General features: G+C 43.6%; 2 protein-coding genes across 5 annotated transcripts in view; one reads left to right on the forward strand and one right to left on the reverse strand.

The window, feature by feature from the left end:
* LOC109919584 (arf-GAP with GTPase, ANK repeat and PH domain-containing protein 3-like) overlaps positions 1-5,127 on the reverse strand; it is a 531,088-nt gene extending 525,961 nt beyond the window's left edge. The window contains exon 1 of the mRNA XM_048596313.1: positions 4,731-5,127. Within this exon, the coding sequence (XP_048452270.1) occupies positions 4,731-5,091 (361 nt within the window). The 5' untranslated portion in view covers positions 5,092-5,127. The remainder of the gene's footprint in view (positions 1-4,730) is intronic.
* A 23,641-nt stretch (positions 5,128-28,768) lies between these two features.
* Positions 28,769-53,770, forward strand: LOC125482942 (transmembrane and ubiquitin-like domain-containing protein 1). Of its 4 annotated transcripts, XM_048595888.1 has the most exons (4): positions 33,617-33,842; positions 41,971-42,062; positions 47,560-48,516; positions 52,253-53,770. In XM_048595888.1, the coding sequence occupies exons 1-4, from the start codon at positions 33,750-33,752 to the stop codon at positions 52,602-52,604; spliced, it is 1,494 nt and encodes a 497-aa protein (XP_048451845.1). In that variant the 5' UTR covers positions 33,617-33,749; the 3' UTR covers positions 52,605-53,770. The 4 variants fall into 4 exon arrangements, with proteins under 4 accessions (XP_048451848.1, XP_048451846.1, XP_048451845.1 ...); XM_048595891.1 differs by lacking the exons at positions 33,617-33,842; positions 41,971-42,062 and adding an exon at positions 28,769-28,868; XM_048595889.1 differs by lacking the exons at positions 33,617-33,842; positions 41,971-42,062 and adding an exon at positions 29,019-29,139.
* The last annotated feature ends 18,319 nt before the right edge of the window (positions 53,771-72,089 follow it).

The following is a 72,089-nucleotide window of genomic DNA, read 5'->3' on the forward strand; positions in this document are numbered from 1 at the left end:
GGATAGTGTCAGTCGTCATGTGGATGAAGTGAGTTGATTAGGAAGAGTCAGCATGGATTTCTCAAGGGCAAATTGTGTTTGAATATCTAACAGAAAGGCTCAATGAGGGTAATGCTGTTGATGTCATAAACATGGATTTACAGAAGCTCTTTCACACAGTACCACACAATAGATGAGTGAGGAAAGTAGAAAAGGGACAGCAGTGATATGGGTACAAAATTGTTGAGTGATAGGAAACAGAAAGTAATGGTCAATGCATGATTTTCAGGGTGAAGGTGTCAGTATCGGGACACGTGCTTTTCCTGATAAATATTAATTATCTGGATTTTGCTTTGCTTGGGACAGTTTTAAAGTTTGCAGATGACATGAAACTTAGAAGAACTGTAAACTGTGAGGACATTGTGGAACTCCAAAAGGACACTGACAAGTTGGTGGAATGGGCAGATAGGTGGCAGATGGGTGGCAGATGAGGTTCAATGCAGACAGAACTGTGTGAGGTGATGTACTTTGGTGATAAGAACATTGAAAAAAAATACAAAATAGGAGGAAAAATCCTAAAGGGGTTGCAGGATCATAGGGACCTGGGTGTATATGTGCACAGATCTTTGAAGGTGTCAGGACAGGTGGAGAGAAGTTAATAAAGCAGACAGTATCCTCAGCTTTATTAACAGGGACATGGAGTACAAGAGCAAGGAAGTGATGTTGTAATTGAATGAAATACTTGTTAGGTCAGTAACGTGTACATTAGCACAGAATCTATTAACTAGAATAGTTCCAAGAATGAGAAACTTCAGTTGAGGTCAGATTGAAGAAGTTGGGACTGTTCTCATAAAATCATAAGAAATAAGAACAGTAGGATGCCATTTGACCCCTCAAGCCTGCTCAGCCATTCAAAAGGATCATGATTGATCTGACATTCCTCACATCCACTTTTGCCCTTTCCCCACAACCCTTGATTCCCCTACTGCTCAAAAATCTATCCATCTCATCCTTAAATATAAGACTGACCCCCACAGGTTTCTGTGAGGAGGAGTTCCAAAGAGATACGAACATCAGAGAGGAGATTCCTCCTCATCTCAGTCTTAAATTGGTACTCCTTTATTCTGAGACTATGTCCACTGGTCTTAGACTTTCCCACAAAAGGGAAACACTCTCTCAGCATTTACTGTGTCAAGACTCTTAAGAATACAGTTTATTTCAATGAGATTGTCTCTCTTCTCCATTTCAATAAGTAGAATCCCAACCTGTTTAACCTTTGCTATAAGACAATCCAGGGATCATCCTAGTGAACCATCTCTGAACTATGTCCAATGAAATAATACCTTTCTTTAAATAAGGGGACCAAATTTGCTCACAGTACTCCAGTGTGGCCTCACCAGCACCTTGCAAAGTTGCAGTAAGACTTCCCTATAATCCAACCTCCTTGGAAAAAAAGAGGAAACACTCCATGAATCTTCCTGATTACTTGCTGCACCCGTGTACTAGTTTTCTGCGTTTTGTGCACAACTACTCCTACGTCCCTTTCTGTTGCAAATTTCTGCAGTTTTTTTTCCTCCATTTAAATAAATTTTTTTGTTCTCCCTTCCAAATGGACAACTTCACATTTTCCTACATTATGTCCGTTTGGTGACTTTCCAGCCACTTACTGAACCTATCAATTTCCATGTAAATTATTTGTAGCCCTCTGACAACCTGCCTTTCCACCCATTTTTGTGTTGTCTACAGATTTAGCCACTGTAAATTTGTTTCCTTCCTTAATATATTGTAAAAGGCTCATCTGTGCCATAACAATTCTGTGACTCTGATTTTGTGAAGGACTGTATGATGGTCATGGACAGATGCACATGCAGCAGGCTGATTGGTGAGGATGAGATCAAGTATGTTTTTCCCTTGTTGTTGGTTCCCTCAGCACCTGACAGACCCAATCTAGCAGCTATAGCATGTAGGACTCAACCAGGTCAATCAGCAGTGGTGCTTCTGAGCCACTCTTGGTGATGGTCATTGTATCCTCAAACAATAGTACATTTTGCACCCTTGCTACCCTTGGTGACAAGCGCTGATGATCAGCTAAACCGGGCATGGGTACATGGTAAACCATGAGTCTCAGTTTTGTTAATTAGTGTTTTATGTGATATATTATCAAATGTTTTCTTAAAATCCATGTAGACAACCACCACATTCCTCTCATCAACTTCATAAGCATTCGATTAGACTGATCAAGCATGATCTGCCTTTTACACTACATGCTGACTTCACTACAAATACCTATATACTCCATGCTTCTACTGATCACACTCAAAATGCCACAAGCTAATTTTAAGACATGACATTTTTGAGGACTTGCACATTTGCAACCAAGATGTTACTATTCCGCTAACCCTCATGCCTCCATGTTGTATTTAAATATCAATTTTCACCCAAAACCTTTATTTTTCAATTCTTCAAATTCAATCCGTCATCTTGAAGCCTTTACACACCCAGTTTTCCACAGATTTTTAATTTCCATTATGTTCAGCTATGTTAACCTGTATCATTCACAAGTCTTCGATCAATAAGCTGACGCACAAATCAATGATGATGTAATTCAAGAAAAGAAAGAAAACCCACCAATTCCATCCCCAGACAAGAGCCCAATTATTGAGTCAAATGATTATACCACAATCACCAAGGAAACTTTAATCTTACTTTCAAGTACAAATGTTAAGCAATGCTCTGGATGAGAGACAGGTTTCAAAGTTTACACATAAAGGAGCAATGGCAAATAACAGTAACCCAAGGCAATAATATGAACAATGTTCTTTATTATCTCCTACCCTCCACAACATTTATTGGAATGTGTAAAATATGAGGCTCCCACTGATACGTTATGAAATGGCATGCATTTACTTGACCGTGAACCGCCATGGTCGAGCAAACCAGTGTTCGTTCACTGCAAGTTCAGAGTTACTGGGACACCCACACAATCTGCTACAACTGTTACAATGCTGCATTAGAATTAATGTTAGGTTCATACACTTTTCAAGATACAGTTCTAAAGAACTGAGTCCTATTTAAATAAATTGTTCGATATAATCACAGTGCTGTCTACCACAGTGCAGTGTTTGAACAGCTGGGTAACTAATAATGCAACAGAACTGTCAATTCAATGAAGTCTTCATTCAGACTGTGACAGTGTCACACAGCAGTAGTGAGCTTATTGCACATTTTACTTTGATTTTCTATCATGTCCAGTCCTAACCATGCTCCATTACAAGAAAAGACACACAGCATGCAGCCAATTTCAACACACTTATTTTCAAATTCAAGTGCAGCAAAATTGTCTGATTCTTCAAACATTAAGGTAAGTTGATCGCCAACCTGCAGCCCAAATAACCAAGTCCCTAATGAGCCAACATCAAACTCACCCCTTAAATTGGTCACAATTGTAACTTCTAAACACTACACTATCTAGGTGTAGATTGAAAGAAAGTTTAATCTGTTTATTTTTAACAGCAAAAGGTATTGTCCTACTTATTCCATGGATGAATAAAAAATATCAGTGAATATCATAACAAAAATCAGAATCTAAAAGACAAAACATAGAACTGAAATCATATCTGAGACACTCACATCTCGTTCCCCAAAAATGAACGTTTTTGAGCAAAGCAAATCTTAACCATTAATAAGATATTCCCCCATACACACAAGAACTGGTATTTGATAACTATTCTCGAAAGTCATCAATCTAGGGTTCCTGCCTCCAAATCTGCTGCTTAATTCACTTGAATATTGTCAGTATTTTCTGTTTTAGGTGCAGTAAGTGATCCCCCTCCACTTCACAGCGTTATCAAGCTCTAATACTTAAAATTACTATACGTAAGACAGTCAACCTATATACAGGACAGTCCTACCTTCGAGCAAATGTTACAAACTCCCCATCTCATAGAAACACACAATACACCTGCATATATGGATTATTAGAAGCGCTCTGATTGTGGCCATTTGTGCATGGCATGAATTCAATCTCTGCTCAATGTTGACAACAAAGTAGAGACTCTATCAAAAATAATCCATCTCCGTTGATCAACAAAATCCTTGGATGAAGTTGCTCTTTATTCTCAAGTATGTAAGCTACTGAACCAGAAATGTGAGATTAAAGAAACAAAATTAAGTGATAAGAGAATTGTCCAGGATATACTTTCATATCAGACTACCTGTAAACAAAGTGGGTTTCCACCTAGTCTCTTACACAACAATTATTGCCACTCTGCCTTCAGTTCCCATATGTCTCCAAAATTAATCAGCAATATTCAAAATAATTTGAAAAACGGTTTTCATATAACCTGGCTTTTATTTGAATATTCAGTAACTGTTTGAATGAATCTCAAAAGATCAACTTGTCCATTTACAATAATATATTCTCAATAATGCAGTGGACAAAACATTCAGGAGAAATTTTCAAAGAATAGCTGCACGTTATTTCCAAAAAGTGGATTTATTCCCAACATTCGAGATTTATACATATCACATGATGACAATGATCACATTCAAAACCACATCAGCGCAGATATCTACTGTCGCATCGATTCCAAATCAGATTGCAATCAGTGCCGATGCGCCCAGTGATCTCGATAAACTATAATTGGTACTGTCCAGTGATCAAGACAACGATCGATAAATTGAAATCGGTGCTGATAAACCCAATGATTAACGCACTATCGATCTGACGTTCGTAATAATCGCGTTCCTACCTTCGATGCTGATGACATGCTCCCGGATCTGGTTTTGCAGCCCCATGTCCTCGATCCTTTCGATTAAATCGTAAATGGCGTAGATGTTGGGATGGACGCTTTCGAAACGCTGGATCTCAGCTCGGATGGCCGCCGAGTTGGACAGCACCAGCTGCTGAGCCTGGGCCGGTGAGGTGGCAGAGGCGGCCGAATTGGAGCCGGAGTGAGACAGCACCGGCATTGAGCCCGAGCCCGAGCCGCAGCCCAGACCCAGAGCCCCGCCGGGTGGTCCCAGCACCGACACCGATACCGAGCCGCCCGAACCCCCGGAGCCAGAGCCCGGGGAGCCAGCATGGAGAGAGGGCTGAGACTGGAAATTCATGGCTGGGATCTGGGGTTATGGTCCAGGGGGACGGGGTGGTGGTGGTGGGGTTGGTGGCGGGTCGGGGTAGAGGAATCGGGGGGGGGGTGGCGGGGATGGGGTCGGAGGTCAGGGGGCGGGGGTCAGTGGAGCTCGGGCCCGGCCCGGACCCTCCTCAGCTCCGATCACAAAAGGACAGTCCGTTAGTTCACAGCCGGGTGCCCAGGAGGCCGCTGCCAGCCTGTAGCCGGAGCCCGCTGCTGCCCCGCTCCATTGCTCCTCTCTCCTCACACTCAGGCTCGGGTGATTATTGATGATTGTTTTCCTTAGAGCCGCTTTCTCCGTGAGTTTTTTTTCGCATCCAAATCTCCACACGGACAGCTCGAGCCACAATCCCTACACCCCCCGCCCTCCCACAAACGCCAGCAGCGCGCACGCACCAACACGCAAAGCGTCAGCGCGCCGGGATCCTGACCCCGCCCCTTTCCATCGACCCCGCCCCTTTCCATCGACCCCGCCCATTCACCGGCCACCCTTTCCCGCCTCCTCGTCCTGTCCAATTACGGGCGTGGGATCCGCCCAAAGACTGGACGCTTGCCCAGCTCGTTAATCTGGCTCCGCCCACGGTTCCGCACCCAATCATGCCCCGCCTCCATATTGCTGGCTCCTCCCTCTTTACATCACCCAGTCCCCGTCCCGCATGGCCCCGTCCCTCATCTTGATGATGCTCCCTTTCAGGCTCCGCCCTAGCTCTTCTGGTTTCTCCCCACGGCCTGACCTCCCCCCCTGTGTGGCCCCGCCCCCTCCTCCTGTCCCTCCTAATCTGAGATAGTAGGAACAGCAGATGCTGGAGAATCCGAGGCGACAAGGTGCACGGCGTGATGAACACAGCAGGCCAACCAGCATCATAGGAGCAGAGAGGCTGACGTTTCGGGCCTAGACCCTTCATCAGAAAAGGGGGAGGGGAAGGGGGTTTTGAAATAAATAGGGAGAGAGTGGGAGGCACTTTTCCCTGCAACCGCAGGAAGTGCTACACCTGCCCCCATACCTCCTCCCTCACCCCCATCCCAGGCCCCAAGAAGACTTTCCACATCAAGCAGATGTTCACCTGCACATCTGCCAATGTGGTATACTGCATCCGCTGTACCCGGTGTGGCTACCTCTACATCGGGGAAACCAAGCGGAGACTCGGGGACTGCTTTGCAGAACACCTACGCTCGGTTCGCAATAAACAACTGCACCTCCCAGTCGCGAACCATTTCAACTCCCCCTCCCATTCCTCAGACGACATGTCCATCCTGGGCCTCCTGCAGTGCCACAACGATGCCACCCGAAGGTTGCAGGAACAGCAACTCATATTCCACTTGGGAACCCTGCAGCCCAATGGTATCAATGTGGATTTCACAAGTTTCAAAATCTCCCCTCCCCCTACCGCATCCCAAAACCAGTCCAGCTCGTCCCTGCCTCCCTAACCTGTTCTTCCTCCCACCTATCCCCTCCTCCCACCTCAAGCCGCACCTCCATCTCCTACCGACCAACCTCATCCCGCCCCCTTGACCTGTCCGTCCTCCCTGGACTGACCTATCCCCTTCCTAACTCCCTACCTACACTCACCTTTACTGGCTCCATCCCCGCCTCTTCGACCTGTTTGTTTCCTCTCCACCTATCCTCTCCTCTATCCCTCTTCTATCCGCCTCCCACTCTCTCCCTATTTATTTCGGAACCCCCTTCCCCTCCCCCTTTTCTGATGAAGGGTCTAGGCCCGAAACGTCAGCCTCTCTGCTCCTATGATGCTGCTTGGCCTGCTGTGTTCATCCAGCCCTGCACCTCCTAATCTGAAGTTCTTTCTGGCCATTGATGCTCTGACCGGTTGGGCTTTGTGCTGGTGTTAACCACACGGTTAGTGCTGAAGAGATGTCTTGAACAACACATTGACAGATCTAGTTAACATCTCAAGTTCAATGGTTGCAAACAGGATGGAGCTGTGAGGAAGGGTCACCAGACCCAAAACGTTAACTTTGATTTCTCTTCACAGATGCTGCCAAACTTGAGGTTAATAAAACAGGAGGCTGGAAGAGCACAGCAACCCAGGCAGCATCTGGAGAAAATGAGTAGTCAAGGTTTCAGGCAGTAACCTTCTTCAGGACTGTCCGATCTGCTCAACTTTTCCAGCAACTTCTGTTTTTGTTGGAGACGTGACTTTACTTCACAGCCAGGAATGACCCAATCCAACAGGAGAGTAGGTTTACTTCCCAATTGAAAGTGAAAATAGAGGACTGCATAGTGGGAGCAAGGGTCAACTGACCAGTAGGGCAAGAACAAGGTGCAGCAACTGGGGCAAGAATGAAGTACAGGAACTGGGTGTCAGGTGCCCAGAGAGCAAGAACTTCTAGTTTTCCCCCTTGAACTGATGAAACGCTTTTAAACTTCTTTTCAATCCTGTTGACCTGAACATCCATTTGGTTTTCACAACTCAAACTATTCCAGTTATGACAACTTAAACTTCTGGAAAACTCTCTCAGCTTCAACACTTCATAAACTTAAACATTTCTGCTAGGATGAAAACTGATCTCCTGAGCTAAAAAGCTGACTCATCTGAACTGAAGTCAAATCAAACTTGTGGTCCCTGTTCTGTTTTCTATGTATTATAAGCTAAGCAGTATAAACATTTAATCAACTAACACAGGTAGCCTGCTGAGCACTTATCTGAATCACATGCTTTTTTTGGAAATTATGTATTTAGGGCAAGGTTCCAAGTAACTTTTTAACCTCAAATGACTGTTATCTTCCAACAGTTTGAACTGCTCGAGCTCCTTGTGGGAGCACAAAGCTGCACAGATGCAGTCATCAATATAGCGGAGGATGAGGTGAGGGATGGTGCTGCTGTGTTTGTGGAAGAGGGACTGTTCCATGAATCCTACAAAGAGGCAGGCATAGCTTGGGCCCGTTCAGGTGCCCATGGTCACCCCTTTGGTTTGTAGGGAGTGGGAGGAATTGAAGGAGAAATTGTTGAGAGTGAGGACCAGTTCAGCCAAGTGAATGAGAGTGTCAGTGGAGGGGGACTAGTTGGGCCTACGGGAGAGGAAGAAGTGGAGGTCTTTTAAGCCTTCTGTGTGGGGATACAGGTGTACAGGGACTGTACGTCCATGGTGAAGATGAGGTGTTGGGGGCCAGGAAATTGAAAAGGAAGGGGAAAATCCATAAACCCAACTGCCCCGGTAACCCATTGTCTCTGCCTGATCCTGCCCCTCTGAGCTCATCTCCTCCTACCTTAACTGCATTCTTTCCCCTGTCGTCCAGGAACTGCCTACTTACATCCGTGACACAGTGATGAAGGCAGAACAGTGGATGGGTTTTAGCCAGACATTTGATAAGGTTCCCCATGGTAGGCTCATTCAGAAAGTAAGGAGGCATGGGATTCAGGGAACTTTGGCTGTCTGGATACAAAACTAGCTGTTCAATAGAAGACAGAGGGTGGTAGTAGATGGAAAGTGTACAGCCTGGAGCTCAGTGACCAGAAGTGTTCCACAGGGATCTGTTCTGGGACTTCTATTCTTTGTGATCTTTATAAATGACTTGGATGAGGAAGTGGAAGGGTGGGTTAGTAAATTTGCCGATGACATGAAGATCGGTGGAGTTGTGGGTAGTGTGGAGGACTGTTGTAGGTTGCAATGGGACATTGACAGGATGCAGAGCTGGGCAAAGAAGTGGCAGACCACTCTTGGAATATTGTGTTCAGTTCTGGTCGCCTCATTATAGGAAAGATGTGGAAGCTTTAGGGAGGGTGCAGAGGAGATTTACCAGGATGCTGCCTGGACTGGAAGGCAGGTCTTATGAGGAAAGGTTGAGGGATCTAGGGCTTTTCTCATTGGAGTAAAGAAGGATGAGAGGTAACTTGATAGAGGTGTACAAGATGATGAGAGGCATAGATAGAGTGGATACACAGAGACCTTTTCTCAGGGCGGAAATGACTATTACAAGGGGGCATAATTTTAAGGTGATTGGAGGAAGATATAGGGGAAATGTTAAAGGTAGGGTCTTTACACAGAGAGTGGTGGGCGTGTGGAATGTGCTGCCGGCAGTGGTCGTGGACTCAGATACATGAGAGACATTTAAGCGACTCTTGGATAGGCACATGGATGATAGTATAACATAGGGTATGCAGTGTTGTTTTATCTTAGTAGATAATAGGTCGGCACAACATCGTGGGCTGAAGGGCCTGTACTGTACTATTCTGTTCTATGTTCTATTTTCTAATCCATGCCTTCCACCTTTTCCAAAACGTACAATTTCCCGGCCCCTACAGTCCTTGTACAAGTGTATCCCCCACACAGAAGGCTTAAAAGCATGGGTCCAAGCTATGCTTGCCTCTTCATAGGATTTATGAGACAGACCCCCTTCCACAACTGCACCAGCACCATCCCTCACCTCTTCCTGTGCTATATTGATGACTGCATCTGTGAGGCCTTGTATTCCCACAAGGAGCTCGAGCAGTTCATCAACTTCGCGAACACCTTCCACCCTGCCATCAAATTCGTTTGGACTATTTCTGACACCTCCCTCCCCTTTTTGGATCTCTCCGTCTCCATCTCCGGAAACCAACTCACCGCCGACATCCATTTCAAACCCACAGGCTCCCATAACTACCTCGTCTACACCTCCCGTCACCTACCCTACAAAAATGCAATCCCATACTCCCACTTCCTCCATCTTCATGGCATCTGCTCCTAGGATGAGGCATTCTATTCCAGGACATCCCAGATATCCTCCTATTTTAGGGACCATAACTTCCTCTGTAATTACGGATTCCCTCAACTGCATCTCCTCCATTTCCCATACTTCTACCCTCAAACCCCCTTCCCCCAACAGCAATAAGGATAGAGTCCCTGGAGTCCTCACATACCACCCAACAACCTCCAGATTCAATGCATCATCTTCCAACATTTCCGCCACCTACAATCAGACCCCACCAACCAAAAGATATTTTCGTCCCCACCACTTTCCACTTTCTGCAGGGGCTATTCATTCCATGACTCCTTCACCATCCCTGCACTCCTCACAAATTCCTCCAACACACCTGCCTGCAACCTGCAACCACAAGAGGTGCAACACCTGACCCTACACCCCACCTCTCACCTCTGTCCAAGGCCCCAATCCTTCCAGATCCGGCAGAGATTCACCTGCCCATCATCCGACTTTATCTATTGCATCCATTGCTCCCGATGTGGTCCCCTCTATATCGGGGAGACCAAACACAGACTCGGGGACCGGTTTGCGGAGCATCTGTGCTCTGCACGCAACAACCAACCCAACCTTCCGGTTACCATCCATTTTAATTCCCCTTCCCACTCCCATTCCCCTGACAAAATTTCCATAGGTGGTCTCCACCACTGTGAGAGTGAGGCCAAACATAAACTGGAGGAACAACACCTGATATATTGCCTTGGAAGCTTAGAGCCCAATGGCCTTGACATTGACTTCATAGCTTCAAAATTCTTCCATCCTCAGACTTGTCACATCCAGCTCTCCCCCTCCTGACCTGACCTAACCTAACCATCTTCCCACTCACTGATCTGCTCCACTCTTCCCAGAGACCAATCATAATAATCCCCAACTGCATCCACCTATCGCCATCTCTCCTTTACCTTCCACCCAGCCCCAGCCCCCACACTCTATTTATTTCTGGGCTTCCCTCCCTCTCCCCAGTCCTGACGAAGGGTTTCAGCCTGAAACATTGATTTATCTGCTCCTCTGATGCTGTCTGACCTGCTGTTCTTTTCCAGCCTTACACCTATAGACTCTGACTTCCATCATCTTCAGTCCCTACCGTCTCCAAGTTGCTAACAGTCCAAGCTGTTCAGCTTGTTGACAACCCCAATTACATGGTTGCTGTCAGGCAGAGGATTTTTCTCATTGATAACTGATCCTTAACTCCACAAACCAATCAGCTTCACTTTTAAACATCCCTTGGCACCAGTTCGTCTGTATTTCACTGAAAATAATAGCTAAACAAACATGGTTCACAATAGGCATCAAATTCTGTGCTTTCAAAATATATAGCTATCCTTGCAAATTCCTGAGTTTCAAAACACTTACTTCTTATTTAAGTCTGTAGCTTTAATAAGCTCAAAAATAAAAAGATATGGTCCCTACAGAGAAGATTGTGGCTGACAGGTCTGAAATATATTTTAAATGATGGTGCCTCATCATTTGGAGAATACTATCTTAACTGAAAAGTAAGAAGTGAATGTCATCACAGTCTTCTCTCATTGGAGAGATGTTGGCACAGATTTGGGTGGTGCACACAGGAACTCTGCGAAATCCCGACTGTCGTAGACTCTAGAGGAAATATCTCCCACTGGGCCCAACCCTCCCCACCAACACCCCCTGCCCCCTGATGCTGAACCAGATCTGGACAGACATCTGCCCACCATCCCTCCGGAAATGATCTGACATCCCTCCCACCACCAACCCCCTCACATGCTAGACTAGATCAGACCCAACCAACCCCTCCCACCCACTAGACCTGACCCCCAGGCCCTCAACACTCACTGTGTTCCGGATCTAACTCGACAACCCTGGACCAGAACCCCCAAGACCCAATACCCACTCAATTTCAACCATCCTAACTACCCTATGCACATCATCACTTACCTGGCCCTCTTGCTACCTTGCACCATGGCACCCTACTGACCTGGCAACCTATTCTCTCAGTACCCTAATATCATCCTTAATTTAAGGGTTCACTGTTTGACACTAACGGTCAAAGTGGTTGCCTGTGATTCAGGACTTTTGAATTTCAGAACACAGCAGCTGACTTCTGCGAAAGGGGAGTGATTTGCCTTCCCTTATTGCTCTGTGCTATGAAAGTACTGTCAGCTTGGACATATGGCTACACATTTCTGAAGTAGCCCTGATCGGAACCTCCTGTCAGAAATGCAGGGCTCTTTCCTTTCATTAAAAGAAGAACAAAAATGAGATTGTCACTCCTCTGAAAATGCAGCCAATTGAGGGAGTGCATCACAATTCACCAGACATGTTCCCAGGATGGTAGGACTGTCCTAAGAAGAGAGATTGTGCAAAGTGGGTCTGATGAAGGTTTTAGGCCCGAAACGTCAGCCTTCCTGCTCCTATGATGCTGCTTGGCCTGCTGTGTTCATCCAGCTCTACACTTTGTTATCCCATATTCCCATAAGTTTTGTAGACTGAGAGATAATCTCATTGAAACTTACAAAGTAGAATTTTCATATTTTCCTATTCCTTAGAAAATATGACTAAAGGGATACACAGGTTAGATGTAGGTCAGATGCTTCCCCTGCTTGGGAAATCTAGAACCAGGTGACACAATTTACAAATAAGGAAATGCCACTTTGGTCCAAGATGCGGATAAATTATTTTACTCAGAGGATTGTGAACCTTTGGAATTCTCTACCATAGAAGGCTATGGAAGCTCTGTCTTTGAGTGTGTTTAAGATAGAGATTTATGGATTTCTGATTCCCAGTGAGGTACAGGGTTATGGGGAAGGGAATTCCAAAAGGTACTGAAGTGTTCAATCAGCCATGACCATATTGAATGGAGGGCAAGCTCAATAGCCTAATCTTGTTCCTGTGTTCTAAGTGATGACAAAGAAGTTGTATAAATCCTGTGCAAAGAATGAGTGAGGTTGAATCAACTTAATTTTTTGTGTATTTATTGCACATCATATTTACTTCATGATGAAGTGTACTTTAAAATAGCATTTTAAGTCTCTAAATGTGGAGGCTTACAAAAGGGCTACACGTAAAAAATCAGAAATAACCGCAGAAACTCAGCAAGTCAGGCAGTTTCTGTGGAGAAAGACACAAGAGTTAACAATTCAACTCCAGTATGACATGGGTACTCCTACTGCAGCGATATACAGACACAGAACCAGGCTTCTCCCCCTGTATTTGTAAACAACCTAAGCTGTTCACATGTTCAAGTCCCAATCAGAGAACTGTTGTCAGTGAAAACACCATGTCTTTTTTTATTTTTCTGTAATTTTGATTGTGGATTGAAATGGGAAAGAGATTGTGTTACAACCAAGGACTTTTGTCATTTTTAAAAGCAAGCTACCAGAACTATTGTTCAATGGTAGTTACAGATGAGCTGGTAGCAGGTGGTGTGTATGAAATAGGTTGCAGCCAGAAACATGTAGCTGCTCAGTCTGTGGACTGATGATCAGTTATCAATGACAAAGGCCTTCCATCTGCCAACAACTTCTATAGGAAGGATGTTGTTAAACATGAGAGGGTGCAGAAAGATTTACAAGGACATTGCTGGCACTGGAGGATTTGAGTTATGGGGAGAGGCTGAATAGGCTGGGGCTTTTTTCCTGGAGAATTGGAGGCTGAGGGGTGACCTTTTAGAGGTTTATAAAATCATGAGGGACATAGGTAATGTGAGTGGCCAAGGTCTTTTCCCCAGAGTAGGGAAGTCCAAAACTAGAAGGCAACTAAGGTTAGAGGGGAAAGATTTAAAAAGGACCTGGGGGGTAACTTTTTCATGCAGAGGGTAATGCATGCATAGAATGGGCAGCCATAAGAAGTGGTGGAGGTGGGTACGATTACAACATTTAAAAGGCATTGGGATGGGTATATGAATAGGAAGGGTTTAGAGGGATATGAGTCAAATGCTGGAAAATGGGACTCGGTCAGATTGGCATGTCTGGTCAGCATGGACGAATTGGAATGGAAGGTCTGTTTCCATGCTGTATGGCTCTATGACTCTATAACTATGTGACTGGCTCCCAAGTCAACATTTCGAGTCCAGTGACCCTTTCTTAAAATTTTCTCTCTAAAGAAGCCATCAGACCTGCTGACTTTCTCCAGAAATTTCTGTATTGGTTTGTTAGAGCTTTAATTAGTAGAGTTATATGTCAACACTATATATTTGTTTACCTATAGCTAGAATCTAATTATTTGTATTAAATAGTCATTCTTGTTAAGCATAGCCTGGTCTGTGCTTTCTGTCAACCTGGGTCTAAAGGTCAGGTACATTGGGAAATATTACATAGTTTGGTAAAATCTCTAACGTTTGTAATAGCTTTAGGGATATTGGGGATTGATTTCCAATTCTGCTGCCCCTAGTGATGGGTAATGTCAAGCTGAAGGTTTCCAATATCCACATTGTTCACAATTGCACAAACCAATCAGCAATCTGTTGCAAGGTGAATCTCGCTCTGCACACATACCCCAATGCCATTGTATCTTATTTCTCCTTTCCCATGCTTGTTACTATACAGAGGTGGCAAGCCAAACCAAATTAGGGTGACTATCACTGGAGTTGCAACAAAATAAAATTAAACTGTCAAAATTTTTTAATTGTTCCTAACAAGACTACACAAATAACAGATCTTGAACACCAAGCTTATAATTTAAACAAAATTAATAATTTATTATTAAGAACGTAACTTTAGCAGAACACAGATAAACTACAAGGAAATCTAATGAAGAACACAGGAACATAGGAACAGAAGTAGGCAATTCAGCACCTAGAGCCTATTCTTCTATTCAATGAGATCATAGCTGATATATGGCCTAACTTTGGCCCATATCCCATAATACCGTTGCATAACAAAAATTTACCTATCACCAATTAAAAATGAACAATTAAAAACTATCAACAACTTTTTTTTAAAATTAGTAACAAATTAACAAGTGATTTCTGCAATCTAATCCTGATATTCTTTTATCATAAACCCCGACTCGTACTCCAATAAACAGATAGAAACAATTAAGGCTCAATTTAGAAAGGGACGTAAAAAAGTTGTAATTTGCAAGAAAATATGACTTATAAAGAAAGCCAATGTTTGCTAAAAGCACTCTATCACTTACTAAACTTCCAAAAGTGCTGTGGGATGAGGGGAACATCACTGCATCATGTGCCATGTGAGTATGACGCTTGACTCTACTGAATACAATGAAAAGAGAAATCTTTGATGTGGATCTGGAATGGGAAGAGATTTGGTGTATGGCAGACATATTGTTTTGGATACTTGCATTAGTCACTCAGCCAATGCAGCACCTTCATCAAGTGCATGCACATGCTGTGACCAGACCTATGGTAAATATAATAGTAGGGCTGCTGAAAATGTGGTTCAGCTGCTAGGAGCGGCCAGGAGCAGGAATAGGCCATTCAACCCTTTATGCCTGCACTGCCATTCGTTATGATCATGACTAATTATTCAATTCAATAGCCTGTTCCTGCTTTTCCCCATATCCTTTGATCTCTTTAGTTCTATGTGCTATACAGCGATCCCCAATTTACAAATGTCTGACTTATGAATGCTCGTACTTACAAATGCAATCTCATACAGGAGTGTATTAATTTAATTTTAAAGATCCCACATAAAATGTTTCATCATACTTATGGACAACTGTTTTATATTTTTCTGCATTGTAGTGTGACTTGTGTACAAATTGGCTTGCAAACAAACTCAAGAATGGAACCTGTTTGCAACCCGGACACTGCCTGCATCCAGCTCCTTCTTGAAATCATGCATGTTTTGGCCTCAACCATTTTCTGTGTTCACAAACTCCACAGGCTCACCACTCTTTGGCTGAAGAAAGTTCTCCTCCTCTCAATTGTAAATCCTTCCCGTCATTTCCTTAGACTGTGACTCCTTCTTCCTGACTCCCTGGTCATCAGAAACATCACTCCTGCGATTGCCCTGTCCAGTCCCGTTAGAACTTTTCAGGCTTCTATGAGATTCTCTCCTCATTCTTCCGAACTCCAAAGAACATAATCCATACTGAGTCAATATCACCTCAATCATCTGTCCCACCATCCCAGGCAGGAATCAGTCTGGTAAATCTTCACTGCACTCCCTTGATAGCAAGAACATTCTTCCTCAGATAAGGAGACCAAAGCTGCACACAATATTCCAGCAGCGGTTTCACCAAGGCCTGTATAAATTCAGCAAGACATCCCTGCTCCTTAACGCAAAATCTCTTGCCTATGAAGGCCAACATATCATTCACCTTCTTCACTGCTTGCTGTACCTGCATGCTGACCTTCAGTGACTAGGAGTCACTATGAAGTCGCATGGGGTCCAGGGTGTACTAGCTAGATGGATAGAGAACTGGCTGGGCAACAGGAGGCAGAGAGTTGTAGTGGAAGGGAGTTTCTCAAAATGGAGAACTGTGACCAGTGGTGTTCCACAGGGATCCGTGTTGGGACTACTGTTGTTTGTGATATACATAAATGATCTGGAGGAAGGTGTAGATGGTCTGATTAACAAGTTTGCAGACGACACTAAGATTGGTGGAGTAGCAGATAGTGAAGGGGACTGTTGTAGAATGCAGAAGAATATAGATAGATTGGAGAGTTGGGCGGAGAAATGGCAGATGGAGTTCAATCCAGGCAAATGCAAGGTGATGCATTTTGGAAGATCCAATTCAAGAGCGAACTATATGGTAAATGGAAAAACCCTGGGGAAAATTGATGCACAGAAAGATCTGGGTGTTCAGGTCCATTGTACCCTAAAGGTGGCAACGCAGTTCGATAGAGTGGTCAAGAAGGCATACGGCATGCTTTCATTCATCGGACGGGGTATTGAGTACAAGAGTTGGCAGGTCGTGTTACGGTTGTATAGGACTTTGGTTCAACCACATTTGGAATACTGCGTACAGTTCTGGTCGCCACATTACCAAAAGGATGTGGATGCTTTGGAGAGGGTGCAGAGGAGGTTCACCAGGATATGGCCTGGTATGGAGGGCGCTAGCTATGAAGAGAGGTTGAGTAGATTAGGATTATTTACAGTAGAAAGACGGAGGTTGAGGGGGGACCTGATTGAGGTCTACAAAATCATGAGAGGTATAGAGGTATAGTGGATAGCAAGAAGCTTTTTCCCAGCGTGGGGGACTCAATTACTAGGGGTCACGATTTCAAGGTGAGAGGGGAAAAGTTTAAGGGAGATATGTGTGGAAAGTTCTTTATGCAGAGGGTGGTGGGTGCCTGGAACACGTTGCCAGCAGAGGTGGTAGAGGCGGGCACAACAGCGTTATTTAAGATGTATCTGGACAGATACGTGAATGGGCAGGGAGCAGAGGGATACAGATCCTTGGAAAATAGGCGACAGGTTTAGATAGAGGATCTGGATTGGCGCAGGCTTGGAGGGCCGAAGGGCCTGTTCCTGTGCTGTAATTTTCTTTGTTGTTCTTTGTAGTGTACAAGGACACGCAAGTCTCATTGCATCTCCCCTTTTCCCTACCTATCACCATTCAGATAATAATCTGCTTTCCTGTTTCATCCTGCCAAAATGAATAATCTCACATTTATCCACATTATACTGCATCTGTCATGCATTTGCCTACTCATGCAAATTTTCCAAATCACACAGAAACATCTCTGCATCCTCCTCACAGCTCACCCTCCCACCCAGCTTTGTGTCATCTGCGATACCCCACTAGCCATTGCCTGCCAAATAGAAAAAGACCCGTTTATTTCTACTATTTGTTTCCTGTCTGCCAAACAGTTTTCTATCCATCTCAATGCACTACCCCAGTCCCATGCACTTCAATTTTACACATTAATCTTTTATGTGAGGCTTTGCCAAAGGTTTCTGAAAGTTCAAATAAATGACATCAACTTGTTCCTCTGATCAACTCTATGAGTTACATCCTTGAAGAATTCCAGAAAATTTGTCAAACATGGTTTCCCTTTTGTAAATCCACACTGTCCCTTTTCAATCCTATCACCATTTTCCAAGGGCTCAGCAACTGAATCTTCTGTCACAAACTCTAACATTTTCCCCACTACTGATGTCAGGCTGATTGGTCAAAAAGTCCTATATTTGTCTCTGTCCCCCCTTTTTAAATAGAGGGGTTACATTAGCTATTCTCCAATCTGTAGGAACTGTTCCAGCATTTATAGAATCTTGAAAGATGACCACAAATGCATCCACTATTTTAGACCCTCTCCCATAAGTACTTTGGGATGTACATTATCGGACCCTGAGGAGTTAAAGTACATGACAATCCCCCCTAAATAACATCATACTAAGCTGGTTTCATTGTCTTGTGAGTGGGGTCAGTTTGAATGTTCTGTGCCATAGTCAATGATTATTGCTTCCTCCTCCAATCATCACTTTATTTATTCATTATTTAGAATGTACACATCAGCCCATAGCCTTTCCCTGACTGCTTTAACCCCTTCTTTTTCCCTCCTCCTCCTTCCTCCTTCTACAAGCCTCCTATTATCCTCCTTTTAACACTTCCTCCCTTTCTGTAACCAAACAAATCCCTGCCTCTCACATCCTGCCCCTCCACATCCATCGCATCCTATCCTCTATCCTGTGCTTTCTTTGCTCCTGCAACCCTGTCATTTTCTTCCACCCTGTGCCCCTTCAACCACACTCCCATATTTGCCCATCTATTGGGGGAATGCACTTCTCTGGGTGCTAGTTGAACCAGCTGAAGTGGCAAACTGTGTGCAGTATTTGCCAATGTAACAACAGTGACTGCACTGTAAAGCTACTTCATTTGCTGTAAAATACATTCAGACATCCTGTTAATTGTACACTGTGCTTGATTATTTTCTTTCTGGAAGACTGACGATGAGCTGAGTATCTCTTTTGTTTATTTGGTTAATATTATGTGCAATTATTTCTGCTTGTGTTTGTGTCCTATTTGTTTCTTGAATAAATGATTATATATCTTCAGTGATCCATAACATCAACCTGCAGATAGATTAAGCTCAGTAAACACTAACACTGAGGATCTCAATTCCCTGTCAGGATGCTGCATGCTTGTGGTAAGTACTGTCATTGCTTGTCACCAATGACTCAGCAACATTCAGACATAAACTATAACATACCTAGAGACCGACTGCTGCTTTTACAACCACAGCTTAATACATAACTTAGCTCAAACTGTTAAATTATCTTGACCTTCCTCTTCAAGGGGTTTGGTCTTTGACAGACAGCATGAAAGTGAAGAAAGGGACAGATTAGATCCTCAGAGCTGGTTCATGTTGAGCCTCAATAGTCATTATGCAGTTGACATCAGTACCCATAGGGGAAGACTGGATATCGAGTCCTTCTTCATTTTGTGGGAGAGGCATGCTTGTTACTTTATCTGGTCCACAATGAACAGGTAACAGGAGTAGAGGTTGGTCTATCAGGACTAACTCCACCTACAAGTTTGCTGATGACACAACCATGTAGGCCAGATCTCAAACAATGATGGGACAGACTAAAGGAAAGAGATAGAATGCTTAATGACATGGTGTAGAGATAACAATTTCTACCCCAATGTCAGTATAACTAAAGACTAGTCATTGATTTCAGGAAGCATGGGGGAGGGCATGCTCCTATCTACATCAATGGAGCTGAGGTGGAGATGGTCAAGAGCATTAAGTTCCTAGGAGCTATGATCACCAACAATCTGTCCTGGACTACTCATGTTGATGCGATGGTCAAGAAGGCACGACAACGCTTCTACTTCCTCAGTGGATTAAGGAAATTCGGTATGTCCATAACAACACTTACCAACTTTTAGAGATACACCAAAGTATTCTATCCAGATGCATCACAGCTTGGTATGGCAACTGCTCTGCCCAGGACCATAAGAAACTATAGGGAACTGTGAACACAGCCCAGTCCATCATGCAAGCCAACCCTCCATTCATTGACTCCATCTACACTTCTCGCCGCCTCTGAAAGGCAGCCAGCATCATCAAAGACCCCTCCCACCCCGGTTATAATCGCTTCCAATCTTTTCCATCAGGCAGAAGATACAAAAGCTTAAACACAAGTGACCAGATCAAGTTAGTTATATAAATACTCCAGAGCAGGTCAGAGGCGAGCAATCCTGCAGTGAGTAACTCACCTTCTGCCTCCCTTTGATTCACCATCTATGAGGCACAACTCAGGAGTTTATGAGAATATTTCCCACTTGCCTGGATGACAGCAGTTCCAAAAACTCTCAAGAAGCATTACACCATCCAGGATAATTCAACCCACTTGATTGGCACTTCTTGCACACTTACAATATTCATTCACTTCACCACAGACATACAGTAACAATAGTGTATTCAGTTTACAACATGCACTGCAGCAACTCACCAAGGGTCCACCAACAGCACCTTCCAAGCTGTGACCTCTATCATCAAAAATGACAAGTGTTGCAGCTACATGGGAGTGCCACCACTGGAAGTTCCCCTTCAAACCACACACCATCCACACTTGGAAATGCATTGCCATTCCTTCAGTGGCATTTGGTCAAAATCCTGGAATTCCCTTGCTACTAGCATAGGAAAAGCAGCTACCATCTTTGCCTAACTCAAGAAACATGCATAGAATAATATTTATATGGCATGTGTTCTCAGAAACTTGTTGTATGGCTATGAAACATGAGTACAACTATCAAGAAAAGAAGCTCAGCAATTTTCATCCATGCTGTCTATGGCAAAATTTGGGTATATCCTGATTGGACAAAATCATGATTGTGGCCATCCCCTCAAAGACAGAACTCTCAAATCTATGAACATTCATCAACAGAGGCAGCTTCATTGGTTCAGACAATTCCATAGAGTGAAAGGTGGTACCAGAGCCCAAGGGTTTCCTTTATAGTGAGGTAGTCAGACTGAGATGACCAGTGGGATACCCAAAGCTCCACTTCAGGGATGGTTGCAAAAGTGAAATAAAAGCCTTAAACATTGATATTCCACCTAGGTTTCACTAACTGGTGAAAGATTGAAATGTCAACATCTCCTGTGGGCTGACAATGATCAGTGGCTACGGCAGCGTGTCAACAGAATCTCCAATGATACTCAGCAGCTTTAAGCTACACTTGTGGTAGAACTTGCTTCTCAAGACAACATTAAAGGTGTACCCCAACAGACTTTTTCCCATGTGTCCATCATCTCTCAGACAGAAGGATACCAGATTCAGAACGATAAAAGTAGCTACACATTGAGACAGAGAACAGATCAGGATCCAACAAGGGATCAGACTATTTCATTTGGTCATGTGCAATAAGCAGTTTTAGTAAATGATGTCAGAGTAAAAGATCCCCAGGAAACAGTCACCATAATACAGTAGGATTTAGCATTCAGTTTGAGAGGGAGGATCTTGGGTTGAAAATATTTTTGCTGATCTTACATAAGATTAACAACAAAGATATGAGGTTCAAGATAATTGGAGTGGACTGGGAAAGGAGTTTAGCAGGAAAGACAGTTGAGGATCAATGGCAGATATTTAAGAAACTAGTTCATGGCTCACAGCAAAGAAACATCCCATTGAGAGAGAAGGATTCTCGGAAGGGGAAAAGCTGAACATGTTTAATCAGGGAAGTTAAGAATGGCATCAAATTAAAAGAAAAAACATACGATGTGGCAAAGGTTAGTGATAAACCAGAGGATTGGAAAAATTTTAAAAGCCAATAAAAGATGACCAAAACAAAAATTAAGAGGGAGAAAGATAAAGAACATTGAACATAGAACTGTATAGCATAGTACAGGCACTTCGGCCCACGATGTTGTGTCGACTATTAACCTACCCTAAGATCAAACTAGCCCGCATTCTCTACATTTTACTATCATCCATGTGCCTATCCAAGAGTCACTTAAATGTCCCTAATTTATCTGACTCCACTACCAATGCCACAGCGCATTCCACACACCCACCTCTCTCTGTGTAAAGATCCTACCTCTGACATCTCCCCTATATCTTCCTCCAATCACCTTAAAATTATGCCCCTTCGTGATACTCATTTCCACCCTGGGAAAAAGTCTCTGGCTATCCATTCTATCTATGCCTCTCATCATCTTGTACACCTCTATCAAGTCACCTCTCATCCTTCTTCACGCCAATGAGAAAAGCCCTAGTTCTCTCAACCTCAACTCATAAGACCTGCCATCCAGTCCAGGCAACATCCTGGTAAATCTCCTCTGCACCCTCTCTAAAGCTTCCACATCCTTCCTATGATGAGGCAACCAGAACTAAACACAATATTCCACGTGTGGTCTAACCAGGGTTTTATAGAACTGCAGCATAACTTTGCGGCTCTTAAACTTAATTTCCCTGCCAATGAAAGCCAACACACCATATGCCTCCTTTATAACCCTATCAACTTGGGTGGCAACTTTGAGGGATCTATGGACGTGGACCCCAAGATCCCTTTGTTCCTGCACACTGCCGACAATCCTGCCAATTAACCCTGTATTCTGTATTCAAATTTGACCTTCCAAAATGAATCACTTCACACTTTTCTGAGTTGAATTCCATCTGCCACTTCTTTGCCCAGCTCTGCATCCTGTCAATGTCCTGTTGCAACCTACAACAGCCCTCCACGCTGTCCACAACTCCACCAACCTTTGTGTCATTGGCAAACTTACTAACCCACTCTTCCAATTCCTCATCCAAGTCATTTTATAAAGATCACAAAGAGCAGAGGTCCCAGAACAGATCCCTGCGGAACACCACTTGTCACCGAGCTCCAGGCTGAATACTTTCCATCTACTACCACCCTCTGTCTTCTATTGGACAGCCAGTTTTTTATCCAGACAGCCAAATTTCCTGAATCCCATGCTTCCTTACTTTCTGAATGAGCCTACCATGTGGAACCTTATCAAATGCCTTGCTAAAATCCATATACACCACATCCACTGCTCGACATTCATCAATGTGTTTTGTCACATCCTCAAAGAATTCAATAAGGCTTGCCATGCTGACTATTTCTAATCATAAATACTATCTCTCAGAATCCTCTCCAATAATTTGCCCACCACAGAAGTAAGACTGACTGGTCTATAATTCCCAGGATTATCCCTATTCCCTTTCTTGAACAAGGGAATGATATTTGCCACCTTCCAATCATCTGGTACTACTCCAGTGGACAGTGAGGACGCAAAGATCATCGCCAAATGTGCAGCAATCTCTTCCCTCACGTCCCATTAAAACCTTGGGTATATCCTGTCTGGCCCAGGGGACTTATCGGTTCGCAACAAACAACTGCACCTCCCAGTCGCGAACCATTTCAACTCCCCCTCCCATTCCTCAGACGACATGTCCATCCTGGGCCTCCTGCAGTGCCACAACGATGCCACCCGAAGGTTGCAGGAACAGCAACTCATATTCCGCTTGGGAACCCTGCAGCCCAATGGTATCAATGTGGATTTCACAAGTTTCAAAATCTCCCCTCCCCCCACCGCATCCCAAAACCAGTCCAGCTCGTCCCTGCCTCCCTAACCTGTTCTTCCTCCCACCTATCCCCTCCTCCCACCTCAAGCCGCACCTCCATCTCCTACCGACCAACCTCATCCCGCCCCCTTGACCTGTCCGTCCTCCCTGGACTGACCTATCCCCTTCCTAACTCCCTACCTACACTCACCTTTCCTGGCCCCATCCCCGCCTCTTCGACCTGTTTGTTTCCTCTCCACCTATCCTCTCCTCTATCCCTCTTCTATCCGCCTCCCACTCTCTCCCTATTTATTTCAAAACCCCCTTCCCCTCCCCCTTTTCTGATGAAGGGTCTAGGCCCGAAACGTCAGCCTCTCTGCTCCTATGATGCTGCTTGGCCTGCTGTGTTCATCCAGCCCTGCACCTTGTTGTCTCGGATTCTCCAGCATCTGCAGTTCCTACTATCTCTGACTTATCTATCCTCATGTTTTTCAAAATTTCTAACACACCCTCCTTCCTAACATCAACCTATTTGAGCAAATCAGCCTTTTTTTTCCTGAAGAAGAGTCCAGACCCGAAACATCAACTTTCCTGCTCCTCTGATGCTGCCTGGCCTGCTTTGTTCATCCAGCTCCACACCTTGTTATCTCAGCCTGTTTCATGCTGTTCTCACAAACGTCAAGGTCCCCCTCACTGGTGAACACTGAGGCAAAATATTCATTAAGGCCCTCCCCTACCTCCTATGACTCTGCGCAAAAGTTCCCTCCACTATCCCTGACTGGCTCTACCCTCACTCTGGCCATCCTCTTGTTCCTCACATAAGTAAAGAACACCTTTGGGTTTACCTTAATCCTACCCGCCAAGGTTTTTTCATACCCTCTTCTAGCTCTCCTAAGTCCATTCTTCAGTTCCTTCCTGGCTACCTTGTAGATATCTAGAGCCCTCTCCAATTCTTTGAGGATAAAGTTGCAACTGATATTAAGAAAGAGACTATAAGCTCTTTTAAATATATTGATTGATTGATTGATTGATTTGCTTTGATTTGATTTATTGCCACGTGTACCTAAGTACAGTGAAAAGTATTGCTTGTGAGCAGTACAGGCAGATCATCATATGCAAGGACATACAGATCTTAAGGAAAAAAAACTTAGACAGAGTAAGGCATACAGGTAACACCATGCAGGATGGGCGCTACTCAAGATCAACATTAACAAGATCAGCATTATTTGAAGTTAGAGAGTCCATTCATCAGTCTAATAACAGCAGGGAAGAAGCTGTTTTTTTCCTGGTACGTGTTCAAGCTTCTGTATCTTTTGCCTGACAGACGAGGTTGGAGGAGAAGATTACCAGGGTGTGATGGGTCTTTGATGATGTTGGCAATGAGATGTGTCAATGGAGACCATGGAAGGGAGGTTGGCTTCGGTGATGGTCTCAGCTGGACACACAACTTTCTGTAGTTTCTTACGGTCCCGGGCAGAGCAGTTGCCATACTGGCCATTGTGCACCTGGACTGTATGCTTTCTATGATGTAACTGTAAAAGTTGGTGAGGGGCCTTACGGACATGCCAAACTTCCTAAGCCACCTGAGGAAGAAGACTCATTATTGTGCCTTCTTGACCGTCACATCTATGTGGGAAGTCCAGACAGGTTGTCGATTATGGTCACTCCTAGGAATTTGATGCTCTCCACCCTCTCAACCTCCTTTGTTTCTGAAGTCAATGATCAATTCTTTAGTGTTGCCAACATTGAGAGAGAGATGGTTATCATTGCACTACATCACCAAGCCCTCTATCTCCTTTCTGTCTCATCATTCTGTTCTACCACGGTGGTGTTGTCAGCAAATGTATAGATGGCATTTGTTCAGAATTTAACAGCACAGTTGTGAATGTACAGGGAGTACAGTAAGTGCTGAAAACGCATGCTGTAGGGGCTCCAGTGTTGAGTGTTATTATGGAGGAGGTGTTGTTGTCTATCTTCACTGATTGCAGTCTATGGGTCAGGAAGCTGAGGATCCAGATGCAGAGGGCAGAGCTCGGAGTTTTGAGATCAGTCTGGAGGGGATAATGTTGTTGAATGTGGAGTTGAATGAACAGGAGTCTGACATAGGTATCCTTGTTGTCCTGATGTTCCAGGGATGAGTGCAGGGCTAGGAAAATGTTGCCTGCAGTGGACCTGTTACGTTGGTAGGCAAATTGCAGGGGATTGAGGCAGGCTGGGAGACTAGAGTTATGTAGAAATATATAAAAAGGAGGAGAGAAGCCAACGAGAATATAAGTCCCTTAGAGAATGAGGCTGGGGAAATAATAACGAGGAACCCAGAAATGGCAGAGGAGTTGAATAAATACTTTGCATCAGTCTCCACAGCAGAAGGCACAAATAGCATTCCAAAATTACTAAATAATCAAGAGACAAAAGGCGGAGGAAATAAATACAATAACTATCAGTAGTGAAAGGCGTCAGGGAAATTAATGGGGCTAAAGACCAATAAGTCTTCTGGACTTGAGGGATGCATTCTAAGATATTAAAGGAAGTATAATCATCAAATATTCTATCGATTCTGGAAACGTCCCATAGAATTGGAAAACTTTTAATGTAACTCTTCTTTCTAAAAATTAACAAGACAAAAACAGGCAACTCTAGGCCAGTTAACTAACATTTTCCCAATAAGAAAAATGTGAAACCCTGCCTGAAAAAAAAATCATTGGTACTCTTTGAACAGTAACAAGTAGGATAGAAAAAGAGGAAGCAGTGGGTTTTCAGATGCTGTTTGATAAGATAACATTCATGAAGCTCCTTTATAATAAGAGCCCATTGTGTTGCAGGCAATATATTAGCATGGATAGGGGATTGGCTAACTAATAAAAAAAGAGGATTGGGATAAAGTCTGCACTTTCATAATGGCAACCTGTAAATAGAGGGGTGCCACAGGGATCAGTCCTGGACCACAGCTTTTTACAATATATATTAATGAGTTGGATGAGGGAAGTGAACGTAGTATAGCTAAGTTTCTGAATGATACAAAAATAGTTGGGAAGGCAAGTGGTGAGGATGACATGAGAGTCAGCAGAGGAATATACAGAGGTTAAGATAGTGGACAAAAACCTGGCTGATATAATAATATGGGGAAATGTGAGGTTATGTACGTTGGAAGAAAGAATAAAGAAGCTGAAAAATATTTAAAGGAGGTAACACTACAGAAATCTACAGAACAGAGAGATTTGGGAGTTCTTCTTCATGAATGACAAAAGACTAACAACGAAGTTCAGTGGGTAATTGGGAAGGCAAATAGAATACTGGCCTTTATTTCAAAGGGAAAGGAGTATAAAAGTAGTCACATTTTGCTATAACTATACAAGGCACTAGTCAGACCATGGTTGGAATACTACGAACAGTTTTGGACCCCTTGTCTAAGGGAAGGTATACTGGCTGTGGAGCTGTCCACAGAAGGTTCACTAGGCTGATAGCAAGATGGAGGGAATGTCTTATGAGGAAAGATTGAGTAGATTAGGCCTGTACTTGTTGGAATAAAGAAGAATGAGAGACAAACTTATTGAATCATTCTTATGGGACTTGACAGGGCAGATGTGGAAAGGGTGTTTTCCCTTGTAGGACTGTTCAGGATCAGATAGAATAATGGCAGAATAGTTTGTTGGCTGTTTAAGACATAAATGAAGAAGAATTTGCTCTCTCAGAGAGTAGTGAATCTGTGGGAATTTTTAACTCAGAGGGCCTTTGACACTTGTCATTAAGTATATTCAAAGCTGAGATAGACGGATTTTTAATCAGTAAGGGGATCAAGGATTAGGGGTCTTATTCAATGATCTCATTAAATGTGGAATAAATTTGATGGGCTGAATGGATTGCTTCTGCTCGTTCATCTTACAGTCTTATCGATCTGCTGCCCAATTGTTTTATTCAAGTAATAGAGGTGTACTGCACATCTTCAGTAAGGGGACTTTCAGCCTTCAGAAAGTGAAATTTCACGTATGAATTTCCAGTATTTGTTCTTAAAGCCAATGATTTGACCCAATGTCACTCTGCTTCAATCACCAGAATATTAAGCAATAAGAGCTGTTAAACATTTTACCTGTTCTTTCTTGAAATATACCATGCATTTCTGATCTCATCCTTGTGTGTCTTCTCTTTATTCTCTCTGTGTATTTCCAATGCTTTTGTAGACACTTATTCAATCCATCTAACAATCCAACCAATTTCCTCATCTCCCTACTGATTTATTTACAAGTAGCCTTAAATCCAGATCCCCAGATTTCACTATTTCAGGCATTAAAAACTGTTCTATTTAAATATTTACTCTATTCAAATATTTCATAGATTTATAAGACCATAAGACTTAAGAGCAAAAGTAGGTTATTTAGCTAATTGAGTTTGCTCTGCCACTTAATGAGATCGTGGCTAATCTGACAGTCCTCAACTTCACCTTCCTGGTTTATCCCCATAATGCTTAATTCCTTGACTGATGAAAATCTTTCTATCTCGAAGAAGAAGTCAATGACCCAGCCCTCTGTGGTAAAGAATGCCACAGATTCACTACCCTCTGAGAGAGAAAAATTCCTCCTGTTCTTTCTCTTAAATATGTGACCCCTTATTCTGAGATTATGCCCTCTGGTCCTAGATTCTCCTTCAAGGGGAAACAATCTTTCTACACATACACTGTCAATCCTTAAGAATCTTATATGCTTCAATAAGGTTTGTTCTCATTCTTCAAAATGACAGCCCACTCGATCACTCCTTGTCAGACAATCCCTCCACATCTGGCAAGAACCAAGTGAACCTTCTCTGGACTGCCTCTAATGCCAGTATATCTATCTTTAGACAAGGGGACGAATCTGCTCATTGTCTTCATGGTCTGGCGTCTGTCTTACGTAGTTTTAGCAAGACTTCCTTTTTTTTATTCCATTCCATTTGAAATAAAGGCCAACATTCTATTTCCCTTCACTGCTGAATCTATAGAAGTAGAGGAAGTGTCACCTTAATTCTACCAGATCATAGGCTAATCTCTTATGAGAGAGAGAGCGAGAGTTAACTAGTTCACCCTGAGGGTCACCTAACCACAAGTGAGGGCAGAGGTTGAGAAAGAGTGTTCTTCATTGTAACCTCAATCAGTGCATGAAATGAAACTATGCTGCAGTCGTCCAGCCAACTTTATTTACTGACCTTCTGAATTTAGTGGTTAGCTTTGAACATCTCTCTCAATTATTTCTTAATCTGCTCCATCTGATGAGAACAAACTAGCTTTTCAAGCCTTTCCACCACACTATAATCGCTTTTGACCTGAAAGAGGCTGCAGTCGGACAAATGACTTGTAGTCAGGGAAATATTTACAGCATTTTATGAAGTGACTACCGCTGATTGGTTTTCAGGCATTTGGGCGCACTTAGATTGAAATAGACGTTATTTAATGGAGAAGTTACTTTTTCACTGGGAGAGGGAATGGCGGCAACTGCCTCCCAGAGGGCCTTGCGCCGCTGGCTGCTCCCAATAAAAGCCGAGGTTCCCATTTGCTCAATACATGACTTTCTTCTTCGCCGAGTACGCTGGGAACTTCGTCCGCCATTACCCTTCACCGGTACAGAGGCTGTACATGTTCTACCACCCATAGACAGAATAGCGGTGCTTCTCGCCTCAATGTGAAAGGTAGAGGAAGGGTGGAAAGCCACCAACATTCTGTCCTGTAGCTCAGTATACTATCCCTAACAGTGCGCAAGCGCGCTGAACCCTGTGGCATGATCGTACGCACCCCGGCGTCATGACCTAAACAGGCGTGTCGACGTCAGAGTCGTGACGTGAGCCGGGCGATCCGGAGTGCTGACGTCACGACGCGACGCTGCCCCGCGGCCTGCAGTTGACGCTGAGCCTGAGCCAAAGCGAGAGGCCCGGGAACAACATGGAGCCACCACCCCGTACTGTGAGTACCGCTTGTTGCCGGGAGAACCGGGGAGACTGCTCTGCCTGTGAACCCAGCCCAGCCGCGGTGTCAGATGCCTCTGGGCGTGGCCCGGAGCAGGTCTCAACCCGTGGCCCCGGCCCAGGTAGAGACGCGGGTGGTAGTGCCGCCTTCTCTCGAGGTCCCTCTCCCAGAGACCTCCATCCATTCTGGTTTGGGATCTTCCTGTGCGGTGAATGCTACAAAATGATCTTTCCTGGGACGTGGCTAATTGCCTCTTGAGACTGCTGTAGTTGACTCACATTGCCGTTGGGGGGCAGAGAACGGGTAGGGTTCCAGGATTTCGATCTAGCAACAGTGAAGGAACGGCGATAAATTTCCAAGTCAGGATAGTGAACGGCTTAGAGGAGAATTGAGTGGTGTTCCCATGTATCTGCTGCCCTTGTTCTTCTAGATAGAAGCGGCCCTGGGTTTGGAAGAAGAGATAACAAGGTGTAGAGCTGGATGAACCCAGCAGGCCAAGCAGCATCAGAGGTGCAGGAATGCTGACTTTTCGGGCCTGGACCCTTCATCAGAAATGGCCGAACTTATTGAGGAACTTCATTTCTGAAGAAGGGTCTCGGCCCGAAACGTCAGCCTTCCTGCTCCTCTGATGCTGCTTGGCCTGCTGTGTTCATCCAGCTCTACACCTTGTTATCTCAGATTCTCCAGCATCTGCAGTTCCTACTATCCCTGGGTTTGGAAGGCCACGGATATTTGGTGAATTTCTGCAGTGCAACTTGTAGATAGTACACGTCGCTATCTCTTGTGCGCTTCTCATTGCAGCTTCTAGTTGATGCAGGAAATGTCAAGATGAATCTCTTCTGTATGCTTGAGAAGATCACTTCTCCAATGCCTCCTCTCCAGGTTGCATAGCCTATACCCAAACACTGCTTGAGGTGAGGCTGAGCCTCTATTTTAAACAAATTCAGCATAGCCTCCTTTGTCTTGTACTCTCTGCCCCTATTGATAAAGGCTAGGATACTCTATTCTTTATTGACTGCTCTCTCAACCTGTCTTAAATGATTTTTGTACATGTACCTCTGCAAATACACCTTATTTACAGTTTCATCCTCTTTGTATTGTCTCTCCTGTTCCCACCAAAATATTACAGTTTTAACTACATGAAGTAGTAAAGGGGGAGGCAATGGCCTAGTGGTATTATCGCTGTACTGTTAATCCAGAGACCTGGAAATACATTCTGGGGACCTGAGTTTGAATCCTGCCGTGGCAATTGAATTCAATAAAAATATCTGGAATTAAGAATCTAATGATGACCACAAATCCATTGCTGATTGTTGGGAAAAACCCATCTGGTTCACTAATGTCCTTTTAGGGAAGGAAACTGCCATCCTTACCTGGTGTGGTCTACATGTGACACCAGACCCACAGCAACGTGGTTGACTCTGAACTGCCCTCTGGGCAATTTGGGATGGGCAATAAATGCTGCCCTCACCAGTGACATCCTCATCCTGTTAATGAATAAAGCATAAAGGAAGTGTCATCTGCAATTCCACCCATCTGTGTGTGTCATTCTAGAGTTTATCATTGTCCTTTTCAGTTCACAATTCTTACGAATTCAGCCATACCCTGTGCACCCAAGTTGTGGTTATTAACATAGGTCTGGTGTTCGCTTTACCAAATTAGTCAATTTTGTCTTGTTGCCAATATCTCTTTACTTCAATGACACTAACTTTACTGATCAGTGTGTTATGTAGCATTTCATCTAAAGCCTTTTGGAAGTTCAATACTCCATATTAAATGCATTAACTGCATCCATTTCTCTGTTTGTCTCATCAAAAATCCCAATCAAGTCATTTAACCAAGATTTGCCTTTCTCAAACCTGTAATGGCTTTCCTCAATAAGTTCGGCCACATCTGGGAGTACTTGTCCAAGTGACTTATCCACTTTGTCCTAGATTATTGTTTATAAAAGCATTTTCATTAGAGGTTAAACTGACTAACCTGGAGTTGCTGGATTTATTTTTGCATGTTTTTTTGAATAACGCTGTAGTATGTTGAATTTCCCAAATTTGGCAACATAGCTGTATCAAACTGTGGCCAGTATTCCTGCAATTTCCTTGTGACTTCTCTCAGCATCTTAGATGGGTTTGGTCACTTAATCCTAATAGACAATCATTCTCACACCTCCTCTTCATCAGTAATTTGCTATTCTATATGAATATGAATGTGAAATTCAAGCTGCTGCTGAACTGCAGCAGGACCTACAGTGTGATCTTTATTAAAAATGCCTTTCCCCATAACCCTTGACTCCCTGATTCATTCAAAATCTTGCTACTTAAGCCTTGCTTTAAAAATATTCATGGACTCCACCCCCTTTCATTGCCTTTTCAGGAAGGAAGTTCCAAACAGGTTTAAGAACAGCTACTTCCCTGCTCTTGCATTCAGCACCTTGAATAATAAAGACATATATCCGTATGCTTTCTTAACCTTCTTATTTACCTGTTCTGCTGCCTCCAAGCATTTATGCACATGCATACCAAGGTTCATCTGAACCTCTGTACTTCCAAGGGTCTTACCATTTAATGTGTATTACTTTGCCTTGTCAGTCCTCTGAAATGCATCATCTTTCAATTTTTGTGTTTAAATTCCAGCTACCACTGTTTAGCTCATCTGACCAGCCTGTCAATATCATTCTGTAGGACACTATGGCTTTTCTCCTCACTATTTACCGCACCACTGATTTTTCTTCAATATACAATTTTTTTCAATTCATTCGTGGGATGTGGGCTGCTGTGAGTTGACCCACAATGCCATTAGGGAGGGAATTCCAGGATTTTGACCTAGCGACAGTGAAGGGATGGCGACATATTTCCAAGTTAGGATGGTGAGCGGCTTGGTGGGGAACTTGGAGTTGGTGGTGTTCCCATATGTCTGATGCCCTTGCCCTTCTAGATGGAAGTGGTCGTGGGTTTGGAAGGTGCTGTCTGAGGATCATTGGTGAATTTCTGCAGTGCATCTTGTAGATAGTACTTACTAGTAATTCTATTACATTCATGTCTGCTGTGTCCACTGGTTCTGCTTTATCCACGGTACATGTTATTTCAAAGAATTCCAATGAGCTAGTTAAATACAATTTCCATTTTACAAAACCCCATTCACTCCACCTTATCAGCTTGAATTTTTCAAATGGCCCTACGATAACAACTTTAATTGTGGCTTCCAACGTTTTCCTGTGACAGATGTTAAGCTAACTGGCTTGCAGTTTCCTCTTTCTCCCTTTTCAAATAGAAACATAGACAATAAGGGCAAAAGTAGGCCATTCAGCTCTTAAGCCTGATCCACCATTCAATGAGATCACGGCTGATCATCCAACTCAGTACCCTGTTCCTGCATTTTCCCCATATTCATTGATCCCTTCTGCCGTAAGAACTATATCTAATGCCTTCTTGAAAGTATTCAATGTTTTGACTTCACCAATTTCTGTGGTACAGAATTCCACAGGCTCGCGCTCTCTTGTGAAGAAATTTCCCCTAAACTCAGTCATTAATGGCCTAAGCTATATCCTTGGATTGTTCGAATCATAGAATCCCTACAGTTTGGAAGCAGCCATTTGGCCCATCAAGTCCATAGCAACCCTCCGAAGAGCAGCCCACCCAGACCGACACCCCTACCTTATCCCTGTAACCCTGCATTTTTCATAGCCAGTCCACCTAACCTGCTCATGTTTGGACTGTGGGTGGAAGCCCATGCAGACATGGGAGGAAACTGCTGTGAGGCAGCAGTTCTAACCACTGGACCACCCTGCCGCCCCCTAATTGTGACCCCTGGTCTGGACTTCCCACTCGTTGGGATCATCCTTCTTGCAATTACTGACTAGTGCTGTTAGAATTTTATAAGTTTCACTGTGATCATGTCTCATTCTTCTAAAGTTCAGTGAATATAGTTCGAACTGATCCAGTCTCTGCTCCTACGTCATTCCTGCCATCCCAAGAATCAACCTGGTAAACCCTCCTTGCACTTCCTCCATAGCTAGAATATTCTTCCTCAGATAAGGAGACTAAAACTACACACAATACTTCAGGTGTGGTCTCACCAGGGCCCTGCACAATTGCAGCAAGACATCCCTGCTCCTGTGCTCAAATCCTCTCACTGTGATGGCCAACATACTGTTTGCTTTCTTCACTGCCTTCTGGACCTGCATGCTTACTTTCAGGCATTACATTCACTGTTTTTCAACCTGATGGAACCTTCTCCTTATATGTAATTTTGGAAAACTGTACCCAATACATCAATTATGTCATGTAGATGCTTCTGTTAAAACCTAAGTCCTGAGATACATTTTGATGAAACTTTTTGTCTTACACTCATCAGGGCAATTCGCAAGAATATCATCTTAAGGAGAAAGCCAACATTCATACTTCATGAGTGGAGAGGGCTGATTCATTAGCAAGTGGATTCTTGGATTGGTAAAGGTGTTGCTGGAGAGAATGCACCTGTCGGTGCTAATTGACAGCTACCTGTCAGGCTTTGTTTATATTTTAAACCATACAGTTTGACCCTGATTAGTCATGGTATTAGAATGAACCAGAGAATGGCTGTCACCTGTTTTGTTGAGACAGGTTCAATGCATGTACATGTTCTTTGTGTCTGCAAAGATCAGGGCCCTGTGTATTAACATAGAGATAGCATGCAAGTACAACAGTGACTCCAATTACCTACCGGTAAGCATGCAGTATAAATGTTAGTCTTTGTTCTTGTATTTCTGCGATGTTACTTGTATCCTCGACAGTGAAGGCTGATACAAAATATCTGCTCAGTTTGCCTGCCATTTACTTATTTTCCAGGATTAATTCTCCAGAGTTATGATCTATAGAACTAATGCTCACGTTGCTAACTCCTTCTTTCTACATAGCTGTAGAAATGCTTACTATTTTATATTGCTACCTAGCCTATTTGCATACACTCATTTTGCCATCCTTGTTTTATTCTTTGCGTCTTTTTATATTTATTCCTATCTTCTCACCTGCTAACCATCTTTAGCCAATTATATGCTTTTTAAAAAAAAGTTGATACAATCTTTAACATTTCTAATTAACCATGGATGGTGGATCTCCCTCTTAGGTCAACAGAGATGCAGTGGAATTCTCTCAGTCAGTTAAATTAGTCTGTTCACTTTTTAGCTTGCTCTGGTTTCATGCTTTCATGACTCCTTGTTTTAGTTTAAAATACTAGCCTTTAACCTATGCTGCTTCCTCCCACAATGAATATGACATTCGGTCATATCGTTGCAACCTATGTAGAACAGTACAGCACAGGAATGGGCTATTCGGCCCATGATGTTGTGCTGAATAAGATGCTAAATCAAACTAATCCTTTCTACCTGCCTTTGGTCCATATCCCTCCATTCTTTGCATAATCATCTGCTTATCTAAAAATCTTATCATATCTGCCCCTCACAGTGCGTTCCACACTCCTGTCATTCTCTAAAAAAACACTTGCCCCTCATGTCTCCTTTGAACTTTCCCCTCTCACTTTAAATACATGCCCCCAACTTCAGTATGACTTTATAGAGTCATAGTCATACTGCGCGGAAACAGATCCTTCGGTCCAACCAGTCTATGCTGAACATAATCCCAAACTGAACTAGCCCCACCTGTCTGTTCCCAGCCCATATCCCTCCAAACCTTTCCTATTCGTGTATCCACCCAAATGTCTTTTAAATGTTGTAATTGTACCTGCATCCACCACTTCCTCAGGAAGTTTATTCTACATGTGAACCACCCTCCGTATAAAAAATTTGCCTCTTGCGTCCTTTTTAAATCTGTCTCCTCTCTCCTCAAAAATGTGTCCCCTTGTCTTGAAGTTCCCCATCTTAGGAAAAAGACAACCACCATTTGCAAATTCTCCCCATGTCTGCTTGGGTTTCCTCCCATAGTCCAAAGATGAGCGGGGTAGGTGCATTTGCCATACTAAATTGCCCATAGTGTTCAGGGATGTTTAGTTGAGTTAGACATGGGTAATGGGTCTGGGTGGGATTCTCTTTGGAGGGGCGGTGTGGACTTGTTGGGACGAATGTACTGTTTCCACACTGTATGGATTCTATGATGATTCATCAACTGTATGTATAGAGTGTCATAGAGGCCCTACAGTGTGGAAACAGGCCATTCGGCCCAACAAGTCCACACCGCCCCTCCGAAGAGCATCTCACCCAGACCCATTCCCCTACCCCTGCATTTCCTATGAGTAACCCACCTAATCTACACACTCCTGAACACTATGGGCAATTTAGCATGGCCAATCCACCTACCCTGCACATCTTTGGACTGTGGGAGGAAACCGGAGCACCTGGAGGAAACCCATGCAGACACAGAGAATGTGCAAACTCCACACAGACAGTCTCCAAAGGGTGGAATCGAACCTGGGTCCCTGGCGCTGTGAGCAGTGCTAGCCACTGTGCCGCCTGTGCCTGTCATTATTTTATAAACTTCTACCAGGTCACCTCTCAACCTCCAACACTCCAGTGAAAAACGTCCCAGCATTTCCAGCCTTTCTTTATAACTCAAACCTTCCATACCCAGTAACATCCCGGTAAATCTCTTCTGAACCCTGTCCAGCTTGATGTGGAACACTGCTGGTCACAGGTCTCCAGTCCGAAAAGCAACTCAACACCATTACCCATTTATGAAGAAGGGTCCCACCCGAAATGTTAGCTTTCCTGCTTCTCTGATGCTGCTGGCCTGCTGTGTTTCTCCAGCTCCACATTGTTATCTCTGACTCCAGCATTGGCAGTTCTTACTGTCTCTACACCATTATTCTCTGTCTCCTGCCTTTAAGCCAATTATGTATCTAATTGGCTAGCTCACCCTGAATTCCATGTGATCTAATTTTGTTAATTAGTCTACCATGCAGAACCTTGTCAAAGGCTTTACTGAAATCCAAATAAATGTTTACTGCTCTGCTATCATCATCTTTTTGGTAACTTCCTCAGAAACATTCAATCAAGTTTGTGAGACACGATTTTCCTCACACAAAACAATGCTGACAATCCCTAAGCAATTTTTGCCTCTCTAAATGTCCATAAATCCTATCTTTTATAATCTCCTCCAACAACTTCCTACAACTGAAGTCAGACTCTCAGGTCTACAGTTCCCTGCTTTCTCCTTACAATTTTTCTTAAACAAAGGTACAACATTAGCCACCCACCAGTCATCAGGCATCTCACCCGTAGTTATAGATGATGCAAATATTTCTGCAAGGTTTCTTGTAATTTCATCCCTTACCTCCACAACATTCTGGGATACATTACAAAGAACAAAGAGCAAAGAAAATTACAGCACAGGAACAGGCCCTTCGGCCCTCCAAGCCTGCGCCGATCCAGATCCTCTATCTAAACCTGTCACCTACTTTCCAAGGATCTGTATCCCTCTACTCCCTGCCCATTCATGTATCTGTCTAGATACATCTTAAATGACACTATCGTGCCCACCTCTACCACCTCTGCTGGCAATGCGTTCCAGGCACCCACCACCCTCTGTATAAAGAACTTTCCACGCATATCTCCCTTAAACTTTTCCCCTCTCACCTTGAAATCATGACCCCTAGTAATTGAGTCCCCCACGCTGGGAAAAAGCTTCTTGCTATCCACTATACCTCTATACCTCTCATGATTTTGTAGACCTCAATCAGGTCCCCCCTCAACCTCCGTCTTTCTAATGTAAATAATCCTAATCTACTCAACCTCTCTTCATAGCTAGCGCCCTCCATACCAGGCCATATCCTGGTGAACCTCCTCTGCACCCTCTCCAAAGCATCCACATCCTTTTGGTAATGTGGTGACCAGAACTGTACGCAATATTCCAAATGTGGTTGAACCAAAGTCCTATACAACTGTAACATGACCTGCCAACTCCTGTACTCAATACCCCGTCCAATGAATGAAGGCGTGCCATATGCCTTCTTGACCACTCTATCGATCTGCGTTGCCACCTTCAGGATACAATGGACCTGAACATCCAGATCTCTCTGTGCATCAATTTTCCCCAGGGCTTTTCCAATTACCGTATCGTTCGCTGTTGAATTGGATATTCCAAAATGCATCACCTCGCATTTGCCTGGATTGAACTCCATCTGCCATTTCTCCACCCAACTCTCCAATCTATCTATATTCTGCTGCATTCTCCAACAGTCCCCTTCACTATCTGCTACTCCACCAATCTTAGTGTCATCTACAAACTTGCTAATCAGACCATCTATACCTTCCTCCAGATCATTTATGTATATCGCAAACAACAGTGGTCCCAACACGGATCCCTGTGGAACACCACTGGTCACAGTTCTCCATTTTGAGAAACTCCCTTCCACTACAACTGTCTCCTGTTGCCCAGCCAGTTCTCTATCCATCTCTCTAGTACACCCTGGACCTGATGCAACTTCACTTTCTCCATCAGCCTACCATGGGGAACCTTATCAAACGCCTTACTGAAGTCCATGTATATGACATTTACAGCCCTTCCCTCATCTATCAACTTTGTCACTTCATCATCTGCTCTCTGCCTACTCTTCTCCTTAGTCACACTGACTTCATTACCTAGTTCCTTACAGGCTTTAGTTACTACCTCCTTACTGTCCACTAACCTCCTCATTTGGTTCCCATTCCCCTGCCACATTAGTTTAAACCCTCCCCAACAGCGTCAGCAAAAGTAGCCCCTAGGACATTGGTTCCAGTCCTGCCCAGGTGTAGACCGTCCGATTTGTAATAGTCCCACCTCCCCCAGAACTGGTCCCAATGTCCTAAAAATCTGAACCCCTCCCTGCTGCACCATCTCTCAAGCCACTCGTTTATCCTGCCTATTCTTTCATTTCTACTCTGACTAGCACGTGGCACTGGTAGCAATCCTGAGATTACTACGTCTGAAGTCCTACTTTTTAACTTGGCTCCTAACTCCCTAAATTCTGCTTGTAGGACCTCATCCTGGTTTTTAACCTGTATCATTGGTGCCTATATGCACCATGACAGCTGGCTGTTCACCCTCCCCCATCAGAATGTCCTGCAGTCGATCTGAGACATCCCTGACCCGTGCACCTGGGAGGCAACGTACCAATCGGGAGTCTCATTTTCGACCACAGAACCGCCTATCTACTCCCCTTACAATCGAATCCCCTATGACTATAACCCTTCCACTCTTTTTCCGGCCCTTCTGTACAGCAGAGCCAGCCACGGTGCCAAGAACCTGGCTACTGCTGCCTTCCCCTGGTGAGCCATCTCCCCCAACAGTATCCATTAGATCAGATCCCAGAGATTTTATCCACCTTTATGTTCTGTAAGGCCTCCCAAGCTTCCTCTTCAGTAATGTGAACTGTCTTTGTTATTTTAAAGTTTATTTCTCTGCGTTCTCTCGACACCATTTCTTTCTCCACAGCAAAAACTGACACAAAATATTAATTTAGTATCTCTCTCCCATCTCCTGTTGTTCAACACAAAGATGACCTCCTTGATCTTTAAGAGGCCCAACCCTCACTCTAGTTACCCTCTTGCTCTTAATGTATTTATAGAATCTCTTTGAATTATCCTTAACCTCATCTACCAATGCTATCTCATATCCTGTCTTTGTGTTCCTGATTTCTCTCTCAAGAATGTCCCTATGCTCTTTATATTGTTTAAGCGATTCAGTTGAACCATGTTGTCCATATCTTAAAAAAAATTCTTATTCTTCACTAGAATCTCAATATCTTTATTCATTCATTGTTCCTTAATCTTACCAGCCTTGCTCTTCACTCTAACAGAACAAAATGCCACTGAATTCTCATCCTCATGCTCTTGAATGCCTCCCACTTGTCAGACATCCTTTTAGCTGCAAACAGTCTACTCCAATCAACTTTTAAACGTTCTTGTCTCATACCATTAATATTTGCCTTACTCCAATTGAAACTTTAACTTTCATGGAACTAATAGAATTATGATCGCTAGACCCAAAGTGTTCCCCTACTTTTACTACAGTCACCTGCCCTGCCTTATTGCCCAAAAGAAGGTCTAGTTTTGCTCCTTATCTGGTAGGAGCATCCACATATTGATAAAGAAAATTTTCTCGAGCACATCTGACAAATTCTTCACCAAACCTTTACCACTGTGGTAGTACCAGTCAATGTTTGGAAAATTAAAATCCCCCACTATTACAACCTTATTGTGCTTACATGTATATGAAATCTCACTACATATTTGTTTTTCAATGTCTCTCATTATTGGGGGGTCTATAGTACAATCCCATCAAAGTGATCTTTGTTTTATATTTTTTGTAATTTCTACCGATATATTTTCACTGGACGATTTTTCAGAAATATCTTTCCTAGTTACAGCAGTAATGTATTCCTTAATCAAAAACACCACCACCCACCATCCCCACCCAACCTTTCCTTTCTTACCTCCTTTTCTATCCTCCCTTTAGCATCTAAAACCCAGAACACCGAGCTGCTAGTCTTGTCCATCTCTCTGCCAAGTTTCTGTAATACGGTATTTCTCCTATAATGCGATAGTTGCGTTCTTGTGTGCCCTCACACTATGGAAAATTGCCATAGAAAATAGCGTTAAAGGGAGATCACTATAGAAAATCACTCTACTGTACAGCAGAAAGTTTGCGTTATCCAAACAGCATCCATTGTTTATCAATTGCATTACAGTTAATTCACATTAATGAAACATGCGTTATAGCAGAAATACCTGTAGCTGTGACATCCCAATCCCATGTTCTTAAACATGCCCTAAGTTCATCAGGCTTATCTGTAAGACCCCTTGCATGGAAATAAATGCAATTTAGTTCTTCAAAGTTACTACATACGCTGACTTTTCTTTTCTAATTGATGTGCTCTCCTCACATTCAGAACCTACCCCATCAATCCTTCCATTTACACTGCTACTTAGAATTCCTCCACTCATCTTCCCTATATTATAAAGTCTCCCTTAATAGAATAAACAAATCTCCCTGCTAAGATATTGGTCCCTTTCCAGTTTAGGTTAGATCCATCCTTTTTGAACAGGTCTTTTCTATCCCATAAGACATTCCAATTGTCCAAAAACCTGAATCCCTGAACAATGCACCAGCTCTTCAGCCATTGATTTGTCTCCTTTAACCTTTTGTTCCTTCCCTCGTTTGAGCTTAGCAATGGAAATAAACCAGAAATTACCATTTTTAAGGTTTTATTTTTTAATCTTCTACCTAACCTCAAATTCATTCTGTGCTGCTTTAATCTTTTCCCTAAACATGTCATTCTTACCAATGTGTATAATAATTTCTGGCTTCTCAATCTCACTTTTAACAATATGCCTGAGACGTTTCAAAACATCCTTAATCCTAGCACTAGGGATGCAACAAACCATCTTAAATTTATGCTCACTGCCACAGAATTTCCTGCCCATGCCCCTGACAGGACAGCCCTCTAGAACAATAATTCTGTTAAATCTTGTCAAACACTGTCTAACATAAGAATCGTTCCAAGTGTCCCATAACTGACTGTTTCATTTTCCTTGGAGGGACTATCCCCTTCTACAGTTCTAAAAACTGAATATCTATTTGATAGAGGAATAGCCACCGGAGACTTCTCACATTTCCTGATAGTCACCCATCTATCTGACTGATCCTGCTGGGTAATAACCTTTCTAAATCTACTAGCCATCTCACTCTGTACCTTGTATATGGCCTTAATAGCATTAAGCCTAAAAAAGGTTTCTATAACACTTTATATATAAAATAAACTGCCTTTCATTACCTACAGAAAATAATGTTAAAATGGAAAAAAAAATTTAGAAAATATATATATGAAACATATAAAAATTAAATAAATCAACCACTTAGCTGATTAACGGAATAAAAATGATTCCGCTTCAATAAATTCCTCAAAGAAAAAGAAAATCTTCTCTGGAGCTGACCACGGGTAGGACTCTCCAGAATGAAAACATAACTCCTTATTTTTAAAAAAAATCAGGTTTTTTCAAAACAAAACCTTTGCAATGTAAAAGAAAATCCTCTAAAATGCATATAAACGTTTCTAATTTCTGAATTAAGAATTAAAAAACTCAGCCATTCACTGTAGGCCTCTTTAAAAAGTTGTTTTATAAAAGATTTTTCGAATTTGGTTGTTTGTTTTTTTTTTGAATGTTAATAAAAGAAAATAGGGGGAAAGATCTTATTATTAAACTATAATGACTATAATAACTCTTTTTTTTAAAAAAAAAAAAAAAAAAAAATCTTTAAGCCGGCAATCCCAGGAGTAGCTGCAAGATATTATCTTGTTATGCCATACCTGGTCTAGTATAGTGTCCTCTGGGTCATCCCAGAATGTACTGTTTTAAGAAACTGTCCTTAAAATGTTTTAAGAACTTTATACTCCATCCTACTGTGTGGTTATTATTTGGGTGCCTGTGCACCATTCCCATTAGTAATGACTTTTTAATTTCTCATCTCTGCCTAAAGCACTTCCATATGTTGATTTTGTAAACGTGGATGGTTTCTTTCTATTGAGGTAATATTAACTATTGTGGTAATAATAACTAAGAGAGCTACCTCTCTACCTTCTCCTAGGATCCTGTCCTTGTTAAATTCAATATTCAGATTCCAATCCGTGTCATCCTGGAACAATATCTCTATCCTACCATGTAGATAATATTGTTATTTCCATTTGCGATAGTCTGTTTTGTTCCAAAGCAGAGGCTTTAGTTTTGTCCTTCTTGTTATTTTTGTATTGTTTATCCTTATCTGCTGACTTAACTTGGGATTTGTACTCTTTCTATATTATCATTTCCCATAATTATACCTTTTTTTTTGCCTTGTCTCTACTCTTCAATTTACTGCATCTCAGATTCAGGGCATCCTTGCAGGAGCTCCTCATGGTAGTGACTTAGACCCAATCAACTTCAGCTGCTTTATCAATGATCTTCCCTCCATCATAAGGTCAGAAGTGGGAATGTTCAGTGATGATTGCATAATGTTCAGCACCATTCATGACTTATAGGTACTGAAGCAGTCCATATCCAAGTGCAGCCTGTCCTGGGCGACATCCAGGCTTGGGCTGACAAGTGGTGAGAAATATTTACATAACAAAATTACCAGACAGTGACCATCTTCAACTCTAACCATTGCCCTTGGCATTCAGTGGTCTTAGGATATTGCCATTAACCAGAAACTGAACTGGATGATCCACATAATTACTGTGGTTTCACGAGCAGGCTAGAGGCTAGGAGCCCTGCAATGATCGACTCACCTTCCCAAGGGAGTGTGGTGGAATACTTCCAATTTGTCTGGATGGATGTACCTCCAACAATACTTTAAGATTGACATCATCCAGGACATAGCAGCCTGCATGATTGGAATCACATCCTTCATTCATTCCCTCCACCACTGATGCTCAGTTGCAGCAATGTTTACCATTTACAAGGTTCACTCCAGCAACTCACCAAGGCTCCTCTGATAGTGCCTTGCAAATCTGTGACTTCAACCCTGTAGAAGGACAATACAGCAAATACATGTGAGTTCCCTTCCTAGCCACTCACTGTCCTGACATGGAAACATATCGCCGTTCCTTCAGCTTCACTGGGTCAAAATCCTGGAACTCCCTGCTTAACTGCATCGTGTGTGTATGTACACCCTAAGAACAGTAGAAGTTTAAGAATGCAGCTCACCATTACCTCATTTGAGTACAGCTACTGATGGACAATAAATGCTGAACCAGCCAGTGATGCCCACATCCAGCAAAAGAAAAAAAATCCTTTGGCTGTGTTAAACTGTCCTGCACTTTGTGTGCAGAACACACCTGGGCAAATTTCTGTCTTTTCCACTCCAGTATCCAGTGAGTTATGGGTAATTTATGCAATTGAGTTCCTGCAATTTTTTCCCCTTATTTTCTTCAGGACCTTCATGCATCTTATCTGTCCTGAGATTCATTTGCTCTAAGCTTGCAATGTACACATAGCTCACTGCTGAGTCCTGTCTGACATCCCCACTCTCTTTTAGGGCACTAATTTATTGTTTAGTGAATGCAAATCACTAGAATCAAGTTGTCACCCCTGTAAATGGGCCACTCCTTGGCAATATGCAGCATCAATTGTCTCTCTCCACAAGTGCATTACAGTTTTGCACTGAGGTCCCAGCAGTGCAGGTTGACTGCACAGGGGTTTTCAGAAGAAGGATCCCGACCCGAAATGTCAACTTTCCCGCTCCTCTGCTGCCTGGCCTGCTGTGTTCCTCCAGCTCCACACTGTAGTATCTCTGACTGCACAGGGGCCCTGGTTTGTCCTGACCCTGTTTATTTGTGATCACTGTCGCTGTGGAATTTCAAAGCCAGCCATTCAATAGATGGAGTTTGTCACAAGAAAGTTGTTAGTGACTTCCTGTGTTTCCCATTCCTTGATGCAGAGGATGTTTGCAAGAGACCTGCTAGCTCAGGAAGTGTGGTCCCTACAGAGCACTGACTTGAAATCGGGGCACAAAGTGCATTGATCATGTCACCGTGAGTGAGTGATGTGGAGCAAAGATGATTTAAACTAGATAGTAGTTTTTCGTGAGGGAGTGTTATTGCGAAGACAGTAAGCCAGGAGAGGGGTGCTGAGCAGAGGGTTCCAGATATGATACACACAGTTGTGTTCAGTTCAGTATCAACAAGATGCACGCTGGCCTGTGCCAGGCAGATGCACAGTACTCTGTCGGGGAGTTCAGTGAGCCACAATCACAGAACGTCAACATAATCTCTAGCAATTAGCAAGAGCCTACTACGTGGTACAATGTTGTTATCCTACAGTGCTGGGTATCAATGTGTAGTAATTTTAAAAATTGACAGCTGTCTGTTCTTAAGGTGGTGACACATGCCCTTCCCTAGTTGTCCCGATATAGATCTTAAAAAAATCTATTTTCTAATCAACCTGTTCAGAGATGTTATTACACACCTCTGGAGCAGGGTGGGAATGAACCTCAGCCTCCTGGCTGAAAGGTAGGGATACTACCACAGCACCACAAGAAACCTTCGGTGACTGCTTGTCTGTTTCAGAGGCTGTAATTGGCCGAATGTGTCATGATTCTTAAAAGTTTCCTTTGTTTTAACATTCATCAAGTGATGTCTTCATACACATTCTAATTTTTGAAAAGCTTTTCCATCTTGGTTCTTCTCTCCAGACCCTCGTTTGTTTCCTGCTTTGTCAAAACTTGGGGTTGTGAGAATTAGTCGCATGTGGGCCCAGGTGAAGTAGGGAGCTGGAGGATGTCACTCAGCCCCTTGAGCCTGTTCATTATTCTACACAATTATGGCTGATCTCTGTCTTAACTCATTGGACTTGATACTGTAGCCCTTTCCCAACAAAGATCCATCGGAGACACATACCAAAACAGAGAGAGCTCCAGATTTCCACTCTTCTTAGTGTGTCAAAGTGCTTCCTCACATCTCCTCCTTCAATGGTGTATCACAATTATTCAGCTAATTCTTTTTGGGCTCCCCCAACAGAAGAAATAGTTTCTATCTGTTTTCATTAAGTCAGGTGACTCATGTAGAGCAGTAAGTTGCACAGGTACATTGATACATTCAGGGAGAAAATAAAACTCTGGAGCTGGAGTTCCTTGTGGGGAAATGTGCGGTGATCTGTTTTCAACTGAAGAAAGATCGAGCAGAGAAATTTGTAAATGGTAAAAACCTGGAAGCCTGAAGTTGCAGAGATCAAATGTAGAATCACAAAAAGCTGGCGTAAATTGAAAAGTGAAGGTTGAAACAATGCTGCAGTCAGACTCTGTTCTGAGTGAGCGGGGTCAGTTATGGGCACTGCACCTTGGGGAGGAGAGATTGACCTTGAAGCATGCACCATACGTTGTAGATTCACTGGGTAATGTGGAGCTAAAATTGTTTGACTGCACGGGTGGGTTGCACATAATGGTCTTGTAATCTCTTAAATGTCAGATATTAAGTGATATTTAAAATGACTATAGATTTCAAGTTACCTCAGAAAAAAATTCAACTTACCCTGATCTGACTTCCCTTTTTTAAATCTGAGCTGGCTGTCTTTGACAGAGCATCTTTTGTCTCACTCAGTAATTCCATTCCCAATAACAGGTTCTAATAATCAGCGCTAGCAGGGGAGTTGGTGGCCGAGATTATTAATCCACAGACCCAGGTGATGTTCTCGACCTGGGTTGGAATGTCGCAATGAAAGACAATGGAATTAGAATTCGATAAAAATCTGGAATTGAAACTCTAATGATGACCATGAAACCACTCTGTATTGTCAGGAAAAACTCATTGCGTTCACTAATGTCCTTTAGGGAAAGAAACTGCTGTCCTTCAGAGATAGCAAGAACTGCAGATGCTGGAGTCAGTCAATGCAGTGGAGCTGCAGGAACACAGCAGGTCAGGCAGCATCAGAGGAGCAGGAAAATCTATGTTTCGGGTTGGGACCCTTCATCAGGACTGGGGAGGGGGAAGGGAGTTGGGAAATAAATGGAAGGAGGAGGTGTGGAGCAAATGAGTGAGTCGTGGACTGAGCAGTCCCTATGAAAGGCAGATAGGGGTGGGGAGGGAAATATCTCTTTGGTGGGGTCGGATTGCAGGTTGCAGAAGTGGTGGAGGATGATGCACTGGATGCAGAAGTTGGTCGGATGTGAGAACTGGGGGATTCTGTCCTTATTTTTGTTGGGAGGAGGGCGTTTCAGGGCAGAAGTGCGGGAAATGCAAGAGATGCAGTTGAGGGCATTTTGGATCAACAGAAGAGTGAAGTTGCGGTCCTTGAAGTAGGAAGACATCTGGGATGTCCAGGAGGGGAACGCCGCATCTTGGGAGCAGATGCAATGGAGGAATTAGGAGTAAAGGATCGCATTCTTGCAGAAGGATGGGTGAGAGGAGGTGTAGTCAAGGTAGCTTTGAGAGTTGGTGGGTCTGAAATAGGTGTCGGTATTGAGATGGTTGCCAGAGATGGACGTGGAGCAGTTCAGGAAGGGGAGGGAGGTATCGTAGATGGTCCAGGTGAATTTGAGGTTAGGGTGAAAGGAGTTGGTAAAGTTGATGAACTGTTCAAGCTCATAGGAGCACGAGGCAGCGCTGATACAGTCATCAGTGTAGCGGAGGAAGAGGTGAGAGATGACGCCAGTGTAACCGCGGAAGAGGGACTGTTCCACATATCCTACAAGAGGCAGGCATGGCTCGGACCCAAGGGGATGGCTATGAGCACCCCTTTAGTTTGTAGGGAGTGGGAGGAGTTAAGGGTAAAGACGAGTTCCATTAAGCAGGTGAGGGCGTCAGTGTCGGTGGAGGGGGACTGGTTGGGCCTGCGGGAAAGGAAGAAGCGGAGGGGTTTTAGGCCATCTGCGTGGGGGATATGGGTGTACAGGGACTGGATGTCCACAGTGAAGATAAGGTGTTGGGGGCCAGGGAATTGAAAGTCTTGGAGGAGGTGGAGGGCATGGGCGTGTTCCACATTCCCCATCAACCCCATCATACATGGCACCTTTGCCTGCAACTGCAGAAGGTACGACTCCTGCCCCCAAACCTCCCCTCTCACCTCCATCCAAGGCCCAAGACAAACATTCCATATCTGACAGGAGTTCACCTGTACATTCTCCGACCTGGACTACTGTATCCATTGCTCCCAATGTGGCCTCCTCTATATCAGTGAGACCAAGCGGAGACTCGGTGCCTGATCTGTGCTCTGTATGCTATAATCAAAACACCTTCTGGTTGCCAACCATTTTGACTCCCCCCTCCACTCCCTTGGTGACATGTCCATCCTGGGCTGTCTCTAGTGCCACAGTGATGCAGTACTCAAACTGGAGGAACAACACCACATGTTCTACCTCGGGAGCCTACAGCCTGATGGCTTGAACATAGAATTCACCAGTTTCAAAACCTCCCCACCCCTGGCCTCATCCCATGTCCAACCCTCCCTCTCATCCCCGCCTCCTTGACCTGACGCAACCTGTCCATCATCTTTCCCACTGACTAATCCCCACTACCTCGACATGCATCCACCTATCAGCAACCCACCTACCTTCCACCAGCCCCACCACCCCTCCTCCCTCTATTTGTTTCTTAGGTCCCTTCTCCTTCCCCTTCCCCAGCCCTGATGTAGGGTCCTGACCCGAAATGTCGACTCTCCTGTTCCTCTGATGCTGCCTGACCTGCTGTATTCCTCCCGCACGCTATTGAAACTGCTGTCCTTCCCTGGTCTGGCCTACCTGTGACTGTAGAGCCACAGCAATGTGGTAACTCTCATCTGTCCTCTCATCAATTTGGAATGGGCAATAAATGCTGATCCAGCCAGCAATGCTCATATCCCATGAACAAGAAAAAGATACTTTCTGAATGATGTTTGTGTTAATTCACGAGGTTTCCTGGTCATTTTGTTTTCGCTCAGATTGTTTCCTGAAATCATCTTTGAGTATCTTGCTGCTCATTGTTTTCCTTTTTGATTTTTTTCAGTCTCCCAGTTGAGTGCTTCTGGCAGTCGGTAATCTGTGTCATGGCAGTGATTGAAGGAGTCGGTGATGAGGTCACCATACTCTTCGGCCTGGTTCTCACGGTGTTAGTGTTGGTCCTGGCCTGGGCTTCCACTCGCACTGTGGAACGAGCTGATCAGGACTCACGACCAGCCGAGGATCCCCCTGTAGCTGCCCCACAGGAGCAGCAGCCCCACTGCACTTCTCTGAGCAACCACTCACCAGACCAAGGAGAAACTGCAACCAACGCAGCAGAGTCAGAATGCACTGCTGAGGAGTACGAGCAGAGCGAGGGGGAGGAAGAGGAGAGGAAGAAGCAGAGCAAGGGGGAGGAAGAGGAGAGGAAGATAAAGAGCGAGGGGGAGGAAGAGGAGAGGAAGATAAAGAGCGAAGAGGAGAGGAAGAAGCAGAGGAAGATAAAGAGCGAAGAGCAGAGGAAGAAGCAGAGGAAGATAAAGAGCGAAGAGGAGAGCAAGAAGCAGAGCAAAGAGGAGAGGAAGAAGCAGAGCGAGGAGGAGGAAGGGGAGAGGAAGAAGCAGAGCGAGGAGGAGGAAGGGGAGAGGAAGAAGCAGAGCGAGGAGGAGGAAGGGAGAGCGAATCAGTATGAGGAGGTGGCAGCTCCGGAAAAAGCAAAAGGGAATGAAGTGGAGGAAGAGGTTTTAGCCAAACATGAGACATCTCCCACTGAGAAAGGGGCTGAGCGGCTGGATATCGATGATGTGCCTGAATCGCTTACCTCACTACATGATACTGTGCAGTTACGTCGGCGAGTGACCTCTGCTGGTGATAGGGAGGAACTGGAGACTCTAAACGTTGATGACCAAAGCTCAGACAGTGACTGTACTGAGGACAACTTCATGCTGCTGAGGCTAAAGTTTTTGAATGACACTGAGAAAATAGCTCGGGTTAGACCTGAAGACACAATTGGACATATAAAGAGGTAAAAACCCCACTCAGCACTGTTTCAATTCTATGGCACGTCTGCTCATGGAGTTATTCCATCAGGCAGACAATTTATAGCATGACTCATTATCCAATGTGTGTCTGTCATTCTCTCTTGGTGCACGCTGCTTTCTAACGCTCTGTCTGTCCCACACACACCCTTTCTCTTGGTATCTACTGTGACCATAAGACATTGGAGCAGAAGTAGGCCATTCAGCCCATTGAATCTGATCTGCCATTCAATGCGATCATGGCTAGATCTGATAATCCTGAACTCTGCTTTCCTGCTTTTTCCATATAACCGCAATTCCCTCCTGCTGAAAAATCTATCTGTCTCAGCCTTGAATGTAATTAAAGAACCAGCTTCTGCAAGCCTCTGCAGTAAAGAATTTCACAGATTCACAACCCTCAGAGAAAAAATACTTCATCTTTGTCTTAAATGGATGACCCCTTACTCTTTGATTTTATGGCCTCTGTAACTAGACTCTTCCGTGAGGGGAAACAACCTTTCTGATCTACAGTATCAGGCCTACTAAAAACCTTATATATTTCAATAATGTCTCTTCTCATTCACTTAAACTCCAGCGGGTACAAGCCCAATCTACTCAACCTCTCCTCATAAAGTCACTGTGTACCTATGTTCAACCTAGTAAGCCTCACTAGGGCAATAATGTCCTAGTAGTATTAGTGTTGAACTATTAACCCAGAGATATAGGTAATGCTCTGAGGATCTGGTTTCAAATCGCACCATGGCAGATGGTGATATTAGAATTCAATAGAATTATGGAATTAAGAGTCTAATGATGACCATGAAACCACTGTTGATTGTCAGAAAAACCCATCAGATTCATTAATGTCCTTTAGTGAAGGAAACTGCCTTCTTTACCTGTCCTTGACCTACAAGTGACTCCACATTCACATCAATGTGGTTGACTCTGAACTGCCTTCTGGGCAATTAGGGATGGGCCTAGCCAGTAATGGCCATGTCGATGAATAAGATAAAAAGAACCTTCTCTAAACTGTCTCCAATGCCAGTATATCTTAAGACCTTAAGATATAGGAGAAGATACAGGCTATTCAGCTCATCGAGTCTGCTATGCCATTTAATCATGGCTGATATGTTTCTTAACCTCATTCTCCTGCCTTCTCTCTTTAACCCTGATCCCCTTATCAATCAAGAACCTATCTATCTCTGTCTGAAATACACCGACTTGGCCTTCAGCAACATGCGCTCTACAGATTAACCATCCACTTGCTAAAGAAATTCCTTCTTATCTTAGTTGTAAAGGGTCATTCCGTCACTCTCAGGCTGTGCTCTTGGGTGTGAGTCTCTCTCACTAGTGGAAACATCTTCTCCATGAGCATTCTATCCACATCTCTTAGTATTCTGTAAGTTTCAATCAGATCCCCTCTCATCCTTCTAAACTTAGAGTACCGATCCTTAGATAAGGGATGAAAATTGTTCAGTCTTCCAACTGTGGTCTGACCATTCTGACAGTATAGTTTTAGCAAAACTATATACTGATACTATATACTTGTACTAAATTCACTTTGAAATAAAGGCCGTTCCATTTATCTTCCACATTATCTGATTAGCTTGGATTTTGGTGATTTAAGCACAACGCACAAACATCTCTGCTGTATCTTTTTGAAGTCTTTTCTTGTTTAAATAATACTCAGCTCCCACTGCAGATTCATTGTGTCATCCCCACCACTTGCCTTCCCACCTATTTTTATGTCAATCACAAACTTGGCTATAGTAAATTCACTTTCCTCATCCAAGTTCTTAATATATATTATAAATAATTGAGGCCCCAGCATTGATCCCTTTGGCACTCCTCTACTTATAGGTTGCTGTCATGAAAATACCCACCCCCTTATCCTAACTGTTTTATTGGTTAGCCAATCCTCCATCCATGCTAATGATGGGATCCCCAACATCATGGGCTCTTAACAAGTAACTTAAAGTATGATATCTTATCAAATGCCTTCAGAAAATCCAAATCCATCCTACTTTATCTATCCAACTTGTTACGTCCTCAAAGAATTCTAATAAATTTATCAGGCATGATACCCCCTTTATGAAGCCATGCTGACTATGTTTGATCATATTATGTATTTCTAAATGTTCTTCCATTACATTGTTTACAATAGACTCTTAACGTTTTCCCATAACAAATGATAAGCAAACTGGACTAAAGTTGTCTTTTTTTTTGTGTCCTTTTTGAATAAGTGGCACAAAAAGCAGAAATTGCTGGAGAAATTGTTAAATTGGCAGTTTTCCAATCCTGTGGGTATTTTCCAGGATCTAAGGATTCCTGGAAGATGACTGCCAGTGTACCAACTATCACTGTAGCTACTTCCTTTAAAATGCTAGGATGCATCCCGCCATGTCCAGGGAACTTATCGGTCTTTAGCCCTATTACTTTTTCTCTGGTGATAGTTATCATATTTATTTCCCCTTCACTTTTTACCCTTTGATTATTTACTATTTTTGGGATTCTATTAATGTCTTATTCTGTGATGACTGCTGCAAAGTATTTATTCGACTCCTCTGACATTTCCTGTTCACCATTATTATTTCCCCAGCTCGTCCTGTAAAGGGCCTATGTGCACTTTGGCAATACTCTGCCTTTTTTTTATATTTAAAGAAGTTCTCACTGTCTCAGTGAGTATTTAGGGTCTGGAATGCACTGCCTGGAAATGTGCTGGAGGCACGTTTAATTGAAGCTTTCGAGGGCGTTGGATGGTTATTTGGACAGAAATGGTGAGCAGAGATATGAGGAAAAGCAGGAAAATGGAAGTAGGGAAGAGAACTGATGTATGCTGAATTGACTGAATGGCCTTCTTCTGCACCATAACAATTCTGTGAATCTGTAAACTCCTCACTTTGTCTGTGGGTTTCCATTGCAGTCAGGCACAGGACTGGTGCCCCTTATGGTTCATGGATGAGGGTAGGTACCCCTGGTGGGTCAGGGGTGAGGACAGGCACCCCTGCTAGATCAGGAGGGAGGGCATGTTGAGAGTCCTGCCAGATCAGGTCAAAGATGTGGGCGGGTTAGGAGTGAATGCAAGTGCCACTGGCAGTTGGGGGTGAGGGTGGGTCCCCCTACGTGTCAAAGTGAGTAAGGGTCGAGAGTGAGTTTGGGTGCAGGTTGAGGGTGAGCGGATTTCCCAGTGGGTCCAGGTGAAGATGAGTGCTGGATAATCTGTCCTGTTTGTATTTTGTCACGGTCAGATGCTGCTGCTTAGTGTTTGCACATTCTGCACAGCTGGTTTTTGTGTGCAGGTAACATAGAAAAGAAGTTAGGCCATTAAGCTTGACCTCTGTCTATGTTTGTGTCTTACTTGTGCTGTGTCTGTGTATTCCTCCTCCTCTTCCTTCTCCCGACTACCACCACCCTCCCGCCCCCTTAATCCCAGTAAAGACAAACTTCAATCAACATTGATGTCAGGCATGTTGCCGGCACTGCATGTCCCAACTCAGACTTGGAGCACACTGATTAGGTGGGAGAGCTATTGAGAATGTCCTGTTCTGATACTAAAGCCCAGCGTGAGTTAGAATCTTCACGAGAGCAGCGACTGAAGTGTTTGTGTATAAATAAACATAGTCTGGGTAGCGGCTGAAGCAGTGTATGGTTTTGTCAGGGTTATTGGTGCTGTCTCCCAGCCTCCGTACCTTTTGGCTGCTTGTTAATCTGTTTGTTTCCCCTCTCTTTATACCCTCCCTCCAGGATTCACTTTCCTCACCAGGAACACCAGATCCGGCTGATCTATCAGGGACAGCTACTCGGAGACGACACACGGACGCTCTCCTCGCTTCACATCATCAATAACTGTGTCATTCATTGCCATATCTCGCAGAATGCCACACCTCAGTCACCTGCAGGGAGTCACGCAGCTGAGCACACTGAGACCACACTCAACATTGGGGGCCTAATGTTGCCAATCTTCTTCCTCATGCTTTCGGTGCTGTGGTATTACCAGATCAACTACCGACAGTTCTTCACAGCACCTGCCACCATCTCACTTGTGGGCATCACCATTCTGTTCAGCTTTGTGGCTTTTGGAGCTTACAGGCGGTGAGATTCTAGCCACAACCAATCCTGGAACCAGTCACCAGGGACACTAGACTTGGGACTGACAAGCTCTACTTTTTATCAATTAAACTCAAGATGGTTTAGAAGGTCTGATGATTATATTACTGCTGTGATTTAACCTTTTTGTGACAGAGCTGTGATTGACAATGCTATTTTCATCCATAAAGCTCTTTGTAGCTTGAGGCTGGAGTCTGGACATTTTTCAGACTTCCCATATCCCCCCACCATTTCCACAGATGGCGCAGTGGAGCTCTTATCCTGGTGGTCACCTGGAGGTAGACCCATCAAAAAGGAAGAGCAGACTGTGCGGCAGCCCTTATTAAATGGACCTGCTGCTGGTGGAATCAGCTTTTCCATCACACTGTGGACTGACCATTTGAAACTAAAATTTTACAGCAAATGCAAAGCTATTAAGCCCGTCATAGCCCTGCTAGCTCTTTGGGCCAATCCCAAATTCATTTCCCGATGATCCATATAGTCTGGCAGTCGTTTTTCAATTTTCTCCCTCATTCTAAACTTCCTAACTAATGAAAATTCTTTCTAGCCACCCTGTTCCTCTTGATATTTTCATCCTTCCATCAAATCTGTAAGGTAAATGCCAGGAATTACCGACCCAAGTTGGACTAACCCCATCAAATATCACCCTAAATTGAATTTAGGTATCAATCTGGTAAATCTACAATGCTGTCTTGTGAAGACTAGTATATCCTTCCTAATGTGTGGTGCCCTGAACTGCACATAATGTTTCAGGTTTAGGTCAAGCCAGGAATTCGCACAGCTGAAGCTTGCCTTCTACTCCCTTGTATTCTAGTCCTTTCTATACAAGTGTCAGCATCCCATGAGGTTTATTGATTTCTACAGCAGTTCATCACTTTTTGATCTGTACATCCAGCTGGTCCCCAAGTATCTTTTTCACCATTTACAGGCTTTTCACCATAAACCAAATATTCTGTTCTACTATTTTTCGGACCTCTCATTGGGCAAAGATGAACTCTGTTTTCCCATTCACAATCTTATCAGTATTTGAGTTTTGCTGTTTCATCTACAATGCTTAAACTGCCACCTGTATTTGTGTCATTGGTGAACTTGGATACGTAGCTTTACAGCACATTGTCAAGTTGTGAATAAACATGGTATATAGTGAGGCCCTGACAGATTCTTATGGGATATATCAATTACGTTGCTGCTAGGATTACCTGCCCATTATCCCCACTCTGATTGCAGAGTCTCAGCCCATTTCCCAACAAGGTCAAAAATCTCCCCTCAGATTTTTTATTCTTTCAGACAATCAAGTGTTTCCAGCAAAGCCAGCATTTGTCCTTCATCTCTAATTTGCTCTTGAACTGACTGGCTTGTTCTGCTATTTCAGAAGACAGTTAAGAGTCAATCATTTTTTAATGCATTCATGGGATGTGGGTATTACTGGCTAGGCCAGCATTTATTGTCCTTTCCTTGTTGCCCTTGAGAAGGTAGTGGTGAGCTGCCTTCTTGACCTGCTGTAGTCCAAGTGCTGTAGGTTGGTCCACACTTGTTAGGGAGGGAATTCCAGGATTTTGACCCAGCAACAGTGAAAGAATGGCGATATATTTCCAAGTCGGTGATGAGAGGTGTTGAGGAAAACTTGCAAGTTGTGGTGTTCCCATGTATCTGCTGCCCTTTATCTTTATACAGGGAAGTGATTGTGGATTTGGAAGGTGCTGCCTTAGGAGCCGAAGTGAATTTCTGCAGTGCATCTTGTAGATGGTACACACTGCTGCTGCTGAGTGTTGGTGCTGGAGGGAATGGATGTGTTGCCAATCAAGTGGGCTGCTTTGGATGGTATCCAGCAACAATTTGACCTCACAGATGGACCCACGCATGGACCTCTGAGGTCTGTGCAGCGACAGGAAAAATGAGAGGATACGTAGGTGTCAAGCTTCTTGCATGTTGTTCCAGCTGCACCTGTCCAGGCGAATGGGTGGTATTTCATCAAACTCCTGACCAGTGTGGACAGGCTTTGGGAGTTACTGTAGGATTCCAAACCTCTGACCTGCTCTTCTAGACACAGTACCTATTTGATACTTAATGTGGTCCCAATATGAAGGTGACTTGGCTTCATACACAATGGGTGCCAGAAGGACGTCAGTCGTTCATCGATCCATTGGAAAGCTTCTGGCATTTTTCCAAACCTGTATCATATCTTTAAATTGAGATGACGAGAGAAGGTGAAATACTTTTCTAGAGCACTCTCTCGGATGAGACATTCAGTTCATGTTGACATTTGAGAAGGTGGTCTGTGTCTTGAAAAACATTAAGGTAGGTAAGTCCCTGGGCCTAATGGGATCTATCCTAGGATCCAGAGGGAGAGGTCGGGAAGAGATTGCTGGGGTCTTAACAGAGATCTTTGTATCTTCTTTATCCACAGGGAAGGTCCCAGAAGTCTGAAGAGTAGCCAATGTAGTTCCTTTGTTGAAGGAGGGCAACAGGGATAATCCAGGAAATTGGACTGGTGAGCCTTACATCAGTGGTGGAAATTGTTGGAGACGATTCTTAGGGACAGGATTTATTTGCATTTGGAAAAGAATGGACTTATTAGGAATAAACAGCATGGCTTTATTTGGGGGAGGTCTTGTCTCACAAGTGTGTTTTCTGAGGAAGTGATGAAAGTGATTGAGAATAGGGCTATGAATGTTGTTTACATGGACTTTACTAAATCATTTGACAAGGTCCCTTATGGTAAGCCGGTCCATAAGATTAAGTCACATAGGATCCACAGTGAGTTGGTAAGTTGCATACAAAATTGGCTTGGTCACAGAAGACAGAGGGTAGTTGTGGAGGTGTGTTTTTTGGACTAGAGGTCTATGAACAATGGTATTCTGCAAGGATCAGTGCTAGGACCTTTTAAGTTGGTGGAGTTGTAGATAGTGAGGAAGGTTGTCGAAGGATACAGCACAATAAAGATCAGTTGGAAAGTTGGGTAGATGGAGTTTCGTCCAGACAAGTTTGGGAGGTCAAATGTAAGAGCAAACTATACTATAAATGGCAGGACTCTGAGAAGCATTGACATACAGAGAGATCTTGGGGTGCAAGTCCATAGCTCCTTGAAAAGAAGCAGCATCAGTAGATCAGGTACTAAAGGTGATCGGCATGCTTGCCTTCATCTGTTGGGGCACTGGGTATAAAAGTTTACAAATCATGTTGTCTCTTAATAAAACATTAGCCATATTTGGAATATTGGGTGCAGTTCTGATTGCCACACATTAGGAAGGATGTGGAGGTTTTGGAGAGGGTACAGAAGAGGTTTATCAGGATGTTGCCTGATTGGAGTGTATTAGCTATGAGGTTGGACAAACTGGGATTATATTCACTAGAGTTGAAGGCTGAAGGGCGACCTGATAGAAGTATAGAAAATTATGACAGGCATGGATAGGGTGGATAGTCAGCATATTTTTCCTGGGGTGGAAATGACAGTTACTAGGGGGCATAGGTTTAAGGTGAGAGGGGAAAAGTTTAAAGGAGATGTGCAAAGTAAGTCCACACAAGGGAGGTAGGTGCCTGGAATGCACTGTCAGGGGAGGTGGTAGAAGCAAATATGATAGCAACGTTTGCGAGGCAGGGAAGAGGGATAGGAACCATAGGGTTAGTTTAGAATGGAATCATGGTCATTGCAAACATGGTGGGCCGAAGGGCCTGTTCTTGCACTGTACAGTTCTATGTTCATCTTCTCAAGGGCAAATAAGAATAGGCAATAAATACTGGTCCAGCCAGAGATCCCCACGTCACCTGAATGAATAGATATAAATTGAATTAGGAGCAGTTCAGAGAAGGTTCACTTGATTGTTATGTGGGATGGAGGCTTATGTGTAAAGGGTGGACAGACTGGACCTGTTTCTGCTGGAGTTCGTCACTAGAATGAAGTGGCACAGCTTGAAAATAAGGCGTCTCCTATTTCAGGCAGCAATGAGGAGAAATATCTTCTTTGACAGTTGAAAGAGTTTGGAACTTGCATCATCAGAGAGTGGCAGAGCTGGCATCATTGAATATTTTTCAGGTGGTGGTGATGATGAACAGATTTTTGACAGACAAGAGAGTCAAAGGTTATCTAGGTAGGCAGGAATGTGGAGCTGGGATCATAATCTTATTGAATAGCCAACCACACTTATTTTGTTTGCATGTACAAAAGCAGCAAATTGTGTTGAATCTTTATAGGGCTGTGGTGAGGGCACTGTATCCAGTTCTGATCACCACAATTTGGGAAGGATGTGAGGCCCTTTGAGAGGATGGAGAGGTAATTTACCAAAATAGTTCTAGGGATGAAGATTTTGGATATGAGGTTGAATTGGAGAAGTTAGGATTTATTCTTCTTGCAGCAAAGGAGATTGAGGAGAGATTTGATTGAGGTATGCAAGATTATGATGAACTGGATAAGATGGACCAAAGAAAGCTGTTCCTGTTACAAGTAAAATAGCTGAAATCACTGTCTCTTGGTCAAAATCCTGGAACTCCCTCCTGTAGTGATTGTAATGAGGTCAGTCAGGTGGACCTCCTAGATTATGAGTTTGCTAGTTGGGGCTGTTAATCTGGTCTCACCAGGTCCAAAAAGGTTTCAGTTCTAGTTGTGACAGCCCTTTGATTTTCCCCATCACTACCAGCTGTTTCAGTTTTGCCAGGACTGGATCTTTGTGTCCAAAATCTGATATTGTCAGCTGTGAATGGAAGCGTGCCCAGAATATTTAAAACCATTTTGGGCTGTTCCAGTGGCGGCACCACTGGTGGTGAATCTGCCAGCAGGAGGCGGCTCAATGCATCCGCATTTGCTACTTAGCCTCCCAGATGGTGTTCCAACTTGTAATTGTACTCACTTATTATTAGAGTTCACCACTGAATTTGGCCTGAAGCTACGGGAGGCGCTGCCTTGTCCTTCTCAAGTAGACCTAGCTGGGGTTTTCGGTCCGTTATTATTACAGATTTACGTCCATAAATTTATTGGTGGAATTTCCTGTCTCCAAATTTGTCCGCCAAACCTCCCATCTCTATCTGGGTGTATATTTGCTCTGCATTATCCAAAATCCTGGATGCATACGCTATTGGACATTCCTCCCCATCGGGCATCTATAAGCTAATTTTCCCCCGATGCTGTACAGGGAGGCATCGCATGTCAATACTAGATCTCGTTTGGCACCATGGTGTGCCAACACCTCAGAGAATGATAGCTGTTTCTTCGCTTCCCTGAAAGCTATGGCTTGGCTATGCGATCATTTCCAAGGCTGACCCATTTTTAAGAGTTGCTGCAAAGGTGCTGGGATGGAAGCCAAGTTATGTATAAACTTTTTGTAATACTTCACCAGCCAAAGGAAAGACCTAAGCTCCGGGATAGATGTGGGAGCCAGGGCACCTTTTGATCCTCCTCATTTTGTCTTCCAACGGTGTTACCCGGTCTTGTCGATTCTGTAGCCCAACTAGTTCACTTGGGGTGCCTGCAACATACATTTTTCCCTTCTAAGGTGTACGCCTACCTGGGAGAAACATCTAAGAACTATGTCCAATTTCTTTAAGTGCTCCTCACTGGTCTTCCCTGTTATTAGTACATCATCTAGATAAATGGCAACCTGTGGTAGACTTTGTAAAATGTTCTCTATTGTCTACTGAAAAATTGTACTTGCTGGTGATACCCAAATGGCAGTCTCAATATATTGGTACAAACCCTTATGGGTATTACTTGTAGCATACTTCTGGGAATCCTCATCTAACCGCTGTTGCAAGTATGCGTGGCTCATGTCCAGCTTCGTGAAGGATGGCCCCGCTGAGGGAATGGGTATTTATCCAGCTATGAAAAGTGGTTTACCGCTTTCTTAAAACTCCACACAAAGGCAAACTGACCCATCGGGCTTCACATTCAATACGACCGCAACTGGTTTGATGATTCCTTCACTTTGCAGCCTTCTGATTTCAGCCTCTACTTTTGCCCATGAGGCAAATGGAACTGAGCAAAGCTTGCAGAATCGTGGAATCACTTCTGGTCAACGTGCAAGATGGCCTTAGGTCCTGTGATAGTCCCTAGACCTTTCTGAAAAACGTCTGGCTATTTACGACTTCACCAAGAGAGCCATTTTCTAAACAAAGTGCTGAGCCAATCTAGGTGAATCTTTCTCAACTAATTTTGCCCCATCAAGCTTGGTCCTGAGCCTTTTACTACAATTAGTGGTAACTGAACCAGCTGCTTCTCACATGACACCAGTACTGAAGTTGTACCGTTAAGCTGTATAGGTTCTCTGTCTAGCTGAGATCTTGTGTAAATTTAAGGATTGGAGCCTGGAGTGAATTTTGTTAAAAGATTGGTTCTGTGAATACTGAAACAGCCACACCAGTATCAACCTACACTAGAACTGGATCACCATTTACCCAGACATTTATTTTGATTATTTCTGGTTTTGGATATTGCTAAGCAATTTAACTGTTGCAAGCCAGATGTAGGTGAGCTTTCCAGGGTGTGCAATCTCCTGAATACAGGCCTATGAGTTCTCTTACTCAATTCAGGCCTAGTGGGATTCTTTTCCTGTCTTGGGTCTGCATACTGGCAGCAATTACAATGACTTGCTGTTCTGGATCCTGAAGAGGCTTGGCTTTGACTTGGGGTTTGACTGTGGGCTGACCTAGAGTCCCTCTGTTCAGTATAAGTCCTGAGTGAGGCCCTATAATTGCCTTCACTCAAGTCGTGTTACCTAAGCTCAACTGGAATGGCAAGGGTGTCCACTTCCATCAGAATACCCTGCTACTGATATGCTCCACTTGCTGCATTTTCCAATGATAAAGCCATTTGTAATGCCTGTTTGAAGTCCAGTTGGGTTTCAGATAGTAGGTGCTTTTGCATGGTTACATAATTAATGCCACTCTAATCGCCACTGAAATAACCCCACAGGGTGGTGTCCCATCATCAAGTTACCCTTTATTTACACGTGGGGAGTCTTTGACATAAATCCAGATTCCTCAGAGCCAGCTCTCAGGGAACAGAACCTCTGATATTTCTGTTTGTAGAACATAGAACAGTACAGCACAGTACAGGCCCTTCGGCCCATGATGTTGTGCTGACCTATTATCCTACTAAGATCAAACTACCCTGTATACCATACATTTTACTATCCTCTATGTGCTTATCCAAGAGTCGCTTAAAAGTTTCTAAAGTATCTGACTCCACTACCATTGCCGGTACACCCACCACTCTGTGTAAGGAACCTACCTCTGACATCTCCCCCATACCTTCCCCCAATCACCTTAAAATTATGCCCCCTTGTAATAGTCATTTCTGCCCTGGGAAAAAGTCTGTGACTATCCACTCTATTTATGCCTCTCATCATCTTGTACATCTCTATCAAGTCACCTCTCATCCTTCTTCGCTCCAAGGAAAAAAGCCCTAGCTCCCTCAACCTTTCCTCATAAGACCTGCCCTCCAGTCCAGGGAGCATCCTTGTAAATCTCGTCTGCACCCACTCTAAAGCTTCCACATCTTTCCTATAATGAGGTGACCAGAACTGAATGCAATATTCCAAGTGTGGTCAAACCAGAGTTTTAGAGATGCAGCATAACCTCACGGCTCTTAAACTCAATTCCCCTGCCAATGAAAGCCAACACACCATATGCCTTCTTAACAACCCTATTAACTCAGGTAGCAACTTTGAGGGATCTATGGATGTGGACCCCAAGATCCCTCTGTTCCTCCACACTGCTGAGAATCCTGCCATTAGCCCTGTATTCTGCATTCAAATTCGACCTTTCAAAATGAATCACTTCACACGTTTCTGGTTGAATTCCATCTGCCACTTCATTCCTCAGCCCTGCTTCCTGTCAATGTCCCGTTGCAACATACAACAGCCTCCACACTGTCCACAACTCCACCAACCTTCGTGTCATTGGCAAACTTACTAACCCACCCTTCCACTTCCTCATCCAAGTCATTTATAAAGATCACAAAGGGTAGAGGTCCCAGAACAGATCCTGCGGAACACCACTGGTCACCGAGCTCCAGGCTGAATACTTTCCATCTACTATCACCCTCTGTCTTCTATTGGACAGCCCGTTTTGTGTCCAGACAGCTAAATTTCCCTGGATCCCATGCTTCCTTACTTTCTGAATGAGCCTACCATGTGGAACCTTATCAAATGCCTTGCTAAAATCCATATACACCACATCCACTGCTCTACCTTCATCGATGTGTTTTGTCACAACCTCAAAGAATTCCCTAAGGCTTGTGAGGCATGACTTGCCCCTCACAAAGTCATGCTGACTATTTCTAATCAAACTGTGCTTTTCCAAATAATTATCAACACTATCTGTCAGAATCTTCTCCAATAATTTGCCCACCACAGAAGTAAAACTGACCGGTCTGTAATTTCCAGAATTATCCCTATCCCTTTCTTGAACAAGGAAATAACATTTGCTACCCTCCAATCTTCTGGTACTACTCCAGCGGACAGTGAGGACGCAAAGATCATTGCCAAAGGTGCAGCAATCTCTTCCCTCGCTTCCCGTAGTAACCTTGGATATATCCTGTCTGGCCCAGAGGACTTATCTATCCTCATGTTTTTCAAACTTTCTAGCACATCCTCCTTCCTAACATCAACCTGTTCGAGCATATCTGCCTGTTTCATGCTATCCTCACAAAGGTCAAGGTCCCTCTCACTGGTGAGTATTGAAGCAAAGTATTCATTAAGGACCTCCCCTACCTCCTCTGACTCCGCACACAAGTTCCCTGCACTATCCCTGATTAGCCCTACCCTCACTCTGGCCATCCTCTTGGTTCCTCACGTAAGTATAGAAAGCCTTGGGGTTTTCCTTGATCGTACCTGCCAAGGTTTTCTCATACCCCCTTCTAGCTCTCTTAAGTCTGTTCTTCAGTTCCTTCCTGGCTGCCTTGTAGACCTCTAGAGCCCTGTCCAATCCTTGCTTCCTCAACCTTAAGTAAGCTTCTTTCTTCCTCTTGACTAGATGTTCCACATGTCTTGTCATCCAAGGTTCCTTCACCTTACCATCCTTTCCTTGCCTCAGTGGGACAAACCCACCCAGTACCTGTAGCAGCTGCTCCCTAAACAACCTCCACATTTCTGTCGTGCAGGGGTACCTGTGAACCAGCGGTCCCTGATCGGTCCAGATTAATAGCCCAATCAGGGAACTCCTCTGAGGTCTGCCTGGCTGATCTTGTTCCGATCACTATACCTCCCTAACAATATTGTGAGTCTACCTTCACCGTATAGACAGCAGCAGTTCAAAAAAGCAGCCACTTTCATAAATATCCACAACCTCTACAACTGATGCTCAGTAGCAGCAGTGTTTACCATCTACAAGATATACTGCAGAAATTCACCAAGGCTCCATCAACAGCACCTTCCAAATCCATGACCACTTACAGGTAGAGGAGCAAAGTACCGCAGAGAGTATGATCAGCTCTCCCTTAATATCACTTTTCACTCCACCAGTCTCTGCATTCAAAGGATCATTTTCCACCATTTCGGGCAACTGCAGTAGAACACCACCACTAAATACATCTTTCCCTCCGTCCCCATCTACACTTCTCAGGGATCATTCCCTCCAGGTCACATTAGTCCTTTCTTCGACCACCAACACTATCCCTCCTTCCCATGGCACGTTCCCACGTAACCATAGAAGGTGCTGCATTTGCCCCTTCACCTCCTCCCTGCTCACCATCCAAAGGTCTGTACAGCATTTCACCTGTATCTCCTCCAATCTTCTGTATTGTATTTGCTGCACCCAATGTGGCCTACTCCTCATTGCAGAAACTAAATGCAGACTAAGTAACTGCTTTGCAGAACACCTGTGGTCTGTATGCAAGCAGGACCCCAACCTTCCTGGAACCAGTTATTTTAACATAATGTCTCGCTCGCACACTTGCTTGTTTATCCTTGGCATGAATCTGTGGAATGCGGAGTGATGTTGTGCTGAACTTTAAGCCTAAACCTAAGGTCTATCTAATCTCCACCCTTACCTCATACAATCATCCATATGCCTATCTAATAGCCACTTAAATGCCCCTAATGAGGTCGACTCCACTACCCTCTCTGGCAATGCATTTCATGCCCCTACCATTCTCTGAGTAAAGAACCTACCTCTGACGTCTCCCCTATATCTACCTCCACTCACTCTAAAACTATGCCCCCTCGTAATAGCTACCTCCACCCTAGGAAAAAGTCTGGCTGTCCACTCTATCTATACCTCTGATCATTTTGTACACCTCTATCAAGTCACCTCTCATCCTTCATCATTCTAAAGAGAAAAGTCATAGGTCTCTCCACTTTCCTCGTAAGACCTTCCCTCCATTCCAGAAAAATTGCATTTTATACCATAATTTGTTCCAAAATGTTCCAGGATGTTATAAAATGCTTCCCAGCCAATTAAGCAAGGGTATGAAAGAATATTGGCCCCAAGAAACGAGGGTTTGGGGAAGGGATGGTGCTAGGACAAGGCAACTCCTTTGACCTTCTTTAACAAAGCATTAATTATCTCCATCAGATAGAACAGACTAGTGAACCTGTGGAATTCTTCCAAAGGGCTATAGAAGCCAGAACAATAAGTATATTCAAGACTGAGACAGGCAGATTTTTAAACAGTGAAGGAATCAAAGACTATGTGGAAAAGGCAGCAAAGGACAATTAGCAGATCAGCCATGATTTCTTTGAATGGCATAGGAAATTCAGGCTGAATGGCTTTCCGCTCATGCATCTGATGAGGTCTGGGTAAGTTCATTTCAGGAAAAGACAAGTCCTGCTGCAGTTGTATCAAGCTTTGGTGAGACCTCAGCTGGAGTGTCGTGTACAGTATAAATCTCCTAAGGAAAGATATATGCTGTAGAGGAAGATTCACCAGACAAATCTGAGGTAGCAGGTTTGTCTTATTAGGTGGGATTGAGGAAACTGGATCTGTATTCTCTGTTGAGTTTGAAGAATAGAATGGAATGGACTGGGGCATGGAATGGGGAATGGAATGGAACAGATCAGAATGGAATGGAATGGATTGAGGAATACAATGGGGAATGGAATGGAAAAGAATGGGGAACGGGAAATGGAATGGAATAGAAAGGGGAATGCAATCAAATGAAAGGTAATGGAATAGAATGGGAATGGAATTAAGTTGAATGTAATGAAGAATAGAATGGGGATTGGAATGGGAATGGGAATGGAATGGGGAAAGGAATGGAATTTTGAATGGAATGGAATGGGGAATGGAATAGGGAATTGAATTGAATGGAATGTAGTGGGGAATGGAATGTGAATGGAATGAGGCATAGAATGGGGAATGGATTGGAATGGGGAATGGAATAGGGAATTCAATTGAATAGAATGGCATGGGGAATGGAATGGAATGGGGATTGGATTGGAATGGAATGGGGAATGGGAATAAATGGAATGGAATGTGAATGGAATGAGACAGTGAGGACGCAAAGATCATCGCCAAAGGTGCAGTAATCTCTTCCCTCACTTCCCATAGTAACCTTGGGTATATCCCATCTGGCACAGGGGACTTATCTATCCTCATGTTTTTCAAATTTTCTAGCACTGGGAAATGGAATTAAATTGAATGGAATTGGGAAAGGAAAGGAATGGGGAATGGAATGGAATGCATTATTAATAGAATTGAATGGAATTGAATGGAGAATGGAATTAAATTGAATAGAATGGAGAATGGAATAGAATGAAATAGAATGGGGATTGAAATGGAATAAAATGGAATGGACTGGTGAATGGCAATTGAAGTCAAATATAAAGTAATGGGAAATGGAATGGAATGGAATTGAGAATGGGGGTTGAAATGGAATAAAATAGAATGGAATTGAATAGTGAATGGGGATTGGAGTGGAATAGAATGGAATGGAAAAAAATGGGGAATGGAATAGGAAATGGGAATTGAATGAGAAGTGGAATGGACTTTACTCGAATGAGTGCTGTGAAAAGTTTGTAATGACGCTGTTTTGGTGCTATCTTAACACTGGGTTTCTAGGTACAGGTACTTTATATGTTTGTTACAGAATTGAGAGAGTTTTAAAAAGTTTGGCTTGGGAATATAAAGTTTTAAAATGTGCTTGACTTACTCAAAGTCCAGAATAGGAACAAAGTATGTTTAAAAGGTACTCAAATAATAGTCCTTTTCACTGAGTCAGTGCCTGCTGGGCTTCATGAGGCCTTGCTGCCTCCACGCACTGGCCTCCAACCCAGACCCGCTTCCGCAACTCGCCTCCAGGACTAATCTCTCAGGCAGGCCCGGACTTGGACTGCCTCCCAATCTGGGCTCTGGCCCGCGACTCTCCTCCAGGACTCGCCTCCCACGGAACACGGTCTCTGATCCCGCACTGGGCTGGACTCAGACTTCCCTCCGTTCTCTATTCCCTCCTGTTAAGTTTAAGGAGTCAAAGGTTGTTAGGGGAAAGGGAGATAAACTGCAGAAGAGAGAAAAAAAAGCAAATTGAAAAGGAATTGGCAAGGTGGAGGAGCTCGGGCTGGAGCATTCTGAAAGGTGATCTCATTAAAACTTCTTTAAAAATTGTTCTTGGACTCAAAAGAGTGTGTCCCCATGCTGTTTCTCCAGCATGGGTATCTAGAACCAGAGGACATAATCTCAGAATAAGGAGCAGGCCATTTAGGACTGAGATTTAGAGTAATTTCTTCACCCAGAGGAGGTTGATTCTTTGGAATTCTCTACCCCAGAAGCAGTGGAAGATCAATCACTGAGCAGGTTGAAGACAGAAATCGATGGATTTCTGGAGACTAATGACAATAAGAGATATGGAGATAATGTGGGAAAGTAGCATTGAGGAGATCAGCTATGATGCAGAATGGCAGGGTAGGATCGGTAGGCTGAATGGCCTACACCTTATGTTCCTTTACCCTCTGGGAGATTCCAATGTAATAGTGGGCATCAACTATGAGGCTGATCTGGGAAAAATAAATAGGAATAGACAGAGACTATTTGGGTCTTGCTACTACCCTGAGCTTTGAGTAACAACATTTTCTTTCAGAACAAATGAATGCTGCACACTGTCCTGGCAACATCCAAGACCAGGGAATCATCACCAGACAAAATTCTCTGAACAGTATTCTCAATGCACAGAGCTACCACTCACTGACTATGTTACTGATCACTCCCTGGTATGCAGCAAAGCTAGAATGCAACTAAGAATTTTAGCATTCAAAACAAAAATAGCATCCTTACATCAATGTCATACTGCCTGCCCAGGTAAAAACCAACAGTTGCAGAAGTGAAATGGAACATACTTTGAGACACCATCTACTACACAGCGTTCTCAACATATGAAAAGCAGTGGTGAAATACTCATTCTTACCTTTACCATACCTGCATCCTTCTTCCCCCTTTCCTGACATCTCTGTTTCCATTTCCAGAGATAGGCTGGCCACCAATATGCACTACAAACCCAATCTATTCCCTCAGTTACCTGAACTATACATCTGGATGCATAACGGCATGGTATGCCAACTGCTCATCCCAAAACCGAAAGACACTACAGAGAGTTGTGAACTCAACCCAGTCCACCACACAAACCATCTATTGACTTAATCTACACTTTCTGCTGCATCAGGAAAGCAACCAAAATAATCAAAGATCCCTCCCACCCCAGTTATACTCTCTTCGACCCTCTTCCATCAGACAGCAGATATAAAAGTTTGAATATACGCATGAACAGATTTAAGGACAGCTTTTTCCCTGCTGTTACCAGAGTTTTGAATGGATCTCTTTAATGATGATGTTAAACTCTCACTGCATTTTCTTGGCAGTTGTAACACTATATCTTGCACTCTGTCCTGTTGCCCTGATGCACTTGCCTGTAAAGCACACATGACAACACTTTTCACTGTACCTCAGTACACGTATCAGTAATAGATCAAATCCTCACACCCTCCTTCCTGTAAAGACTCCATTTCATTCTCCCAGTTTCTCCATATATGTCACATCTGTTCCGATGATGCCAGCTTCTACAAGGGGCCTCCAAAAGTTCACCTTCTTCTTCAACCAAAGATTCCCCACCACCGTTGTTGACAGTGACCCCAGCTATGTCTGACCCATCTCCCTCACCCTTTCTGTTCCCTCCCACAAAACCAATAGAGTCACCATGGCCCTCATTTACCATCCCAACAGTATCCACATCCAAATGGTCGTTAGCTGCCATTTCCACCACCTCCACCACAAGGATCACCACATTCCACCACCATCACATATTCACCTCCCATCCCATGTCAGCCTTCTACAGGGACCATTCTGTCTGGGACACCATGGTCCTCTCCTCCTCCACTCCGAACACCTGCACCCCCCCAGCCCCATGGGACTTTCCAATACAATTGCAGAAGGTGCAACAACTACCTGTTTACTTCCTCCCTTGTCAGTATTCAAGGGCCAACACACAGCTTCCACATGAAACAATGGTTTACCTGCACTTCATTCAATGTAGTCTGTTACACTCGCTGCTCACAATGTGGTCTCCTCTACATTGGGGAAATGAAATGGAGACTGGGCAACTACTTTGCAAAACACTTATATTTTGTCAGCAATAATAACTCTGAGCTTCTGGTTGCCTGCCACTTCAACACACCGCTGTGTTCCCTGGCCAACATTTCTGTCTCCAGCTTGCTGCAGTACTCCAGCAAAGCTCAGTGCAAGCTGGAAGAACAGCAGCTCATTTTCTATTTGGGGATCCCTGCCAACTTCAGGTCTTAACATAGAGTTCAATAACTTTAGGGCCTGAGCACCTTCTCCCATGTCCTTATCACAAATCCCACACACCAAGCTTTCACATCATATTGCCTGCTACTACAACTAAACCATTGTCAGCTACTAATGGTCACTATTAGCAGCTCTTGATTCTTCCAGGCAGACCATTATCCAATTTTGTCTGCCCAACTGCTGCTCTCTCTTTCACTTCACTCCTCCCCATCCCATCTTCAGCATATATTACAATCTTTTCCTACCTACAATTAGTTCTGAAGAAGGATTGCTGAGCCCAAAATGTTATCTCTGCTTTCTCTCCACAGATGTGGCAGTTTCAGTTTTTGTTTTTATTGTTGGTAAAATACTGGTTAACAGCGAATGTCACTGCAATGGAGCCTATCATTGAAGTCAATTGATCTGTTGTCATTAATCACAAGAGAGATTTGAGAAGAAAAACTCTCAGTGCACTAACAGTTGCTTAAAGTAAAGGCAAACAGACTGGTAGGTGCTGCACCAATGTCTACTAATTACAGCTCCATCAGAATATACAGATATCTTTTGACACAGGAGTATTCCAGGTCAGATCTCGTCAAGGTCTAGACTACTTTTTTTTTAAAATTCACTCTCGGATGTGGGCATTGCTGGTTGGCCAGCATTTATTACCCATCCATAGTTGCCCTTGAGAAAATAGTGGTGAACCACCTTCTTGAACTGCTGCAATCCATGTGCTGCAGGTAGACCCACAATGTCCTTAGAGAAGAAATTCCAGGATTCCGACTTGGTGATAGTGAAGGAACAGCAATATATTTCCAAGTCAGGATGGTAAGTGGCTTGGAGGGGAACTTGCATGTGGCGGTGCTCCCATGTATCTGCTGCCTTTGTCCTTCCAGGTGGAAGTGGTCTTGGAGTTGAAAGGAGCTATCTAAGGATCTTTAGTGAATTTCTGCAATGCATCTTGTAGATGGTACATACTGTTGCTACTTGGTGGTGGAGGGAGTGAATGCTTGTGGATTTGGTGCCAATGAAGTGGGCTGCTTTGTTGAGCTTTTTGAGTGTTGTTGGAGTTGCAATCATCTAGACAGGTGGAGAGTATTCTATCTCACTCCTGACTTGTACCTTGTAGATAGGCTTTGGGGAGTCAGGTGATGAGTTACTCTGCAGTATTCCTAGCCTCTGATCTGCTCTTGTAGTCACTGAATTTATGTGGTGAGTCTGGTTGGGCTACTTGTCAGTGGTAACCCTAAGGATGTTGATAGTAGGGAATCAGTAGTTGGTAATGCTATTGAATGTCAAGATGTGGTGATTACATTATCTCTATTGTAGATGGTCATTGCCTGATATTTGTGTGTCACAAATGTTACTTGCCACTTATCAACCCAAACTTGAATATTGTCTAGATCTTGTTGCATTTGAACATGGACTGTTTTAGTACCTGATGAGTTGCAAATGGTGCTGAACGTTGTTGATGGAGGGAAGATCATTGATGAAGCAGCTGAAGATGATTGAGCCTAGGACATTACCCTGAGGAACTCCTGCAGAGATGTCCTGCAGGTGAGATGCCTGACCCTCAACAAACACAATTGTCTTCCTATGTGCCAGGTATGACTCCAACCACTGGAGAGTTTTCTGCTTGATTCCCATTGATTATGGTTTTTCTAAGGCTCCTTGATGCCACACTCAGGCAAATGCAACCTTGATGTGAAGAGCTGTCAATCTCACTGCACCTCTGGAATTCAACTCTTTTGTCCATGTTTGAACCAGGGTTGTACTGTGGTCAGGAGCTGAGTGGCCCTGGTGGATCCTAAACTAGGCATTACTGAGCAGGTTATTGCTGAGCAGGTGTTGCTTGGTATCATTGTTCATGACACCTTCCATCACTTTACTAATGATTGAAACTGATAGGATGGTAATTGGTTGGGTTGGATTTGTCCTACTTTTTGTGTACAGGACATACTTGGGCAATTTTCCATTTTTGTTGGGTAGATGCCAGTGTTGTAAGTGTAATGGAACAGCTTGGCTAGGGGAGTGGCAAGTTCTGGAGGACAAGTCTTCAGTACTATTGCTGGAATATTGATACTGTAGAGGCTATGAGCCCTGACATATGCCTTCAACCATTTCTTGATATCACATGGAGTGATCAAATTGGCTGAAAATTGGTACCTGTAATGCTGGGGGCCACTGGTGGAGGCCAAGATGGATCATCCACTTGGCACTTCTGTCTGAAGATTACAGCGATGCTTCTGCCTTATGTTTTGCACTGATGTGTTGGGTTCTTCTATCATTGAGGATGAGGATATTTGTGGAGCCTCTTTCTTGAGTGAATTGTTTAATTGTCCACCACCATTCATGACTGGAGATGGCTGGACTACAAAGTTCAAATTTGCTCCATTGATCAGGTTGGGATCACTAAGCTCGGTCTGTCACTTGCTGCTTATGTTGTTTGGCATGCATGTGGTCCTGTTTGGTAGCTTCACCAGGTTGATACCTCATTTTTAGGTATACCTGGTGCTACTCCTGGCATGCATTTCTGCACTTTCCTTTGAACCAGGGTTGATCCCCTGGCTTGATAGTAATGATTGAGTGGGGGATATATGGACCATGATGTTGCAAATTGTGTTGGGTACAGTTCTGCTGCTGATGGCCCACAGTGCCTCATGGATGCCCAGTCTTGAGTTGTTAGATCTGTTTGAAGTTTGTCCTATTTATCAGTGACAGTTCCACACATCACGTAAGATGGTATTTGCAATGTGAAGGTGGGACTTCATCTCCACAAGAACTGTGTGGTGGTTGATCTTACCAATACTGCTATGGACAGATGCATCTGCAGCTGGAAGATTGGTAAGGATGAGGCCAAGTCTGTTTTTCCCTCTTGTTCGTTCCCTCACCATCCTGTGATGAAGGCTTCCTCAATGATTATTACAGCTGCATGCTTGCTTTCAATGACTTATCAACATCTGGGGCATACATGAAGAGATCATCTCCTGTGAGGAATGTGCTATCCGTAGGATACTTGTCTGCCAATTCTTTTATTTTTGTTTGTGAAATTTTAAATGCTCTTCTGCTGCCTCACATGCTTCTGCAAATCTCTCTACAACTATAGACACATAAGCCAACATTGAAGATTCATCTTTCTGCTTTAAGAATGTTAATCAATTTTGATAGCCCTGTTATCTCATGGCCATAGATTAATTTAAATGGACTAAATCCAACAGATTCATTGAGGGAATGTCTGGTAGCAAATAATGAGAAATCTAAGTCTTTTTTTCCAAACCTGTGGGTATTCATGACAACAGACTTTATTTGTACTCTTAACAGTCTGATGGTATCTCTCCAAAGCTCCCTCTATTTTTCTGATTATCTGCAATTGACTTCAATTGTTTGACAACCAGCCTATTGATTATATTCATTTAAAACTTATACATAAATTTAGAACCTTGGTCAGATTTAATTTCAATTTGTAGACCATAAGACATAAGAGCAGAAATTAAGCCATTCAGCCCGTTGAGTCTTCTCTGCCATTCAATCATGGCTGATAAGTTTCTCAATCCCATTCTCCCACCTTCTCCCTGTATTATTTGATCCCCTTGACAATCAAGAACCCATCTATTTCTGTCTTAAATATGTGCAATGACCTGACCTCCACAACCTTCTGTGGCAGTGAATTCCATTGATTCACCACTCTCTGGCTGAAGACATTTCTCCTTATCTCCATTCTAAAGGGTCTTTCCTTTACTGTAAGGCTGTGCCCTAGGGTTCTAGTCTCTACCGGTTAATGGAAACATCTTCCCAACATCCATTCTATCCACGGCTTTCAGTATTCTGTAAATTTAAATTACATCCACCCTCATCCTTCTAAATTCCATCGAGTACAGACCCAGAATCCTCAAACATTCCTCATATGTTAAGCCTTTCATTCCTGGGATCATTCTCATGAACCTCCTCTGAGCCCACTCCAGGGTCAGTACATCCTTCCTGAGATATGGAACCTAAAAATCGCTCACAATATTCTAAATGTGATCGGACCAGAGCCTTATAAAGCCTCAGAAGTACATCCCTGCTTTTATATTCAAGTCCTCTTGAAAGAAATGCCAACGTTGCATTTGCCTTCCTAACTACCGACTCAACCTGCAAGTTTACCTTGAGAGAATCCTGGACTAGGACTCCCAAGTCCATTTGCACTTCAGATTTCTGAATTTTTTCCCCATTTATAAAATAGTTAATGCCTCTATTCTTCCTGCCAAAGTGCATGACCTCACACTTTTCTATGTTGTATTCCATTTGCCACTTCTTTGCCCACTCTCCTAACCAGTTGAAATCCTTCTGCAGCCTCCCCACCTCCTCAATAATACCTGTCCCTCCACCTATCTTTGTATCATCTGCAATCTTAGCCTGAATGCCCTCAGTTCCTTCATCTAGAGCATTAATGTATAAAGTGAAAAGTTGTGGTCCCAACACTGATCCTTGCGCAACTCCACTAGTCACCAACTGCCATCCTGAGAAGGATCCTTTTATCCTCACTCTCTGCTTTCTGCCAGACAGCCAAATTCCTATCCATGCTAGTACCTTGCCTCTAACACGGTGGGCTCTGATCTTACTCAGCAGCCTCCTGTGTGGCACCTTTTCAAAGTCCTTCTGTAACTCCAAGTATACAATATCCATTGGTTCTCCTTGGTCTAATCTGCTCATTACATCCTCAAAGAATTCTAACAGATTTGTCAGGCATGACCTCCCCTTGATGAAACCATGCTGGCTTTGCCCTATTTTACCA

Source organism: Rhincodon typus, chromosome 4 (genome assembly GCF_021869965.1).
Source record: "Rhincodon typus isolate 14 chromosome 4, sRhiTyp1.1, whole genome shotgun sequence".
Classification (NCBI taxonomy): domain Eukaryota; kingdom Metazoa; phylum Chordata; class Chondrichthyes; order Orectolobiformes; family Rhincodontidae; genus Rhincodon; species Rhincodon typus.

Excerpts from the sequence above, each read along its gene's own strand:
- LOC125482942 (XM_048595888.1), top strand. The coding sequence starts at position 33,750 with ATGTACATGTTCTTTGTGTCTGCAAAGATCAGGGCCCTGTGTATTAAC. Across the intron at positions 42,063-47,559 it reads GATCTTCCCTCCATCATAAG|TCTCCCAGTTGAGTGCTTCT; the intron begins GTCAGAAGTGGG and ends GATTTTTTTCAG. Across the intron at positions 48,517-52,252 it reads ACAATTGGACATATAAAGAG|GATTCACTTTCCTCACCAGG; the intron begins GTAAAAACCCCA and ends CCCTCCCTCCAG.